The sequence below is a fragment of the Oncorhynchus nerka genome, linkage group LG4 (genome assembly GCF_034236695.1).
Source record: "Oncorhynchus nerka isolate Pitt River linkage group LG4, Oner_Uvic_2.0, whole genome shotgun sequence".
Lineage (NCBI taxonomy): Eukaryota > Metazoa > Chordata > Actinopteri > Salmoniformes > Salmonidae > Oncorhynchus > Oncorhynchus nerka.
Genome location: NC_088399.1, coordinates 61939485 through 62000433, shown reverse-complemented (window position 1 = coordinate 62000433; position 60949 = coordinate 61939485). Strand labels below are relative to the sequence as shown.

Genomic DNA, 60949 nt, shown 5'->3' with positions numbered 1-60949 from the left:
AGGACTCGTTTTACTGTCGATATAGATACTTTTGTACCTGTTTCCTCCAGCATCTTCATAAGGTCCTTTGCTATTGTTCTGGGATTGATTTTGCACATTTCGCACCAAAGAACGTTAATCTCTAGGAGACAGAACGCATCTCCTTCCTGAGAGTTATGACCGGTGTGTGGTCCCATGGTGTTTATACTAGCATACTATTGTTTGTACAGATGAAAGTGGTACCTTCAGGCGTTTGGAAATTTCTCCCAAGGATGAACCAGACTTGTGGAGGTCTACAATTTTTTTCTGAGGTCTAGGCTGATTGCTTTTGATTTTCCCATAATGTCAAGCACTGAGTTTGAAGGTAGGCCTTGAAATACATCCACAGGTACACCTCCAATTGACTCCAATTATGTCAATTAGCCTATCAGAAGCTTCTAAAGCTATGATTTTCTGGAATTTTCCAAGCTATCATCTTAGCGTATGTAAACTTCTGACCCACTGGAATTTTAAAACAGTGAATTATAAGTAAAATAATCTGTCTGTAAACTATTGTTGGAAAAATAACTTGTGTCATGCACAAGTAGATGTCCTAACTGAGTTGCCAAAACTATAATTTGTTAAAAAGAAATGTGTGGAGTGGTTGAAAAACAAGTTTTAATGACTCCAACCTAAGTGTATGTAAACTTCTGACTTCAACTGTATATATTGAGGGAAGAGTTAAAGCTGATAGCTGTACATATTGTATTTAATGTATGATTTACATATATTTACATAAACAGTACCTATATGTCCTGCTTTGTATGCATTGTATAGTGAGTTTCCAAGGGTACCTAAGGCTTAGAAAGAGAGCCAAGTTCCTGCCAGACCAAGGCATCCAGCTCCATGTGCCTTTTGGTCACTGGATGGGGCTCAGAGAGAAGTCCAAGCACATGCTGTGGTCTGTACCATATAATGTTGTCTCTCATCGGCCAAAAGCAACGATTGGAGCCAACGCGACTCTTGGTTTATCACAAGAGCAACACTCTCTGCGTGAACGACTTGCACGATGCCAGGGTAAACGTCCTGATCATATTCCACCACACACCACTTTCCGATCAATGCTTCACTTAGATCTTCAATGGGCTGGAAGGCGTTGTGAGATGTGTTGGATTTTCCATCGTGGTCTGCCTCTGTTTTTCCAACCAGAGTCACGGTCTTTGGGCTGAAACAGCTGCAGTGATGTGGAAAGGAACAGAAGCAACTGAGTATTCTCTGGAGAACTGTCGGTGACCATCTGGAAATACAGGAAATTGTCAAAGCTATGCACATTCAAAATATATAATGATAGCATAGTCTAGTGACACATAGTGGAGTGATAATATGTTTGTTTAACAAATGTGAGATTTGACACAAAATAACCCTGAACTATTACCTGGTGTATCATTCATTGTCTCACGGATCGTCTCCAGGTGATCCGGTAGGAGGGCCTCAATGCTCTCTATCTCCTCCTCTGAGATATGTAAGAGCTTGAGAGCTGACTGATCTTTTGACAGTTCCTCAAAAACAGTTCTTCCATTTGGGAGGGCCTTGCCTTGTGCCACAATTCCAACTGCTCTTCGTTTCACAGCTGTTCCTAACCCATCAGCTGGGCCTTTTCTATGTCCAGCTTCTAGGACATTCTATGTGACTCTCTGGAAGCCCATTTCAAAGGGAAGGGTGGGAGATAGTATAAATAATTTCTTGTACATGTACTCTTTCTTCAGTTTCTCACAGCACAAAGACTCAAAAAGGTTCTCAATGTTTCTGCAGCTCATTTTCTGTTCATTTTCTGATACTGTCATTCAAGAAGCGCTTCTGCTTTTTCTTCTTGTTCCTCGTTAGTGTGTCCTTTCCCCCTGTTGTTGCTCTACTGTTGAAATCACGTTCACAGAATCTAGTGATGTCCTCTTCTGTGGCTGTGCTAATTCTGCTACGCTGCTTTTTCCTGGAGTATTGAATACTTGTTTGATCTGTTTTCATTTGCTGAAAATCCAAATGATCTGTTTGTGGCTTTGACCAGGCCACACTTTCTCAGGATGTTGCCTCTGAGCATTTTTGAAGCCAGTTGTTTGTCCTTAGCACTGTGCATTTTTTTATACTTTTGCTTTAGCTCTGCAATGATGGCATTTTGAAACAATAAAATGCTTTTAAAGTTCTTTGGCTTTCCCTTCATTTGCTGTTTTGTTTTTGGGGAATCTTGTCTCTCCATTTTCTTTATCAGTCAAACTTTGTTTTGGTATTGTTTAGATTTCCGTAAAGCATTATCAAGTTTGACATTTGTCATGCAAAGATCTCTGTATGTTTTTGAGTGACCTCATCCAACCTTTCCCTTCCAGCAAGTATTCAACTTCTCATTCCTGTTGCAGACAACGCGGAAGGGGTACCATGCAGTCAATCAGCGGCAGGTAAGTTAGGAGCAGGTATGTTGGCATGTATCAGGGGCAGGTAAGTTAGGAGCAGGTATGTTGGCATGTATCAGGGGCAGGTAAGTTAGGAGCAGGTATGTTGGCATGTATCAGGGGCAGGTAAGTTAGGAGCAGGTATGTTGGCATGTATCAGGGGCAGGTAAGTTAGGAGCAGGTATGTTGGCATGTATCAGGGGCAGGTAAGTTAGGAGCAGGTATGTTGGCATGTATCAGGGGCAGGTAAGTTAGGAGCAGGTATGTTGGCATGTATCAGGGGCAGGTAAGTTAGGAGCAGGTATGTTGGCATGTATCAGGGGCAGGTAAGTTAGGAGCAGGTATGTTGACATGTATCAGGGGCAGGTAAGTTAGGAGCAGGTATGTTGGCATGTATCAGGGGCAGGTAAGTTAGGAGCAGGTATGTTGGCATGTATCAGGGGCAGGTAAGTTAGGAGCAGGTATGTTGACATGTATCAGGGGCAGGTAAGTTAGGAGCAGGTATGTTGGCATGTATCAGGGGCAGGTAAGTTAGGAGCAGGTATGTTGACATGTATCAGGGTCAGGTAAGTTAGGAGCAGGTATGTTGGCATGTATCAGGGGCAGGTAAGTTAGGAGCAGGTATTTTGGCATGTATCAGGGGCAGGTAAGTTAGGAGCAGGTATGTTGGCATGTATCAGGGGCAGGTAAGTTAGGAGCAGGTATGTTGGCATGTATCAGGGGCAGGTAAGTTAGGAGCAGGTATGTTGACATGTATCAGGGGCAGGTAAGTTAGGAGCAGGTATGTTGGCATGTATCAGGGGCAGGTAAATTAGGAGCAGGTATGTTGGCATGTATCAGGGGCAGGTAAGTTAGGAGCAGGTATGTTGACATGTATCAGGGGCAGGTAAGTTAGGAGCAGGTATGTTGGCATGTATCAGGGGCAGGTAAGTTAGGAGCAGGTATGTTGACATGTATCAGGGGCAGGTAAGTTAGGAGCAGGTATGTTGGCATGTATCAGGGGCAGGTAAGTTAGGAGCAGGTATGTTGGCATGTATCAGGGGCAGGTAAGTTAGGAGCAGGTATGTTAGCATGTATCAGGGGCAGGTAAGTTAGGAGCAGGTATGTTGACATGTATCAGGGGCAGGTAAGTTAGGAGCAGGTATGTTGGCATGTATCAGGGGCAGGTAAGTTAGGAGCAGGTATGTTGGCATGTATCAGGGGCAGGTAAGTTAGGAGCAGGTATGTTGGCATGTATCAGGGGCAGGTAAGTTAGGAGCAGGTATGTTGGCATGTATCAGGGGCAGGTAAGTTAGGAGCAGGTATGTTGGCATGTATCAGGGGCAGGTAAGTTAGGAGCAGGTATGTTGGCATGTATCAGGGGCAGGTAAATTAGGAGCAGGTATGTTGGCATGTATCAGGGGCAGGTAAGTTAGGAGCAGGTATGTTGGCATGTATCAGGGGCAGGTAAGTTAGGAGCAGGTATGTTGGCATGTATCAGGGGCAGGTAAGTTAGGAGCAGGTATGTTGGCATGTATCAGGGGCAGGTAAGTTAGGAGCAGGTATGTTGGCATGTATCAGGGGCAGGTAAGTTAGGAGCAGGTATGTTGGCATGTATCAGGGGCAGGTAAATTAGGAGCAGGTATGTTGGCATGTATCAGGGGCAGGTAAGTTAGGAGCAGGTATGTTGACATGTATCAGGGGCAGGTAAGTTAGGAGCAGGTATGTTGGCATGTATCAGGGGCAGGTAAGTTAGGAGCAGGTATGTTGGCATGTATCAGGGGCAGGTAAGTTAGGAGCAGGTATGTTGGCATGTATCAGGGGCAGGTAAGTTAGGAGCAGGTATGTTGGCATGTATCAGGGGCAGGTAAATTAGGAGCAGGTATGTTGGCATGTATCAGGGGCAGGTAAGTTAGGAGCAGGTATGTTGGCATGTATCAGGGGCAGGTAAGTTAGGAGCAGGTATGTTGACATGTATCAGGGGCAGGTAAGTTAGGAGCAGGTATGTTGGCATGTATCAGGGGCAGGTAAGTTAGGAGCAGGTATGTTGACATGTATCAGAGGCAGGTAAGTTAGGAGCAGGTATGTTGGCATGTATCAGGGGCAGGTAAATTAGGAGCAGGTATGTTGGCATGTATCAGGGGCAGGTAAGTTAGGAGCAGGTATGTTGGCATGTATCAGGGGCAGGTAAGTTAGGAGCAGGTATGTTGACATGTATCAGGGGCAGGTAAGTTAGGAGCAGGTATGTTGGCATGTATCAGGGGCAGGTAAGTTAGGAGCAGGTATGTTGCAGGTATGTTGACATGTATCAGAGGCAGGTAAGTTAGGAGCAGGTATGTTGGCATGTATCAGGGGCAGGTAAGTTAGGAGCAGGTATGTTGGCATGTATCAGGGGCAGATAAATTAGGAGCAGGTATGTTGGCATGTATCAGGGGCAGATAAATTAGGAGCAGGTATGTTGGCATGTATCAGGGGCAGGTAAGTTAGGAGCAGGTATTTTGGCATGTATCAGGGGCAGGTAAGTTAGGAGCAGGTATGTTGGCATGTATCAGGGGCAGGTAAGTTAGGAGCAGGTATGTTGTTATGTATCAGGGGCAGGTAAGTTAGGAGCAGGTATGTTGGCATGTATCAGGGGCAGGTAAGTTAGGAGCAGGTATGTTGGCATGTATCAGGGGCAGGTAAGTTAGGAGCAGGTATGTTGGCATGTATCAGGGGCAGGTAAGTTAGGAGCAGGTATGTTGACATGTATCAGGGTCAGGTAAGTTAGGAGCAGGTATGTTGGCATGTATCAGGGGCAGGTAAGTTAGGAGCAGGTATGTTGGCATGTATCAGGGGCAGGTAAGTTAGGAGCAGGTATGTTGGCATGTATCAGGGGCAGGTAAATTAGGAGCAGGTATGTTGGCATGTATCAGGGGCAGGTAAGTTAGGAGCAGGTATGTTGGCATGTATCAGGGGCAGGTAAGTTAGGAGCAGGTATGTTGGCATGTATCAGGGGCAGGTAAGTTAGGAGCAGGTATGTTGGCATGTATCAGGGGCAGGTAAGTTAGGAGCAGGTATGTTGGCATGTATCAGGGGCAGGTAAGTTAGGAGCAGGTATGTTGGCATGTATCAGGGGCAGGTAAGTTAGGAGCAGGTATGTTGGCATGTATCAGGGGCAGGTAAGTTAGGAGCAGGTATGTTGACATGTATCAGAGGCAGGTAAGTTAGGAGCAGGTATGTTGGCATGTATCAGGGGCAGGTAAGTTAGGAGCAGGTATGTTGGCATGTATCAGGGGCAGATAAATTAGGAGCAGGTATGTTGGCATGTATCAGGGGCAGATAAATTAGGAGCAGGTATGTTTGCATGTATCAGGGGCAGGTAAGTTAGGAGCAGGTATTTTGGCATGTATCAGGGGCAGGTAAGTTAGGAGCAGGTATGTTGGCATGTATCAGGGGCAGGTAAGTTAGGAGCAGGTATGTTGGCATGTATCAGGGGCAGGTAAGTTAGGAGCAGGTATGTTGACATGTATCAGGGGCAGGTAAGTTAGGAGCAGGTATGTTGGCATGTATCAGGGGCAGGTAAGTTAGGAGCAGGTATGTTGGCATGTATCAGGGGCAGGTAAGTTAGGAGCAGGTATGTTGGCATGTATCAGGGGCAGGTAAGTTAGGAGCAGGTATGTTGACATGTATCAGGGTCAGGTAAGTTAGGAGCAGGTATGTTGGCATGTATCAGGGGCAGGTAAGTTAGGAGCAGGTATGTTGGCATGTATCAGGGGCAGGTAAGTTAGGAGCAGGTATGTTGGCATGTATCAGGGGCAGGTAAGTTAGGAGCAGGTATGTTAGCATGTATCAGGGGCAGGTAAGTTAGGAGCAGGTATGTTGGCATGTATCAGGGGCAGGTAAGTTAGGAGCAGGTATGTTGGCATGTATCAGGGGCAGGTAAGTTAGGAGCAGGTATGTTGACATGTATCAGGGGCAGGTAAGTTAGGAGCAGGTATGTTGGCATGTATCAGGGGCAGGTAAGTTAGGAGCAGGTATGTTGACATGTATCAGAGGCAGGTAAGTTAGGAGCAGGTATGTTGGCATGTATCAGGGGCAGGTAAGTTAGGAGCAGGTATGTTGGCATGTATCAGGGGCAGATAAATTAGGAGCAGGTATGTTGGCATGTATCAGGGGCAGATAAATTAGGAGCAGGTATGTTTGCATGTATCAGGGGCAGGTAAGTTAGGAGCAGGTATTTTGGCATGTATCAGGGGCAGGTAAGTGAGCAGGTATGTTGGCATGTATCAGGGGCAGGTAAGTTAGGAGCAGGTATGTTGGCATGTATCAGGGGCAGGTAAGTTAGGAGCAGGTATGTTGACATGTATCAGGGGCAGGTAAGTTAGGAGCAGGTATGTTGGCATGTATCAGGGGCAGGTAAGTTAGGAGCAGGTATGTTGGCATGTATCAGGGGCAGGTAAGTTAGGAGCAGGTATGTTGGCATGTATCAGGGGCAGGTAAGTTAGGAGCAGGTATGTTGACATGTATCAGGGTCAGGTAAGTTAGGAGCAGGTATGTTGGCATGTATCAGGGGCAGGTAAGTTAGGAGCAGGTATGTTGGCATGTATCAGGGGCAGGTAAGTTAGGAGCAGGTATGTTGGCATGTATCAGGGGCAGGTAAGTTAGGAGCAGGTATGTTAGCATGTATCAGGGGCAGGTAAGTTAGGAGCAGGTATGTTGGCATGTATCAGGGGCAGGTAAGTTAGGAGCAGGTATGTTGGCATGTATCAGGGGCAGGTAAGTTAGGAGCAGGTATGTTGGCATGTATCAGGGGCAGGTAAATTAGGAGCAGGTATGTTGGCATGTATCAGGGGCAGGTAAGTTAGGAGCAGGTATGTTGGCATGTATCAGGGGCAGGTAAGTTAGGAGCAGGTATGTTGGCATGTATCAGGGGCAGGTAAGTTAGGAGCAGGTATGTTGGCATGTATCAGGGGCAGGTAAGTTAGGAGCAGGTATGTTGGCATGTATCAGGGGCAGGTAAGTTAGGAGCAGGTATGTTGGCATGTATCAGGGGCAGGTAAATTAGGAGCAGGTATGTTGGCATGTATCAGGGGCAGGTAAGTTAGGAGCAGGTATGTTGACATGTATCAGGGGCAGGTAAGTTAGGAGCAGGTATGTTGGCATGTATCAGGGGCAGGTAAGTTAGGAGCAGGTATGTTGGCATGTATCAGGGGCAGGTAAGTTAGGAGCAGGTATGTTGGCATGTATCAGGGGCAGGTAAGTTAGGAGCAGGTATGTTGGCATGTATCAGGGGCAGGTAAATTAGGAGCAGGTATGTTGGCATGTATCAGGGGCAGGTAAGTTAGGAGCAGGTATGTTGGCATGTATCAGGGGCAGGTAAGTTAGGAGCAGGTATGTTGACATGTATCAGGGGCAGGTAAGTTAGGAGCAGGTATGTTGGCATGTATCAGGGGCAGGTAAGTTAGGAGCAGGTATGTTGACATGTATCAGAGGCAGGTAAGTTAGGAGCAGGTATGTTGGCATGTATCAGGGGCAGGTAAGTTAGGAGCAGGTATGTTGGCATGTATCAGGGGCAGATAAATTAGGAGCAGGTATGTTGGCATGTATCAGGGGCAGGTAAGTTAGGAGCAGGTATTTTGGCATGTATCAGGGGCAGGTAAGTTAGGAGCAGGTATGTTGGCATGTATCAGGGGCAGGTAAGTTAGGAGCAGGTATGTTGTTATGTATCAGGGGCAGGTAAGTTAGGAGCAGGTATGTTGGCATGTATCAGGGGCAGGTAAGTTAGGAGCAGGTATGTTGGCATGTATCAGGGGCAGGTAAGTTAGGAGCAGGTATGTTGGCATGTATCAGGGGCAGGTAAGTTAGGAGCAGGTATGTTGACATGTATCAGGGTCAGGTAAGTTAGGAGCAGGTATGTTGGCATGTATCAGGGGCAGGTAAGTTAGGAGCAGGTATGTTGGCATGTATCAGGGGCAGGTAAGTTAGGAGCAGGTATGTTGGCATGTATCAGGGGCAGGTAAATTAGGAGCAGGTATGTTGGCATGTATCAGGGGCAGGTAAGTTAGGAGCAGGTATGTTGGCATGTATCAGGGGCAGGTAAGTTAGGAGCAGGTATGTTGACATGTATCAGGGGCAGGTAAGTTAGGAGCAGGTATGTTGGCATGTATCAGGGGCAGGTAAGTTAGGAGCAGGTATGTTGGCATGTATCAGGGGCAGGTAAGTTAGGAGCAGGTATGTTGGCATGTATCAGGGGCAGGTAAGTTAGGAGCAGGTATTTTGGCATGTATCAGGGGCAGGTAAATTAGGAGCAGGTATGTTGGCATGTATCAGGGGCAGGTAAGTTAGGAGCAGGTATGTTGGCATGTATCAGGGGCAGGTAAGTTAGGAGCAGGTATGTTGACATGTATCAGGGGCATGTAAGTTAGGAGCAGGTATGTTGGCATGTATCAGGGGCAGGTAAGTTAGGAGCAGGTATGTTGACATGTATCAGAGGCAGGTAAGTTAGGAGCAGGTATGTTGGCATGTATCAGGGGCAGGTAAGTTAGGAGCAGGTATGTTGGCATGTATCAGGGGCAGATAAATTAGGAGCAGGTATGTTGGCATGTATCAGGGGCAGATAAATTAGGAGCAGGTATGTTTGCATGTATCAGGGGCAGGTAAGTTAGGAGCAGGTATGTTGGCATGTATCAGGGGCAGGTAAGTTAGGAGCAGGTATGTTGACATGTATCAGGGGCAGGTAAGTTAGGAGCAGGTATGTTGACATGTATCAGGGGCAGGTAAGTTAGGAGCAGGTATGTTGGCATGTATCAGGGGCAGGTAAGTTAGGAGCAGGTATGTTGACATGTATCAGAGGCAGGTAAGTTAGGAGCAGGTATGTTGGCATGTATCAGGGGCAGGTAAGTTAGGAGCAGGTATGTTGGCATGTATCAGGGGCAGATAAATTAGGAGCAGGTATGTTGGCATGTATCAGGGGCAGATAAATTAGGAGCAGGTATGTTTGCATGTATCAGGGGCAGGTAAGTTAGGAGCAGGTATGTTGGCATGTATCAGGGGCAGGTAAGTTAGGAGCAGGTATGTTGACATGTATCAGGGGCAGGTAAGTTAGGAGCAGGTATGTTGGCATGTATCAGGGGCAGGTAAGTTAGGAGCAGGTATGTTGGCATGTATCAGGGGCAGGTAAGTTAGGAGCAGGTATGTTGGCATGTATCAGGGGCAGGTAAGTTAGGAGCAGGTATGTTGACATGTATCAGGGGCAGTCAGGTAAGTTAGAGCAGGTATGTTGGCATGTATCAGGGGCAGGTAAGTTAGGAGCAGGTATGTTGGCATGTATCAGGGGCAGGTAAGTTAGGAGCAGGTATGTTGGCATGTATCAGGGGCAGGTAAGTTAGGAGCAGGTATGTTGGCATGTATCAGGGGCAGGTAAGTTAGGAGCAGGTATGTTGGCATGTATCAGGGGCAGGTAAGTTAGGAGCAGGTATGTTGGCATGTATCAGGGGCAGGTAAGTTAGGAGCAGGTATGTTGGCATGTATCAGGGGCAGGTAAGTTAGGAGCAGGTATGTTGGCATGTATCAGGGGCAGGTAAGTTAGGAGCAGGTATGTTGGCATGTATCAGGGGCAGGTACATTAGGAGCAGGTATGTTGGCATGTATCAGGGGCAGGTAAGTTAGGAGCAGGTATGTTGGCATGTATCAGGGGCAGGTAAGTTAGGAGCAGGTATGTTGGCATGTATCAGGGGCAGTTTAAGTTAGGAGCAGGTATGTTGGCATGTATCAGGGGCAGGTAAGTTAGGAGCAGGTATGTTGGCATGTATCAGGGGCAGGTAAGTTAGGAGCAGGTATGTTGGCATGTATCAGGAGCAGGTAAGTTAGGAGCAGGTATGTTGGCATGTATCAGGGGCAGGTAAGTTAGGAGCAGGTATGTTGGCATGTATCAGGGGCAGGTAAGTTAGGAGCAGGTATGTTGGCATGTATCAGGGGCAGTTTAAGTTAGGAGCAGGTATGTTGGCATGTATCAGGGCCAGGTATGTTGGCATGTATCAGGGGCAGGTAAGTTAGGAGCAGGTAAGTTAGGAGCAGGTATGTTGGCATGTATCAGGGGCAGGTAAGTTAGGAGCAGGTATGTTGGCATGTATCAGGGGCAGGTAAGTTAGGAGCAGGTATGTTGGCATGTATCAGGGGCAGGTAAGTTAGGAGCAGGTATGTTGGCATGTATCAGGGGCAGGTAAGTTAGGAACAGGTATGTTGGCATGTTCTGGCTGCAAGTCATCTGGTGACTGAGGTGGTGTGTTTCCTGATATGTTGGTCTCCATTGCAACTGTTCTCTTTAAAGTCTGTCTTCTATTCCGTTGGTTGCATTTTCATTGCCATCTCTTGCTTCTTTGTTCTCACTTTGTAAGCTCAGAGATAGATTTCACTTCTCTACTCTATTTTTTCCCTTTGCCTAAAGTTTTTAAAAAATATTTTAAAAAGAAAGCTAATGGGATAATGAATTTTGTCATTTTCACCATGTTCTGTCATTTCAACCACAGTTAAGTTTGTGATGGAAATTACACCCCTACAGTTTTTGGAGAAAAGTCACAGGCTGCTTAGCATGCTTTGGCTAGTATTACAGCTAGCATGTAGTTTACACTAAATGCATAAAACAGTCAAATAAAATAAAAAATGATGCAACAAATTAAAGAAATTATAGCCTGTTTGAAAATTACTGACAATAAAAATATTTTCTACACAAGCAATATTTACCTACATTTTCCTTCAACCTGAACATCACATCTGGAACAACTGTCCGCTACAGCCATGTGCTTCAGTGTCACAATACGTTTCCATAGTATTTAAGTTAACATTCTCTTGAAAAAAAACGTTATTAATGAGGAATTTGTCCTCAGCGGTAGAAATGACACCACTAACAAAGGACAGGTTTATTTTGTGTAAAAAAAAACAATATAAAGGGCATACTCACAATAAATATCGATATGGATTTTATTTAATGGACTCTTTCTCTAGTAGATAACACTATATAATGTGTAATTATTCATGTTTCTCATAGAAAAACAGTAAAATCTCAAAAGTCTGGATCAGGGACAAGGGAAAAAAAGGGAAATTGAAGTATAAAATGCATCTGAAAAGTAGCTAAAACACATTGGTGGAAAAAGTACTCAAACGTCAAACTTGAGTAAAAGTCTAAAAGATTTTGGTTTTAAATATACTTAAGTATCAAAAGTAAAAGTATAAATAATTTCAAAATCCTGATATTATACAACGCAGACGGCACTTTTAATTTTAAAAAAAAAAATAGTCACACTCCAACACATACGGTGCCTTTGGAAAGTATTCAAACCACTTGACTTTATTTTTTTGTTACGTTACAGCAATATCCTAAAATGGATTAAATAAAATATTTTCCTCTTCAATCTACACACAATATCACATAATGACAAAGCGAAAACAGTTTTTTAGCTTTTTTTTACAAAATAACTTATTTACATAAGTATTCAGACCCTGAAATTGAACTCAGGTGCATCCTGTTTCCATTGATCATCCTTGAGATGTTTCTACAACTTGATTGGAGTCCACCAGTGGTAAATTCAATTGATTGGACATGATTTTGAAAGGTACACACCTGTCTATTTAAGGTCCAACAGGTGACAGTGCATGTCAGAGCAAAAACCAAGCCATGAAGTTGAAGGAATTGTACGTAGAGTTCCAAGACAGGATTGTGTCGAGGCACAGATCTCTGGAAGGGTAAAAAAATATGTCTGCAGCATTGAAGGTCCCTAAGAATAGTCGTCTCCATCATTCTTAAATGGAAGAAGTTTAAAACCACCAAAACTTTTCCTAGTGCTGGCCACCTGCACAAACTGAGAAGGGCCTTGGTCAGGGAGGTGACCAAGAACCTGATGCTCTGACATAGGTCCAGAGTTCCTCTGTGGAGATGGGAGAACCGTCCAGAAGGACAATCCAGCAATCAGGCCTTTATGGTAGTGGCCAGACAGAAGCCACTCCTCAATAAAAGGCACATGACAGCCCACTTGCAGTTGGCCAAAAGGCACCTAAAGACTCTAAAAACATGAGAAACAAGATTCTCTGGTCTGATGAAACCAAGATTGTCCTGAATGCCAAGCGTCACATCTGGAAGAAACCTAGCACCATCCCTATGGTGAAGCATGGTGGTGGCAGCATCCTGCTGTGGGGATGTTTTTCAGAGGCATGGAGACTAGTCAGGAGGGCCTTCGGGACAAGTCTCTGAATGTGCTTGAGTGGCCCAGCCAGAGCACAGACTTGAACTCGATCAAGCATCTCTGGAGATACCTGACAAAAGCTGTGCTGCAACGCTCCCCATCCAACCTGACAGAGCTTGAGAGGATCTACAGAGAAGAATGGGAGAAACTCCCCAAATACAGGTGTGCCAATTTTGTAGCTTCACATCCAAGGAGACTCAAGGTTGTAATCGCTGCCAAAGGTGCTTCATCAAAGTACTGAGCAAAGGGTGTAAATGTGATATTTTGATAGTTGTACATTTTTTATACATTTGCAAAAATGTATAAAAACCTGTTTTTCTTTGACATTATGGGTTATTGTGTATAGATTGATGAGGGGAAAAAACTATTTAATCCATTTTAGGATAAGGCTGTAGCATTATAATATGTGTAAAAAGTCAAGGGGTCTGAATACTTTTCGAATGCACTGTAATGCACTGATCTGAGTCCGCCAGATCAGCGGCAGTAGGGATGACCAGGGATGCTCTCTTGATAAGTGTGTTAATTTGACCATTTTCCTGTCTAAATGTAACAAGTACTTTTGGGTGTCAGAGAAAATGTATGGAGAAAAACACATTATTTTCTTTAGGAATGTAGTGAAGTAAAAGTAAAAGCTGTCAAAAATATAAATAGTAAAGTACAGATACCCCAAACAACTACTTAAGTAGTACATTCAAGTATTTTTACTTAAGTACTTTACACCACTGCATAACATATAGGTTTTTCCATCAGCAGACTACGATCGATAATGTCAAAAGCCACACTGAAGTCTAACAAAAAAGCTCCCACGATCTTTTTATCATCAATTTCTCTCAGCCATCCATCAGTCATTTGTGTAAGTGCCATGCTTGTTGAATGTCCTTCCCTATAAGCGTGCTGAAAGTCTCTGGTTAATTTGTTTACAGTAAAATAGCATTGAATCTGGTCAAGCACAATTTTTGCCAAAAGTTTACTAAGGGTTGGTAACAGGCTGATTGGTTGACTATTTGAGCCAGTAACGGGTGCTTTACTATTCTTGGGTGGTGAAATTACTTTTGCTTCCCTCCAGGCCTGAGGGCACACACTTTCTAGTAGGCTTTGATTGAAGATATGGCAAATAGGAATGGCAATATCGTCCACTGTTATCCTCAGTCATTTTCCATCCAAGTTGTCAGACCTCAGTGGCTTGTCATTATTGATAGACAACAATAATTTTTGTTCACCTCATCCACTCTCACTTTACAGAATTCAAAATCACAATGCTTGTCTTTCATAATTTGATCAGTTATGCTTGGATGTTTAGTGTCAACATTTGTTGCTGTCATGCCTAAATTTGCTAATCTTGCCAATGAAAAAATCATTAAAGTAATTGGCAATATCAGTGGGTTTTGTGATGAATGAGCCATCTGATTCAATGAATGATGGAGCTGAGTCGACCCTTTTGCACCAAATATCATTTAAGGTGTTCCAAAGCTTCTTACTATCATTCTTCATGTCATTTCTCTTTGTTCCATTGTATAGTTTCTTCTTCTTTTTATTCAGTTTAGTCACATGATTTCTCAATTTGCAGTACGTTTGCCAATCGGTTGTGCAGCCAGACTTATTTTCCACACCTTTTGTCTCCCCATCAATCCACGTGGATTTAACCGTTTTTGCAGACATTTTCTTCATGGGTGCAAGCTTATTAATAACTGGAATAAGCTATTTCATTAATGTGTCAAGTGCAGCACCTGGTTGCACCTCATTACACACCACAGGGCAAAAAATATTCTTTACATCAACAACATAGGAATCACTACAAAATATAATTATTGTATGACCACTATATTTGGCAGTCTTTGGAACTTTTCCTAGATATGGCTAGTATATTGTGATCACTACAGCCGATGGATTTGGATACTGCTTTAAAGAGAATTTCTGCAGCATTAGTAAAGATTTGACTAATACATGTTGATGACATCATTCCTGTGCTGTTTTTAACTACGCTGGTAGGTTGACTGATAACCTGAGCCAGGTTGCAGGCACTAGTTACAGTTTGAAGCTTTTTCTTGAGTGGGCAGCCTGATGAAAGCCAGTCAATATTTAAATCACCCAGAAAATATACCTCTCTGTTGATATCACATACATTATCAAGCATTTCACACATTATCCAGATACTGACTGTTAGCACTTGGTGGTCTATAGCAGCTTCCCACAAGAAAAAGAGCTTCCCACAAGAAAAGGCTTTAGGTGAGGCAGAGGAATCTGTAGCCATATTACTTCAAATGTATTTAACATGAGATCATCTCTAAGCTTTACAGGAATGTGGTTCTTGATATAAACGGCAACACCTCCACCATTGGCATTTCTGTATTTTCTGTAGATTTTATAACCATGTATTGCTACCACTGTATCATCAAAGGTATTACCTAAGTGAGTTCAAAAGCACAATACATTTTTCATCCAAATGGCAGCCCCGCCACTTGATTTGCTATAATGCTGAGGGATTGGGCTGGAGAAGTGTAACCACTGTCAAATTCATGGAGGTATGGATGCAAATTTTTACAGCCCATGAAATCAACATATTTCTTTGTGAATTTTACCCCTTTTTCTCCCCAATTTATGGGTACGGGCTCGGGAGAGACGAAGGTTGAAATGCATCCTCCGATACACAACCCAACCAAGCCGCACTGCTTCTTAACACAGTGCGCATCCAACCCGGAAGCCAGCCGCACCAATGCGCCGGAGGAAACACCGTGCACCTGGCCACCTTGGCTAGCGCACACTGCGCCCAGCCCGCCACAGGAGTCGCTGGTGCGCGATGAGACAAGGACACCCAGGGACTCTGATGGCACAGCTGGCGCTGCAGTACAGCGCCCTTAACCACTGCGCCACCTGGGAGGCCCAAATCAACATATTTTTAAGCAATTACATGCTTGTTAAAAAAAAGGCATTGATACAAAACACAGAGTACAACATTTGTATTTTTGGTTATGATGGGGTAAGTCAATTGTTGGCTGCTCAATTCATCTGATAAATTGTATTATTTAAGAAACAATAGATACATAAAATTAATAAAAAATGATGTTGAAAATGCATTCTCTCACGTGATTTCTGACCTAAATTCTGGACAAGTGAATGACAGTTTCCTATCCATAATTGATCAGTCAGTCCACCCATAAAACAATGAGCCAAAGTGATTTACATAGAATAATCACAATCATAATTTGTGTTGATCTGATGAACACCAATAACCCAGTGAAAGAAAACATTTGTAATTGTTGGGATTTTTTTTATTGTTATTATCAATTGAACAGTATGATTCTACAAATGCGAGAATTCACCAATAACCAAAATAAGGGTTGCACGCTTGTGAGATCTTCACTTAATAGTCTTGGAAACAGACATGGGGTTTATCTATTAGATGAATCCCTATACATTTGTCTGAGGTAATACAGTACACCCCTGCCTCATTGTCCCGCAATACAATTAGGGGCCAATAAAGCTATCTCATGTTTACTTCCACCTCCTTCTATCTGGAAAACCTCACGCCACTAAATGTCACCCCACGAGCCACACACCAAAACAACCATTTTATACCACAACCTCCCTCTTACCTCCACCCACACACACACCTGGAATCATTTCCTCAGACCACACACACACGCATGCAGGCACACACACACACATTAATCAACAGTACATTTACAGGCACACAGATTAATGGGGGCGTACTCAACAAAAACATAATCACAACATCAGTATACCTCAAAGTACAATAAAAACATACATTTAAAATAACTGAATCTTCCTGTGACATAAATATATTTTGCCTCTCTTCGTTTAAGTTTAACAAGATTCCAATTATGGAATCTGAAGTTCTTACTGTAAAAATCATTGGACCATTCTAGTCCTATAATTGGTGATCCATAATCATGTTAGACAACAAGGCAAGTCACAATACATTCTCCAAACTATTCTAGCAAAATCCTCATTCTTTACAATAAATAGTAAAGATTCCAGTCACACAAATGTAATCTTATAACGAAATGCACAAATTTTCACAAAAAAATGTAAACAATGGAATTGTATAGCTTTTGCTCTACACCTTGAAATGTGAGAAAAGTCGATTTAGTTACATTTGCTTTGGTGAATGTCAATTTACAAGGACAGCTTTGATTGATGTCCTTTCTGATACTAGGCTTTTGAATCCAAAAAGCCAATATGAATAATAATATCATAGCTTTGGGTTTGAAATAGTTTGTGGATTCTCGGAGAAACACAAAATTGTCTTACTTGCCATATCCCAAGTCAGATCAAATGTGAGATTCAGTATTCCTGAAAAGAAATTAAAATACCCACCCGGGCACACAAATACAGACGCATGTACATTACACATACACGCCATGACATCATAAGTCAGCACTATGACATCGCAAACACTGGCTTTGACATCTTCATGCGGCTTGTCTTTTCACTTTGATTGCATCTGCTTTTAAACATTTTTAAATCAAGAATACAAAAAGGTTAAAATCCACTAGAAAGATGAATATTCAAAATCCAGGAAACATTGAGCTTCACAGAGAATAAATAATAATAATAGGGGAACTAATAATCATGGTGATGATGATAATAATAATCAAAGAGTAAATCTATAGTAATCATAATCATGACCATAAACACAAACACATATCATAGAGCTTTAAAAACATTGTCTGGCTGAAAGTAATACATTTTTGTCTTTATCCAGTCACAGTTAAAGGGGCGAGCCAAAATACTATACAAAGATTTTGTAAATACTATGGTCTCATTATCCCTTCAGTCAAAGTTGAGAGTTCAACCCTTTCAAAATTGGCCAAAAATGACCACATCTTCCATTTTATAATCTGTCAAACCCACAAAAAAATAAACTTTTGTAAATGTACAAAATACGACATTAGGTCCACCCCCACCCCTGCAATGTAAAAAAGACAATAGTATGATGGCTTTTTGTCACACTCAATGTCAACCTCACGAGGGCACAAAGTAGCTTTGCAGCATTGACTCGGTTTTCTTCACACTTACAAAATGTGTCAGTCATTTATGCAGTGTTGCACAAACTTTCTCCAATATTGACACAGAAAAAGCCAACATAGTACAGACCACAGACACACATAAAGAGTTTTCAGAATAGCCCTTGGTGTTGTGTCCATTGTCTTCTGTTCTCCCTTTCCCTCCATTCCTCCAAATATTGTGAACGGCTTGAGTTTCAGAAACAGTCATGTGGAATTCAGCGAAGTCGGAGTAGTGATTGGTATATTAACTACTAACAAATCAATGTTTTACCTCACGATCCTGGTAAACAGCTCAGAAAGGATTATCAATGGAGCAGGAGCTTGACTGGTTTTGGAGATTGTTTTAAGGGACAGACCCATGGGCAGGTATGGCTAAACAAAGCCCTTGCATTAGCCACGAGATAAATCCTCTGCATGGCAGTGTCCCTCAAAATGAACACATCTTCACTGAGCTTTCATTCTCATGTGGTCAACAATTTTGTTTATTTTTTTTCCCCTTTCAGGTGGTCTTTAACTCCTTAAAAACGTGACTGACATTGTGTATCGAATAACAGTGTCAAAGCATTTCTGTGTGACTATAAACATAACTGGAATCAGCGCTCCACAGTTTGGAAACTGACCTCGTTTGAGACTTGGGTCTCTATGGGAATGACAGCCATCACGTCGACCAGCCAGCCAATCAGGGTGCAAAGGTCATGCAGCAAAGTTATATTTGTGTCAAATCATGCTAATAATAACTGAAGAAATCCAGCCATAATCAAGAGGTTCAACCCTTACATGACCTTATACAAGACATCTGCAGACTAAGTTATGGCTGTAGTGTGAGATTGTGGTAGCTAGCAACAGTACTCCAAATGTGTCTATTTTCAAGTCGTCCAATCCAAAAATTTGGACAGTGACACTGGGCAACTCAAATGTCCACTCATTGTCAGCCATTAAGTCATCAGGCTATAGATGTGTGATACCCCCCCAGAATACACACACTGTCTAACAGGGCTTTATTCCTTTACGAAAAACAACAATTTACAGTCTTGTATTTTTTTTTTTTTTTACAAAAGTTAAACCACCATCACATTGTTCTGCATTCCATCTCAGTGTCTGTTCAGATTCAAAGACAGTTTCGTTCTCTCTGTCAGAGCAACAAGAAACCCAATAACCATTTAATCCACTAGTAAAAGTCATCATGTGCTCGGATAATGTTTCAATAGCACGAAAAACTTTGTGAAATTGTTCCTTTTTGCTCTATACATGGCCCCTTTTCTTTCTCCCTCCTCAACAATATGGTTGAATATTCTCTTTCCCAAGACTCACAATAACATGAATCAAATCAATGGGCTTCATTCAAAATTCCCTCTAATAATTCAATTTTCTCAAAGGTTTCTTTCTATCATTGCCCTTTTCTGTGTTTCCTGGCAACAGGTAACAATGGCATCCACTCTTCTCTCACATCTTTCATTCTTGTTGGGACGTAGTATCCCCGTCATATCCTTCTCTCTCTCTCTCATCAGCTTGCCCTTGCCTCTCTTGTTTCTTCTTCTATTCATCTATCTTTCCATCATGCCCCAATTGACCTTCTTCTCTTCCTCTCCCTTTCCTTTCTGCGTGAACACGTTCAGCTTGAACATTCTCAACACGACCTTCATCTCTCCTTCACTGTTGGCTTTACTCTCTCACACGGTCACCTCGTTCTTACTAGCCGTCCTCAATGTCTGGCCCCCTCCTCCGCCACCGGGGATATATTGGAGCTGTTCGATGGTGTTCTGCCTCTTGGCGGCGAATGCCATCCTCCGCACGTTGTGGCCCCCGATGGTCCCCGCCCCGCTCCCTTGCCCTACCCCGGCCCCTGGTCCGTGCCCATGAGGGTCCTCCCAGCTTCCTACCGGGTGGCCCGCCACACTCATCTCCAGATCGTGGCCCGATGTGGGGTGGGAGTTCATCTTGATCATGTGATGGCGGTCCAGCGAGGGTGTGACGCAGATGTTCTGCTGTGATTGGGCCTTGTGGCTGAGGCATCCCATTGTCGGGACCCCCATCCCCCCATATTCCCCCATCCCACTCATACCCACCATACCGCCTACCCCTGGCATGCCCATGCCCACCATCCTCTCCTCCAGACGGTCGGGCGAGACTAGGAGTCTCTCGTGGGACTTGCGAAGCGTCTGTGAGGTGGAGCTCTTGCTGGTGGTCATGGCCTTGTAGTACTGGTGCTGCTGGTTCTTGGAGAGTCTGGAGAGGGTGTTGCCCTCGCCAAGCGCTAGGAGCTGGTCCTGGGACATGACCCTCCGCGGGGCCTTGTCGAAGGCAGCCTGGTACCCCGACGACTGGGCTGGCAGAGGGTAGGGGTTGGGGGTGGATGTGGGCACGTGGATATGTGTCCGGGAGGAGTGGAGGGGGAGGGTACCCCTGGCTCCGAGAGTGTAGTCACCGCCCCAGTGGAGGTGGTGCTGGGAGGAGTGGAACGACAGAGGGGCGTTGTTAGGTCGTCGCTTCGATGAGTAGTAGCCAGAGTAGTCCTCCAAATCTTTCTCTGTTTTTTTTGTGTGTGTGTGTGGGGGGGGGTTGAGTTTTAAAGAAAGATGATGAAAGAAACAAATGTAGAAATAACAGTTAGTGAAATTCATTCATTATCGGGTGAAACAAAGTGTTCCAACATTTCTCGTCCTAAGAAGTCTTTCATCTTTAAAGACTTTCCCTGGACTGAGCTCCCTGAAAGCAAACTGAAATGTGACCATTAGCCAACCGTTGGTACCTCTCTCTCTCTCTCTCTGTGTATTCTACAATCCCCCTATACATCCTCCCTATTACATAGTTTTCTGGGGCACCTACTCTGAACGAACAAGCCTTTATCAACTCCCATTCTATAGGCTATAACAGCCTACATTAAAGGCACAACAAAAGGGAATACGTCTGACACACACCGTCGGCCGGCTGCATCTCGCCTGTCATTGCTTCTTCCACACACATATCTCTGGAGCTCTCTCTCTAACCCCCCCCTCCAGCAGCGGCTGCCACCCAGACCTCGCTCCAGCCCCTCCCCCACTGCTCCCCTCCTCACCGAGCCTCTTCAGGGAGCTGTAGCGGCTGATCTCAGGTTTCATGGCCGCCTCGTAGGAGGGGGGAAGCTGGGCCAGGTTGTGGAAGGAGTGCGAGAAAGGGGGTTGCGGGTGCAGGCCGGAGCTGCTGTGTTTGCCGGTGAGGAGGGTCCCCGTGGAGGCCAGCTGGGCGTTGTTCATGCGGGGCACGCGCTCTGGAGGAGGAAGAGGAAGACATTTTCAAAAGACCCGACACACACGGGAGCATTAATCAGGGCCCTAACGCACAGGGATACATTTAGAATGACCTAGCATGTTTATTAACATAATATATACCGTATGAGTATGTTTATAAGGACCTAATATACACACATATATATTTATAAGGACCTAACACCTATATGGTGGGTAGCTACATTTATAACGGGCCAACATGTATTTAAAATTAACTTAAAGGTACATATACATTGACGAAACGTGCCAATTCCTTACAAATTACTAGTCTTAGAGAATTGCTGCCATTTGTAATTTGTACATTTTCAAGTCATTCTAAGGCGACTAGTATGAGGTAACATATAAAATAAGCCAAGATGATTGTCTGACACTTTGGCCATTGACCATGTACAATAATGGGCAATAACAGCCAAGAATATCTTTATAACCACTGAGGGAGCACACGGGAGACATTGACCACTGTGGAGTAACACGTGCAGGCTTCAGGTCACTGACTTCACTCAAGCCAAGGCCCATAGTGTAAGTAAGCACACTTACACCACAAACGGATACAGTATGTATACAGCGCATACTGAGACACTTACGAGGGAGACGCACACACAGGGTTAAGGAAACAGCGACTGTGCTGAGGGGAAAAACACCCGATGGGACATGTACAACACCAGACAGACGGGTCACGAGGCCAACTCACACACCCCGCCGCCTGTGTCAGCTAGTTAGGCTTACCCTTAGCAGCCGAGCGTTTGGGACTGGAACCAGACACCTGGATAAAATTGTGGTGCAAGTTGCCAACTGCAAGAGAGCACAGCGAACACTGACGGTACAGCCACTCGTGCGTGTACGCGTGAATCATGAGCATTGTTTGCGTGTGTGGTGGAGTGTGTGCGGTGGGGTTACGTGAGCGTGTTTAGAGTGCAAGCATTGTTGAGCGCGACTCCATACAGTCAGCGTTACCAGGCTACTGCGTCCACCTCCGCTGTCCGCGATCATCACTAAGGGTTCGTGTGCATCTGAAAACAGGCTATTACTGTGTTATTACAATGTAATAACAGCGTTAGTGTCATGACACTAACATTGCTATGACAGTGTTGTCCAAATGCGTTCTGTTGCGTCACTCACTGCGGTTGTCTTTGCTCTGGAGCACCGGGGTGTAGAGGCTCTTGGGGGGACGACCGAGGCCGTCTCCTACGGTGGCGTTGGTCAGGACGCTGCTGTCGTTCCTCTCCCCCTGTTGGCCTGGGCTGGCCTGGCTGCGTAGGATGTCCACCAGGGCTCTGGGAGAAGGAGGAGAGAAGGGGAGGGGAGCGGAAAAAAATCATGGACAAGGGCGAGAGAGTAGAACAAACTACTTTCCGTTCAAAAGTAGAGCATTCGACTTAGCTGGCCACCAACGTAAATGTGCTACTTGTTCATTGATCGTGGTTCAGTTTCATCACCCCTGTGGCTTGTGGCCTCAATGGATTTAAAAAAAGACTAAAACCCACTGACAGACCCACATACACCCACACGGCCATTTATTCAGACAGTGTTTACTGGTCGTTTGCTCAAAGACAATTCTCCGTTCCTTTCTCACCTGGGCATGTTGATGTCTCTGTTCCGGGGTCGTCGGGACATCTTGTGGAAGGCCACCTTGATGCCCACGGCCACCACCAGGGTGACGGAGATCACCCCTCCGATCACGTACGCCGTGCTGTTGCTCTGCTGCTGCAGCTGCTCCGAGTCTGGGTCACCCCGGTTCCCCGACAGCGGGGGGTTCGTCTGCGGTGTGTCGAGCCAACCGGGCGAGTTGTAGTTGTTGCACGACTCCTGGTCCAAGCGGCTACGCTGGTGATCACAACAGTAGCGGTAGTGGCAGGTGCCGCAGCAGTAGATGTAGGTGCCCTTGGAGCAGTTGAAAGTGCTGTCTAACTGGCCCATGACGTCGTAGTAGGCCCGACACACGTCCACATCCACCAGGCGCCGGGGGGGCGGAGCCACCTGGGCAGCACCCAGAGGGGGCTTGAGGGCGTCCGCTGCCGTCATGTTCTGAGGGAGCTTGATCTGGGGGAGGGGCTTGGGGAGCGTTTCGGGTTCTTTCGGCTCGCCTTCATGAGCGTCCTCCATCTCAGCCACTTTAGGCGCCACCTTCGCCCCCCCCGGGGGCGGCGGCATCGGTTTGTTCCCAAAGCCGGTGAGGAGGAACAGGGTGGTGCCGCCGTTGGATGAGCGGCGCTCTGTGGTGATGGTGACGGCGGAAAGGACGAGGCCGGACACAAGGGAAAATATGAGGGAGTTGCTGAACATCCTTCTGTAGGTTCTTGGCCTCATTTTTCAACGTTTCAGCGTTTCTGAGCCAAAGTTTTATTTTTTAAAGGCCCGCCGCCGGGTGTTCAAATATCGAGGTCCTCTTCCAAGAGGGAAAGTGTCTTCTTTGAATTTCACTGGCGTGTAAGTCTAAAAAATATAAAAAGCTTCTACTCAAGGTTTCAATTGGAATACGATGAACTAATCCTTTGTTAGTGCTTCCGTGTACAGAACACACACTAGGGTGGGTGTTTTTACGTTGTTCAAAAGTGATTTTTGTTTTTGCTTGTTCAAGCAATGCGTGTGGCGTGTAACTTGTATGTATTTATGTAAACATCTCTCTCAAGCTATCAATACAAATCTATTCTCGTTCGTAAGCAGCTCATGTAAACGTTGAGGTTTTATATATTCCTATATTTCTACGTTCTAGACCTTAGCATGTACTGGCCTATATTATGGCTATACTTGTGAAAGGACAATTTGAAGTTTGTCTCGACAACTTCAACTTAGCACACAAAAACAAAATAGATGAGGAGGATGCTGGAAAATGTATATATTGTAAACATCAGTCAATAAAGTGTTATTTAATGGAATGGTAAGAGTAATGATAATGTTTGTGGTCTCTACTGTGCAGACCTCACTAAAATGGCAAGCGTGGGTTGTCTTTCTTTATGAGAGGCAGTATTATCTTGTAAACAAAATCAATGTGTAAACGTTTCGTATCAGTCGGACTCTTTTGAACTGTCCCAGGAAGTTATGAATAAGGTAGCAAGCAAATCCTATTCGAAGGGCAGGTGTAGTCTGTAAACATTAAGGGTTGCATGTAAACTTCATTTTCTTTATTTGAGTACTTTTCACCTATGCTTAATTATATTATCACTTGGAATTGGCACTTCCGTTTTCTGCATTTGACCCGCAAACCTTAATGTAAAACTTTGTGTGAATTGTAAACAATGGTGTTGGCAGCTTTAGGGGCCTCTAATTCCCCATGTCCATACATGTGCTAGAACAGATTGGTTTATTATCAGTATTAACTTGATAGTGTCATTCTGCACTGAATGTTCTATTTGTTCACAAACTTTGAATATTGAGAGAAAGGAAATAGAGGTGGGGTGGTCAATTGAGGAAATATCATTCAGAGAGACTTGGGATTCTACATTTTGGACTTAAATGCAGTGGTTGGAAAAGCCACAAAAAAAAGAAAAAAAAAAGGTTTGCGCTTTGAGAAAAGGACCACTCACAAAAGCTTGTCAACGAGGTCCGGTGAAAATGGGTACTGAAGAAATGTACCAAGCAGCATATATAGTTGAGACAAACTGGGACCACACAATTCACGCCTAACTTCGTGAGAAAGGGAAAACTAAGATATAACACAGCGAGTGATGGACCAAATGAATAAAGGCAGCCAGAGATAGTAATTTCTGTTTGTTGGTGAATTAGGAAAAGGTGAGAGAGGGAAGGAGGGACTGGTGAATGGGAGGTGGAGGGACGAAAGGAGGCTAAGGATCTATGTGCGTTTGATCCCCTTTCGGGAGTGTCTCTGCTCTGAGTTTAACTCGGCCCAACAGAATAGAACGAAGGTGGGCTTGGGCCCGGTTCTGGCAGGACAGCGCGGCTCCGCCCACAGAACAGACATGAAAATGTCTGGATTCATTGGTTCAATGCAGAATATGTGGAGAAAATGTACACTATGATATGGTCCCTTTACAGCCTAACCTAACCTGGGCTGATGACTACAGATACATGGTCATTGTGACCAGAACGAGAAAAGTAGAACAATCTAATATGAATAGCTTTCTAAGCTATTTTCTTCTGAAAATGAATGTGGGAAATGGTATCCTAGTGTCATATAAGCACTTCACTGTATCCCTGAATGTATGAGCGCGCCTATATTTGAAAGTGACTATACGAGATGTTGTTGATGCAAAGAAGTCTTAAAACAGGGTAAGATGGTAGATCTAAATGTTGGGTCATAGTATGGCTGGTGTGATACGGCTTATGTGTTAAAGTGTTATCTCCTTTGACAGACACCATCAATACACTGAGGGGGGGCTGTGTTGCATGTTTTGAGAGGAAGAAAAGAGGAACACAAGGGTTTGAATATCATCCGGGTTAAAAGGAAACGGGGGATTTTCAGATTGTTAAATGTGGTGTGCCTACATGTGCTGTATGGGAGAATGCTAGAGAGATGCTGAGAGAGAGAAGAAGAAGACAAATGTGAGGTATATAATTGAGGGAGATAAGCAAAGTAGCGACAAAATAGCAGCGAGGTCAATGTATCACGTTATATGTGACTTGTCTTGCCCTTCAGTCAGTCAACGCCTAGTTCGATTGCTCGATCTGGGGCCGAGCTTTCAGAGCCTGAGCAAGTTTGTGAGTTATCACTGCTTACCACTCTCCAACTAATGTACTACAAACAAATACAGGTCACCATTAAAGATTAGTTGAATGAACCAATAATGCACTATTCATCCAAATCTGAAAGATTTTAGGAGCAGAAAATGATATATATTTTTTTAACTGACGAAGGACAGTAAATGTACATTTAACTACAGGCATTAGGCTAACTCTCCACAATGTGGTTCTAACTACTTTTTGATTGATAGAATGTTATAACTTTATGTACGCTTTGAGCTTCAATGCTATTTTTGACGTAATAAGGATATGAAATGTGTATTTTATGTGTTAGGGAGACAAATGAAAAAACGACTATTCTGATATTGAATCTGAACGCTGTGTGAACTCAAGGTAACACTAAGTGAAACATGAGGTATGAACGGTAAGCGTGACTTTGGTAGTTTCGTTGTCGTCGTTATTTTTCTTTTGTCTTGCACAGTTCGTATGGCACTGGTTTAGGTCTCGCTCGAAACAAAACAGGGGAAGAAAGAAAAACAGTCAGTGCAAATTAAGGTCCAAAATCCCCCCACCCACCCCACCCCCCACAAAAAAAAATACTGAGAAAAGAAAAAGGGATGTAGAAAGTCCGTTGTAATTAGCAAACAGCCTCTGGATCTAAAGAGGGGGGGGGGGCGTCCCCTTAGTTGTTCCACCTGGCCAAGACAGTGATGATGACGTAATCCAGGTTTGAGGTTTTCTTCAAACTTCTACGTCTTTACTTATTCTAAATTGACACTGCAAAAAGAAGAAGACAGCAAGTTGATCAATGGATGACCTTTTCCTCGTCCACAGTTTAGCCATCGTGTTTCTATTCTAGGAGAGTTTAGGTACAAGACGTAAACTGAGTGTGCAAAACATTAAGGACACCTGCTTTTTCCATGACATAGACTGACCAGGTGAATCCAGGTGAAAGCTATGATCCCTTATTGATGTCACTTGTTAAATCCACTTTAAAAATCAGTGTAGATGAAGGGGGGGGAGACAGGTTAAAGAAGGATTTTTAAGTCTTGAGATAATTGAGACATGGATTGTGTACGTGTGCCATTCAGAGGGTGAATGGGACAAAATATTTAAGTGCCTTTGAAAGGGGTATGGTAGGTGCCTGGCGCTGCTGGGTTTTTCATGTTCAACCCTTTCCAGTGTGTATCAAGAATGGTCCACCACCCAAAGGACATCCAGCCAATTTGACACAACTGTGGGAAGCATTGGAGTCAACATGGGCCAGCATCCCTGTGGAACACTTTTGATACCTTGTAGAGTCCATGCCCATACTGAGGGCAAAAGTGGGGGGGGTAAAACTCAATATTAGGAAGGTGTCCTTAATGTTTTGCACTGAACAAGCATGCATGATTACTCCTACATAAACAGTTGGCTAATGACTGGTATAAGCAGTAATTAACAAGTGCATACATTCACTCTGTTTGGCTGAATCGATTCATATTTCAGATTGGGTGATATCCACGGTGTAAAAATGACAATGCATGTTGCATTCATTTAAAAGCAACGATTTAATTGAATCTAATCATCATACGGTCAGCAAATCTGTAACATGAAACACAATTCGGAAAAGCTCATCCTTTCACACCAGACCTTGAATGCCACAGTCATAGACTCCCGAGGACTACAGTCTCCTATAGTCCTTCGTTAGGTAAGGACCTGCGAGATCACACTACGTTAACATCAACTTCGAGAGAATAGACATGTTTTGACTTCAACAACTAAAAAAACAGCTAGATGGTGATGAGACACACCATATGGATAGTACTGACACCGAGAGACGAGTGTCAGGGGAGAAGAGTAGGTCTCATAGTGAAGACTGGGCCTCGAGAGGAGAGAAAGGAGGGGAGAAGCCACAGATGTGAGCAGAGTGGGGGGTTGCCCGGAATGGGTGTATCCTTCCGAAATGGGAGGGGGGAAAAAAAGGAGGCAAAGCTGGGTTGGAGGCCCGAACAGTGGAGTCTCTTGTGCTGAAAAGTTAAGGGTGCCTTTAAAATCACTGACTGCCCTGGGGGGGGCATTTGCATTCCGTTTCCTGGATGCAGCAATTAAGAAGGTATTGACAACAGCTGATCTCCTCTAATGTGATGCTTTCTAGGCAGACCCATCGGTTTCGACAGACACACCACTCGGCCTGGCCACAAATATGGAGATGTTATGAGTCTGTTCGTTTCCATATGGAACAGAGAATTCCGAACATGTACGCTGTCTGAGCATCTGCATATGCCTGGCCCCTACCGCGAGCACACAGGTCTTAAAGAGACAGCGCACATGCTGGCACACAGCGTGTTAGCGCTACACCGACCCCCCACCTCCCTCCCTCCCGCTCTCTCTCTCTCTCTGCCAGTGAGTGGGCTGGAGCAGGCTCTCTCAGAATAGCACTGCAGCATTGAACGAGAGGAAGAGTGAGAGAGGGAACGAAAGGGAAGGAGCAACACCGTCCTCCACCTCCCATATCAACACATATCCGTCTATCCATTGTCTTATCGATGCCCTCCGTTGTGCAATGGGCTTTGTGTCACCTCTCCTCCTTTCCCAAGGATCTCTCCATCTCGCCCTCCTCCCATGCGGCTCAGTGTCAGATGTTTGTCCACCCCACCGCTCCTCGTTCGTCCACCCTACCCCACCTTTTCTCCCCATCTCTCTCTGGACTGAGGCATGCTGGTTCAAAAGGCAGTGCACTAGGACAGTGAGCAACAGCGCCCTTTGTAATTAGGTGTCAGCGTGTATAGGCCTCCGAAGAAGAGGCATCATGAATTATGGAAGCAACTTAATTACTGTAGACCCATTACCGACTCCCTTGATAAGTTAACGATTAATTACCTTTAATACTGGGAAACGCTGTAGTATTTCTGACCATTATTGAACTATTGTGGCTGTTTCCTAATGTGCCATATCATGTAGCATTCATTGAGCTTAGTCTATAGGCTCTTTGTGGGAGATTATATATCGATAAGCCTCCCGCAGCTGGGTTTTTGGGCAGCAAACAGGTGCCTCTACGTGACAATGTTATCAAAGCAAAACCATATCCATACACATTGAAGTTAGGCAGGCTTGCTGGCCATGAGCATGATGGCACGGTTGGTGTGTCGACATTTGCATTGATGTGGCGTTGCTCATGTCGGGAACAAGTCATACAGTCATTGTGTGCATAGGCCAATTCACACACTTCCATTTTCTATTGCTGCTAGATGACTTCGTTTGTGGGGGGGAACGGACAAGATAGACACAAAATGGGAGGGTAGTTATCGTGGTCGAGGCGCAAAGAGCGAGACCTGTTCACGTGCGCGTTTCGTTAGGCAACGTTGCAGCACTAAACAGAAACAAAATGAAGGAACGACTTACCTGCGTGTCGCTGATTGTATTCAAAGGGCAATAAGATGATGGTCCATTTTTAGATGTGGTCGTCAGGCCCGTCACCATGTTTCCTTGAAATTAAACAAGGAGGGAAAATATTGTAGCACATCAATTGTTGCCAATACAATAATTCCAATATAAATTGAGTAAAAAATGGCCCTACACTATGCCACATCACAATGAAAGCCCATAGATTGGAGTTCACACGCGGATGCGCTGGTCTCTTCCAAATATTAAATAACTACACCAAAATTGTGTGTGTGTCATATGGTCAAAAATAATTGTTAGAAAAATAGAAAAATCAGCACTCAATTAATAATTAACTTCCATCCTAAATTGAGAGAGTCGTGTTTATCTATCCACTCGAATGAGGCTGTGGAAATCCGTTTTCAAGCTTTTGAAGTTATGCAAACAGGAGAACATTAATCAGATTTTGTTCATTAAAAAGTGTTCAAAAGGTAGCTTTACCGGATGTATAGTAGTCCATTCACCAACATTGGATCTTAATTGTGATTCCCGGAAAATAACTGATCATGCCTACATTTTCCATTGTAATTCCAGGTGAGGATGAAATGAATTTGTCTCGAAGGACATGTTTCTCTCCGAATAGACATAGAAAATCGCACAATAATAAAACATTTTTTTTAACGAGGGGGAGGTCGTCTAACTAAATTATATCAGAACATATATTTTCAATCACATATTGCTATTTCCTTTTAGCGGCGACTATAATCCTCACTGCGCTCCCCCCTTTGCTATAGAGGTTCCACCGCGTTGATGAAATTCATAAAAAGTAATTGCTTTCACAAAGGTCCGCCACACTCGATGCTCACTCATTGATAGGACAATATGGTAGGCCTACTTGTTCACGTTTCCATTTGTTAAATGAGCAAAAGTATCTACCAATCGGTGACACGCTTTATTCCCAATGAGCAATCTCTTTCGCGGAAACATTGGTTTACAAACGGGGATGGAATGGAATGGTTTAAACGCATGCACCAGGAGCGAACACGCACACGCCTTCAAAAAAGCAAAATGTTTCTGTTCTATGTAAACAACAAAGCTCACTGCAAATAACAGTGGAATGCAAACATCTAAAACACTAGCAAAGTGATGGGGGAAAATTGACACTGCTTTACAGCGTTTCATGGGTAAATAGATAGAGAGGGAAGAGTCTAGGATAATGCAGTGTCATTAGTTGCCTTGACAACCATGTCCATGTATTTCAGCTAATTATGAATTTGATGGAAATTAGTAGATGCTTGTTTCCTTCGTCCCAGTCACTGCCCCATTCACTAAATGACGTAATCACAAGAAAAAAGGAAATATGCAAAAACATTATTTTTTTTTAACTTCAATTGGTTGCACAAACTGTTCCCAAATCCTCTCAGGCATGCCTTCCCTCAGTGACAGATACATTACAGTACCCTGTAGGCTACATAAAATAGAACCAAACAGAGCAGAATAGAAAATAATATGCATCAAACTCTACCATAAAGTCCACCATTGGTGGAAGCATTATTATGTGACAGGGGCAGCAATATTGATTAGTGTAGCAGAACAGAGGCACACTGAAGGACTGTATGGGGTCTGTGGCCCCACAGATGGTCTTCTATAACTTGGTACACGGTGGCCCTTAGAGCTACGGTTAGGCAACTGTCCAAATCATCACTTCTCACCAGTGATTACTCTGAACGTCAGTATATCAATGAATTAACCAAACACATGATCAATATTGTCTCCAGGAGGCTAACAAACATGGCAATAGTCATTTTAACCTCAAAGGTAAGTGCTGACCGGACGCTTCGCAAATGAAAACTCGGAAATTGCATCTGAATGAAATGTCCAGAGACTCACGTTTCACTCCATAATAGCCATTTGAGGACAGGCTAAAAGAGAACCCTTGTGAACCAGCCACAGGAAATACTCCCCCCTGAACAGGAAATGGAGAATTCTCAGGGGTATCTATAGTCAATGGGTAAGTCCACCCACATGAAGTAGACAGGGTGTCCGGTGTTGCGGGACTGCACCTCACAATGACAATGTGTAGACTTTGGGCAATTTCTTAATTTGTGTTGTCTGGTAGTCTTAGATCCAAAGAAAGAGAAATGTTCGGCAAGTCCATGAGGGCATTACAAGCCTGTTGGTGGCAACGCCAAAACATACTGATATAATGAGTATGTTGGTCAAAAGGGTATTGTAATGGAAGATAGTAATGGCTGACCTATTATTCAAGGGGCTTTGGCCCCATCACCTTTTATGGCATAACTACAAAGCATATGGATGTATACAGTATATTTTTCGTATCTTTATTTCACTAGGCAAGTCAGTTAAAGAACACATTCTTATTTACAATGACGGCTTAGGAACAGTGGGTTAACTGCCTTGCTCAGGGGCAGAACATTTTTTTTTTACCTTGTCAGCTTGGGGATTCAATCTAGCAACTATTTTGATTACAGGTCCAATGCTCTAAACCACTAGGCTACCTGCAGCCCCAATATGAACCGTTGAACAAATTAGCATTCAAGGATCAAATCTAGGTCATATGATGACAGCGATAACAACAAGCTCCCAGATGTGACGTGCGTGTGTGTGCGCACTTGGGAGAAAGTTAAGGCATGAGGAGCCTTTCCTCGCCATTTGCGTCACTTCCTCCATTCCATGTCTTGAGGGGCAAAAGAGAAGCATTGTCGCCATCGCTATGCAGGCCTCTCAGTAGTAGACCTGCCAGACCTCTACTCAGTCAACAGTGCAGGATGACTCAAAGTGTCCTCTGGCCAGGATGGAGTCGGTGTGCGTCACAAACACACACACACACATTGACACACAGCACCTTCAGATACACAGGGCCAAGCACCTCTGGCTCCCAAACATCTCTAGGCGGGAGTCCATGACCAGGTGAAATCGTTTCATCAAGTAGCATACGCAGAGCCAGTCTCCCGAGAGAGCCTCAGCGGCCATCTTGTTGTTGAACACATTAGCAACCATGTGTTGTGCTGCGTATACCATAAGGTATGTAGAGACAGGGAGAGGAAAACGTAGGCACTCAACGGTGCAACGTAAACACAATGAAAGGGAGGGGCCAGACAAAATGATATGGTCAAAGTGGTAACATTTGACTTAAAACCAGCAGGTATGATGCGTTATGGTGCAGTTATAATGCATTGAAAGACTTATCATAAGCGTGCATGGATCCCCCCCCCCACCTTATGATATAGCAGTACACATTATGTGGTCACACCTTAAAAAGGACACCTCTACGACCCAATGCAATATTCATGGTTAGTTCTACCATCTGATTGAAGTGACTGGTGCATTTTGCATAACTTTGTTTACTTGAGTAGGGTACTCTATTTGACAGAGTACTAGGTCGCTGCCTGGAATAGGTCTTCTACTGAGGTGACAATAGAAGCAGTTACCTGCTGTTCCAGACGTAGGAACACGACATGCTAACGCTAGGCTCATGCACTTAACTCACACTACCTTGTAAGAACAAGCTCTTTAAACGGGGCAAACTGCAGTTGCTCCATCCGTTTTTGTACTTATCTACCCATTGCATATGAATGTAACTTATGACTCATCGAGTTTAGTTCGGTCCTGTTCCACCAGAACCCAAAATACAAGCTTGTTTTACTCCAATGTTTGTGAACAATGTCATTGTAAACAAACATGGTCAGAACTATACGTTTGATCTCATGGCTCGTCAGTTCTGGCATCAATTGCTCTAGGAATTTGAGAGTGGCTCAATCTTTCCAGCCCCACCCCTCAGCTGTGGGGCAAAACGTGGCGTGGAAACCGCTTTGTTATTGTTTGCCCCTTAAAATATTTGCATGTGGTAAACGTAAATCCCATGTAGTATTCAGTGTACAGTACACTTAGACTATGTACGGTCCTAAAAAGGAACTGTGTTACTGTAGTAAAACTGTACTGTTATAAACAAGTAATAACACATTATACTTGTCTGCTACCCAAAGTTAAGGCGCTCAAAAGGTTTATGAACATGATTTTTTTTAAACAACACTTCTGAAAAGTAATTATTTTATTAATATTTTACAATCCTTTATTCATGGTTATGCTTCATATTTACTTAATTTTCTCAGCTCCACTTTGCAAGTGTCATGCTGTCCAGAAGACAACGACAAAACGGAAAGGATGAACGTGACAGTCTATACAACACCCTTTCAGAGGGGGAGAGATTCACATTTCACCTCTGGATGACTTCTCTTCCCTTCCGCTCACCCAATAGGTAAAGATAACATTAAAAACATCAGGCTTGTCAGTGAATGGTGCTCCGACAAGTTATTTTCTTTAAAAATATAAAATAAAAGGGTCTCAACTCCTTAGAATTTAAACGCTTTCCATCTCTGAGACGACACAGGCAAATGAAAATGACAAACTTAAGATTGCACTCCAAACATTGGAGGATACTATTTTTAAAAAGCCTTATAGAAATGAAACAAATGGCCATTAAATGGGAATAGAAAGCCTTATTGGGGCAGACAAAACAAAATTGCCCGGAGGTGTCAGTCTGATTTGTGTTTTTTTTTTTGTGCTGCTATGATGGAGCTTCTGACGCGGTACATTTCCTCACATAATGATCCATCAAACACTTCCTGAGAAAAGGAAATATCTACCTGGTGGTTGAAGTGAATTTGGAAGTGCAATCACAATTGATTTGTACATTATCATCAAAGTGACGGGAACAAAAATAATGACTTGTTATTACTAGGGCAGTCTTGCGTTTTATTGTAAAAGCCCGCCTCTGGGGTGAAAAACACCTGTAAACTTTCTCTACAGACGAGACACTTCAGTGCTGGTGTGGTTTCTGTTGCCGTTGACCACAGCAATATAAACGTAATGTTGTAACGTGGGACAAGAATTAATTGGTTACCATGTTGTACTACAGCAGTCTTTATGGCAGTGTGGTCAATGCTGAGTGTACCCAAGAGGCAGCTATTAGTTTAGTATTAGGGCGGGGCTGGTGACCCTGAAGAGCGTATTCATTCTGGATAAAACATGGAGTCACCCCATGGAAATGCTACCGTTTCCCCATCTAGTCTTTAGCTTGTGTACAACCCAGCGATGACCTGACTGCTGTGAAACGCTTTGGAACCACCCCGGACCCAACATCCCCCAAGGTCTCATTTGATTGGCCTTTCTCTGTGCCTTGTCACTTTTTTTTAAACATTTTTATTTATTTATTTATTAATTAAATTGGACTGCCATACTGCTGAGAATTAAGACGGATTTGACCAATCATCTTTGGTTGTCAATGAGTGGTAGGTGAGTTTTGAAGAAAAAAAAAACAATACAGACTGCGTTATCAACCAAACATATGAAATCATGATTTCTTATCTGCCAAAAAAAAAAAAAAAGAAAGGGATCCAGTTCAGAGATTAAAAGCTTCAATCTAAATCAAAAACGGCCTGATGGGAAAAGAGGGAGGGGTTTATCACTGTAGGGGTGTGGCGTCGCAAGGCAAAGAGGGAGGAGCTCCAAATGCATTATGTTGTTCTCAGACTGGCTCAGTCTCGCGTCTGCATCCGTCCCTCTTCCCAGTGTGTTGGAGTTCAATCCAGGAATGTCGACAGTAGTCCACCCTTCTTTTATTCGCCTTATGTCACTGGAGGTCTCGGTCTTCAAGGTACCTGTACTCAAACGTGAATCCTTCCTTCTTCCGTTGTCCCCACTTCTCGTAGTCGAAGTAAATGTACGTCCCCTTTAAAAGACATTGGAAAAAGCACAGCAATGTTGGTGAAAATCCTTAATCTTTAAAATTTGACAAAAATCTTAATCTTTAAATAACGGTTATATTTCGACAGGGCATGCAACAGAAAACACAAGTAAGTGTTCATTACTGGACAAGTCAAGGTAGTCTCTTCCTGTTTCAATCAGTTTTCTTCCGTTTGGTGCCCAATGAACACGACAAAGGTTGCAATCCAAGGAGTCTGCAGTGTGTGGAGGGGGGGCACGAGCTCACCTGCTCAAACTCATCTGTGATGGTCTTGGGCTCCTCGTGCCTCTGGAACCACATCATGTACTTGGTGTGGAACCGCCACGACTGCTTCTTCAAGGCCTTGGCTGCCAGATACTGGGCCTTGGTGCCCTGCGGAGAGAACACAGAAGGGAATATGCTACTTTTATGTACACAACCATGTCCAAAACATGACACGGCCTGAAGATTGGCGGTGTGTGTCGTTACATCTTTCTCATCAAAAGTAAAACCATCAAAAATAATCAGCGTCTCAGTCACACACTAAAGCTTGGTTTTGTCACATGTACACACACACACACACCTCTAGGTAGTAGAATATGAAGAACAGTGTCTCCGTGGACAGTCTCTGGTAGAACTCCACAGAGTCGGAGTGGGGGGGTGGCACCTGGTTGTGGAAAGGCAGGGTGGGACACGGGTTCCTCATCAGGTACTGCCTGGAGGACCAAAACAATCAATAGGGGATTAAATACATGCCTTTAGTCTCCAAAGCAACAGTGCAGAGAAGTGATACAGATATCCCCCAAAATGTAAGCCTGGGGTGAATCTCAAAAGTATTTTCCTTGAGTACTCATGTCCTCTCCAAAATGTGAGGGGGAAGCAAGAAGACTTGAGATTCAACCCTGGAGAATCTTTGTGGCTTCAGATTGCCTCCATGTTCGTACCTGATCCGCTCTGAGTCGGAGGGGTGGGGCATGTGCGTCCAGGCCGACTCCTGCATGGCCTGCTGGTACAGCTGGTCTTTGGACAGGGGTACGGGCCCCAGCGGGCACACACCCAGCGATGGGGGGATGCTGACCTCCGAGAGCGAGGGCTGCTGGGGGGCCGAGGGAGGCCCTGGAGGCGCTGTAGTGCTGGGGAAAATGTCTGAAGCCACAGAGAGAGAAAAGAGAATTTGGAAGAAAAAAAAAGGAGTCTGTTCTGAAGGCCCCCAAAAAAAGTTGTTTTACTGTTACATAGGTGCAGTGAAATGTGTTGTTTTACAGGGTCAGCCGTAGTAGGAGCCCCGGGAACCAAATTGCTCAAGGGAAGACAGATTTTTCACCTTGTCGGCTCGGGTATTTGAACCAGCGACCTTTCGGTTACTGTCCCAACACTCTAACCACTAGGCTACCTGCCGCCCAGTAACAATACCATAAATAATTGAAAAGTGTTAAGAAAGTCTCCCAGTCAGCAACACTTGAAACACTACATGATGTCCCGTTGGTTGCTCACCTGTGGTGAGGTGCAGAGGGGGCAACTCTCCCTCCATTGCTGAGCCCAGTGCCGCTTGTTCGGCCATGGACTTCACAGTGCTCAGAGGCTCCTGGGGCTGAAAGTGCGAAAGGAGTTAAACCAACTGGGTGAGAGATCAGGAAATCTGACATCGGGTGAGTCCCAAGAAGTCCTCCCCGTTATGGCTCAGGTTAGTATTTGGGGTTGATCCTAGATCAATGTCTACGGCCAGGGTCATTTTGTTACACGAAGCTCCTTGTGTTTCTCACCTTCATGCTTTCAGAGGCCTGTGTGTAGGAGAGCGGCCCGTTGAGCATACTGCTGCCTGAAGGTTTACTCTCAATGTAGGATGGCGAGGGAGTGCTGGTGGGTAGGGTCATGGACCCTAAAAGGCTGGGGCCACTGTCTTTACTGGGTGGGTAAGAGAGGCATTGGTTGATATGCTTTTAAGTGAGTTTGAATAAATTATGACCATACAGTGAGATTCACAATACAAGATACCATAGGACTTCAAAAAAAGTATAATTTACTCACAGCTGATTGGTGGTGGAGATCAAAGACGAGGGTTGGCTGCTTTGTAATTGGCTGGCAATGTTGAGGGCAGAATCTGGTGTGCTGTCTGCTACTACAGCACTGTAACCTGGGACAGAGGAGATTGTAAACCTCCCTCTCAAACTAAAACAGAACTCTGACAATACTGTACATAGGCGATATTCATTTGGTTTGGTCGACCTTATAATCTGTACAACCCAATTCTGGGTTGAACAACTACTATAAACAAACAATTCACAAAAAAATGCCATGGATGGATATAACCGAGCAACAACAATATAAGCGAATGGTAATTCAAGCTTACTAGTGCTACCATTCTGCTTCTGTCCACTGGGTGGCCTTGCGATCGCCGCATTTCCTCCTCCGATGCCCAAGCTGTTTGGCGCTCCTGATCCAGAGTTCCCTCCAATGCTTCCTATAGCTCCCAGGCTGCTTCCAGGGGCCAGGCCCCCTCCTATGGGACTGGGGGACACCAGTGGAGGGCCCTGGACTGTCGACTGTCCTGAGCCAAGGCCTAGGATCCCACCACTGACACCAACTGCACCGGGCACAGAGCCCAAAAGGCCCGTGGACCTGTCGCTGAATCCACTCAACGGTCCCACTGCGCTGGAGTTAGTGCTGCTAGTGCTCAGGCTGCTGATTTTCCCTGCAAGGGGGCTTCCTATGGTCCCGGAGCCCGCTGCTGCCATGGCGTAGGGGGCCGAAGTGGAGCCCGCCAGGAGTCCGGCCATGGTGTTTAAGGACGCCGGCATCCCTGACAGGCCAAGGCCCGACATCTGGCTGACAGCCGGTGACCCACTCATGCCGCCTTTACCAAGGCCCAAGCCCAACCCTAGCCCCAAGGTGGAGCCCGGAGAGGGCCTTGACGGAGCCTGCGGCTGGGTGTTGGGTGTGAGGGCTGTGCTAGAGATGGCGGGCGAGGAGGCAGAGGGGCTGGGGAGAAGGATGTTGTTCGACGGGCTGGAGGAGAGGATTGAGTTTCTGGCCTGCTGCGTTTGGTGATGCTGCTGAAGTTGCTGCTGGGTAGCGTCGCTGTAGCTGCCAGAGTTGGAGAGGAGACCACCCATGTTGCCCAGAAGGCTGTTGTTGTTGCCCACAGCGTTGGCCTGGCCACCTCCGGTGATGTTCACCATAGAGACCAGCGAGGAAGAGGCTGCTCCCGAGGAGGCGCCAGAGGCAGATGATGAAGAGGAGGACGAGGAGGATGAGGACGATGAAGACAACGACGAAGAGGGGTTGCCATTCTTGACAGGTGACTGAAATGGAATAAAATACATACTTCAAAACCACTTCTGGTGCAGCACAGCAATAAAAATAAAGTGACCCAGACAGCACGGTTTACTTTGCAATGCATCTTACCTGACTGATTTCACTGTCTGTCGAACGTCCCCTTTTCTTGTCATCTTCAGAGTTCTCCTGGAGAAAAAAACCCACCCAAAAGATCTCCCAATCAGCACAGAGCCATGACCACCGGTTCTAATTCAGCGCAAAACATGTTTTGTAACTAAATTAAATCAAGTGCTGTTTATATTGAGGCTCAATACAAACTTCATCATCTGCTCGCTTTCATCCTTGTTTCTCTAAACCCCCTCTGATCTGAGAGCGAGGGACCACGGAGCACCCACTCCAACCCAGGAACAAGTCAACATTCACAACACCTAATTACTATCCTCTAACAGTACAGCATGAGAGTGGGCGGTTCTAAAGAATGGGCGAGCAAGTAGGGGACACAACGGAGACCGAGGTGAGAAGTAGACAGAACTAGGGGTTTCCTCACCGTAGTGTACGTGGCGGGAATGGGCGAGGAGGAAGTGGTGGAGGTAGGCGTGCCGCTAGAGATCTGATGGAAGAGATCGTCGTCCAGGAGCGATTGGCCCGGCGGGGACGTGGCCACCAGCGACCCGGCTAGAGACACAAGAGATGGATGGGGGGAGACAGAGGGAGAGGTAGCTACATAAAAACAAAAACAAAAGTTGCATAAGGAAAAACGTTAAGTGGGCAGTTATACAGAGACAACAGGTACAGAAATGATGGAACGTACAGTATTGCAATAACCAAGCCATCGTAAATTATACACACATGGAGTCTAAGATATGCAGTACACACGCACACTCAGGAATAGTCACATACATGGAATAGTGATGTCTTGACACAGTATCGATACTCTTTCCATGGCTTTTGCCATGGAAATACTCTATGGTCCTTTAACGGCTTTAGGTAAAATAGTGTGTGCTATAGATTTGTATTTTTCTACAAAATGTGACTTTGGGGTGGCCGTTTCAGGACTGTTTCCTCAGGAAATTGTCCGCTTCCTGTTTTGTTTCCTTGCCGTGATTACCGTCCTTTTGTCGTTATCAGTAGCGTGATACACCACCGCGAAGCAGCACTTACGGAGCTCCTCCAGATCCAGGTCGTCGTAGAGGAACTCGTTCTCCTCGAAGTCGGGGTCCTGCGACGAGTCCATGTAGTACTCCACGTCGTCCTTGATCTTGCGGATGGAGTCCACCGGCAAAGTGTCGTTGTCCAGCATGCGCAGGATGGTCTCCAGCATCCGGATGTGGTACCGGTGCTTCTCGATGAAGCGCTTCAGCTCTTCGATGCGGTCCTGTTTCTATAGCAGAGATGCGCGTGTAAGTTGATGCCTCAAACTCAGTTGTACGCATTCAGCGCAGAATGTGCTATATGCATGTGTGGAGGCATGGAAGTGGAAAACAGATGGTACCTACTTTACATTAGGTGCATTGGGTAATGCAGCGTGCCGAGAAAATAAGAGACATATATAGGATGAGAGATGAATTTAGAGTTAGAATGGCATCATCTAACGAGAAATTACTTTGGTATGGAAGAAAACAGAGAGAGAGAGGGAGAGATGGAGGGGAAGATATGGAGGAGAAGGTGCACTATAGACACACAAAAGTATGTGGACACCCCTTCAAATGAGTGGAGGGGGGGCTATTTCAGCCACACCAAATGCTGACAGGTGTAGAACATTGAGCACAAAGCCATACAATCTCCATAGACAAACGTTGGCAGTAGAATGGCCTTACCGAAGAACTCTGACCGGCATGAGACGCCACCTTTCCAACAAGACAGTACGTCAAATTTCTGCCCTGCTAGAGCTGCCCCGGGCAACTATAAATGCTGTTATTGTGAAGTGGAAACGCCTAGGAGCAACAACGAGTCAGCCGCTAAGTGGTAGGCTACACAAGCTCACAGAACGGGACTGCCAATGCCAAGCGTCGGCTGGAGTGGTGTAAAACTCGCAGCAATTGGACTCTGGCACAGTAGAAACGTGTTCTCTAGAGTGATGTGTCACCATCTGGCAGTCCGACGACAAATCTAGGTTTGCCAGGAGAATACTACCTGCCCCAATGCATAGTGTCAACTGTAAAGTTTAGTGGTGGAGGAACAATAGTCTGGTCTGTTTTCGTGGTTCGGGCTAGGCCCTTAGTTCTAGTGAAGTTGAATCTTAACGCTACAGCGTACAATGACATTCTAGCCAATTCTGTGCTTCCAACTTTGTGAAAGGCTTTTTCCTGTTTCATGACAATGCCCCTATGATCAAAGCGAGGTCCATACAGAAATGGTTTGTCGAGATCGGTGTGGAAGAACTTGACTGGCCTGCACAGAGCCTTGACCTCAACCCCATTGAACACCTTTGGGATGAATTGGAAAGCTGACTGCGAGCCAGGCCTAATCGCCCAAAATCAGTTCCTGACCTCACTAATGCTGTTGTGGCTGAATGGAAGCAAGTCCCTGCAGCTAAATGTTCCAACATCTAGTGGAAAGCCTTCCCAGAAGAGTGGAGGCTGTTATAGCAGCAAAAGGGGGACCAATTCCATATTAAATATCCCATGATTTTGGAATGAGATGTTTGACGAGCAGGTGTCCACATACTTTTGGTCATGTAGTGTAGATAACATATGCTGCGACTACTGACCTCTTTGTCTCCCTTCTTCTTTCGAGTCTGGACTGAGAGGGACTCCACTTCGCTCTCAAACTGATCCACCTGCATGTTCAGAGTGTCTATCGTATTCTGATGGACGACAGGCGTGACGTCATTCAAATGATTTAAACATGATCACACCAGAACCAGTCGTTATGCAGTGTGGTCTATGCAAACATTTCAAAAAACACCAAAACCTAATTCATAGGTGAAACTATTAGGGCTGGGACGATACCACTACCGTGGCATGGAAACAAAACACAAAGCGGATTTAAGTTCTTTAGGGAAACAGACATTTCCCAAGCTAAAAGCACACTATTTTACATACAGCAAGTTTTAAAGAACTAAAGAGTTTGGTCTGCTTGGTGTTTTCATTTTTGCCATGGAGAAAATATTAGAATACTGGTACCGTCCTGGCCCTAGAAATTACGCAGTAAAGCAAATTCAGATTTGGACATTTAACAAGTCTTATGTACTTTGAAATCCAAGTGCACTGCAATGAATAGGCATATATTGCATGATGAAATCCAAGTCATTAATGTCATTTCATCAGACCATATTAATGGCAATAGAATTTAGCTCATGTTTTGTGAAACAAAGGTTTTCAATCAAAAGTAATGCTCACCGTTAGCCAATTGCCGACCTCCTCCTTCTCCCTTTGGGCCGGGTCCACCTTCTGTGCCAGGCCCAGCCCCTCCTTCGAGTAAGCCTTTGTCTTGGTCTCTCGTTCCACGATCTTGAACCGCTCCATTTGCTAAAGGGGGCGATAGCAGGAAATGGTTTATAAATCACTACAGGTGATAAGTTCTCTTTGAGAATCCATTAGCATACCACATGCTAGCTATGCCAAAGATAAAAAAATAAAATTAAAAAAACTATTGGCTTGTGAAAGCAGACGTTTCCAACTGCTCACATCAAAGCATTGGACTAGTTGGCGAGCAAAATAAGGTTGTATTAGGGCATACCGTAGCAAAACTTTTTGAAATGTTATTCAACGGACACCCAAAGGAAGCATTTTTTTTTTTTTTTTTTGGGGGGGGGGGGGGGGCAAGTTCAGATAATACCTTGCCGTTTCAGACCTACTGAACATGTGCCTGCTGGGCACTGTGGGTGGAGATTAACACAGAGTCCTCACCAATTAAAGCCATCCTCCAATAGAATGGTTCAGAGTGACTGCAGCAGGTGTACAGATCTCCCAATTAGACCAGTGATTACTAAGTTTTGACACCTGTGTGCTTTCCTTGACCAGTAATGCTGGATATTCTCCACTAGGTGTTCTCAGAAGAGACTACACCCACAACCTCTGACTTCCACAAGCAGAGTTCGGTGCAGAATTTGTATGACGCTTTGGCTAAGGAGAATGCTTGGAGGCGCGTAAACCCAGCCTAACACGGAAACATTGCTTCAATGCATTTCCCTAGAAGTCAGCAGCCCCAGTAAGTGTAGTAATATGCGTCATTCACACAAGAGCATGCCAGCAGCACCTTTGTATATAAGATTGATAGCCCCCCTGTGTTAATCTGTTAACAGTATAACAGGAAGCTAAATTAAAAACCTGGCATGAAGCCTGTGAACGCTTAGCAGAGCGGTGACTATTTGCTAAATGTTATTCATGTGGCTAACTGTTCTCCTGAGGGGGGCCTGGCTGTGGACGGAATCTCCGCCTGGTTATTTAATCCACCTCAGCTCTAGAGTGGACTGACGAAGCCTTCATATAGATCAGGGTAGGGCTCTGTGGAACTGGAACCTGACGGGGACATTCTAAATAGTACACCATTGTCATTTGGGACCGAGACAAAGGGGGCAAACTGCCTGCCTTGAACAGGTGTCACCCCATTACAGTAAGGGGGGGGGGAAAGCACATTATGCTTAGAGGCATTTCCATCAAAGGACCCATGAGCGCCAACATGTGAAATTCATAGCAGGGTTGGAGTCAATTCCATTTCATTTGCAGTCAATTCAGGAAGTACACTGATTCCAATTCTCTTCAATTAGGAACATTTCTACCTAGAATTCTAATTAGATTGACCCCAACCCTGCATAACAGCATGTCAAATGAAAGCCAAGAGCCTATATTTTTGTTTGGGAGAAATTGTTTACCATCTGTAAGTTTAAGAAATGTTACCAAATACTAATTTCTTAAAGATATTTTCACGAGTGAAGATAAAGTTCACAGAAGTAACCTTCAATGGTAGACCTCCCAATTTTGTATAGTAATTTTACTGATATCCCTTTTGTTTATGAATTAAGTGATTAAAACTCATAATTTTGTTACCAAATTGGTAATGGAATTAACCCCCCAAAAATGTTCAGCTCATAACTGTTTTCTGTCTCTGTTGGCTGGTGGTTAAAACAGTCTAAGCCTGGACAACCCCTCCCTCTCCAGGTTCATTTCACCTCTCCCAGATCTTACTGACACCTACCGACGAGCCCCCTCTTTCCATTGACTTTAACCAGCATCCTCACCCACTGAGCATCAGCCAATACCGGAACGTCTAAAAAGTAGTTGAAATTTGATCAGTCCACCCTGGCCTTGATGTTAAAGTCTACAGAACAGACTGGACCAAATCTGAACCCATCATCATAGACTTACATTTAACAAGTTTGGACAGTACAGTAAAATGCAGTAAAGAGAAGTAGCCTGCAGTGTATTGTACTGTACTGAATTCCGCTCTATTGTGCTGTCCAAACTTGTAAAACATGAAGAGAATGACATTCATATCCATAATTATGCATTTCTGTGTAGTACAAGGACCCATGATGTGATTCAGTTACCGGGTGTAAAGCCACTTCACTTACTGTAGTTCAATGGCATAGCTGACACCCCATTCTTTTTGCAGACATCTTTGAATCTTAATTCGGAGCAGGTATTTTAAGAGTTTTTGGAAAATGTGGTCGCATAACCTGAGATTTTTCAGTGGAAATTGTTCAAAGTAGTCCTTGTGCATAGAGGTGTATGGTTTGTTAAACTTGGATATCAATGGTTTTTGTTTGGCATACATTTTAAAGGGGGGGTGTAAATCTGTTACTGTGGAATTGCCCTCGGCTAAACAAAGTGTCACCGGTGTGAAATGCAGATGATTAAAGATCTGCAGTAGACTCAATATAAACCAGGGGACGGCAACAGGCGGGCAGCGGGCCTAGACCGTCCCGCAAGTGATTTTACTTGGCCCTCCAAAGAAAAATGTTTGGGGGGGGGGGGGGGGGGTCTGTTCCCAAGTATTCACACAAAGACATTTTTTTTTTATGTGACCGTGTCTCAATGTAATCAAGGTATGAAATTGTTATTTTCAAATCAAATCTTTTGGGGCTTAGTTGTGGTCAATTTGCAGTGTACAAATTCTAATAATTATGTTCCTGACCACCCGCTCTGACATAAATCGCCCCTCACGCCTGAATCTAGTTGCCTTCCTCTGATAAACCTTACTGCTAACAGAGATCTAGTATTCACAATGAACATGGCTTTGAATACATACACAAAGGTAATATTATCAAAAGTCACCATTGTTTGTCAGTTTGTATTGGCTGATCACCACAATACAAAGGTCACATCAAGAGTCCTGAAACAAGTGTCCTTTTCAACACCATCGCATGTATATTTTTTTGCCTTAGTAGCACCACATTTCAGGTCAACCAAAACCTCAGATGCTCACACACTTCGATACAAGACCCTAGATCCAGAGGTTAAGATGACACATCTCATTGTGTTAGCAGGTGCGGTCATTGAAGCATGTCTGAATAACCTCATCAATGCATTGTGGTTTGGTAGGCCGTGCTAAGCACAGGTGTTTATACCGAGGGTTTCCACAGTATGCGGCTAATGAACATGTGTTCCACACACTCACCGTCTCAATGAGTTTGCGATTCTCCACTAGCTGCCTTTTGTCTTTGATCTCGTTGGAGGCCACCCACGTCTTGATTTGGTCTCGAAGACGCTGGGGGGGGAGGACAGAGCGGGAGAGAAAGAGACATAAGTTATCTTAGTGAAAGCATGCTGTGGCTTGCCCTGTGAGATCAAGTATGGTTGACACGCACGCACATAAGTTTGGTCCACATGGACACGTTCAGAAACAAAAACACAAAGTGGACACCCAGATGCTTTCGCTTGGTTTTAAGGAGAGCTGACCCTCATCAGATGTAATCAATACATGCATGTCTGCACGCACCCACGTGTGCACACACAAACACCTGTGGGCAGGCTAAACCATATAACACTAGTAAACATTGTTTTGACATTTGAGGAACATCCCAAAACCCATGTGTCCTCAAGCCACATAACAGTTGAGAACTCTAGCGTTGTCTGTGTCCCACCTGTAGTTTTTTAATCTCTTTCTTGAGGTCGGCTTCATACTTCTCCTTCTGGTTAGCATTGGCTGCATTGTGAAGCTGTGGTTTGGAGGGGCACAGTCACACAGAGTACACTCAGACAAAACAGTATCTCTTCCCAAACATATTTCATATCAAGTCTTTGTAAACAATGTAGCCTATAGCTTCACAATATGTCTAAAACTAGCATGGCAAATTCAATCTCCATGGAGTGTCGAGCCTAGCATCCATAGCTTAGCCCTCTGTCTATACATTTTAGTGACTAGTCTACATTCCCTTCCAGTCCCATCATCCCTCAACTTTACACCAATTCAAGTGGCGGGGTTGCCACTGGGCCGAAACACCCGACTCAGGAGTGTGGCGTTAAAACGTGTTCTTCTTTGCTTTACACACTAACAAACTGTTACTTCTCTGTCCTCGCGGCTCGTGAATAATGTCTACAACCCTACCAAACGAGGTGTGATGCAGTATTTAAGACCCTAAATATACAATGGATGTTAAACGTTGAATAATTTGGTGGACCTTCGTACGGCCAGCACAAAACATTCCAACAAGCAAAGCGCCCGGGGAGGTAGAGCTCAACTTCCATATCTGTGCCCAAGTTAGCACACATTTTCAGATGAACACACAAACATTCTTTCAAAATTCAAAATGAGATATGGCTGTTACCTTTTGCCAAATGTCTTCAAACTGTTCCACGCCTTCCGTAACTTTTTTCAAACATCGATCTATTTCACCTGGGGAAGGGCATAGAATAACAGGGAGGTTTGGGAAAGAGAGCCACGGCTTCAAAAAAAAAAGAAATACTTCACGACGCATCACGTCAGGATGAATAATGTAAAGTCCAAAATGCGAAGCTCTCCCTCTCCCCATAAAGCAACACCGCTTTTACAACTATGGCTGGCGGGCTCATCAATGATAGATGCAGTAAAAGCTACATGTGTCACCCCAAACCTGGTTAAAAATGCAGTGCCACAGGCACTGGCCACGGTAGTCTTCATTTAAGAAGGTTGTCTTCGCAGAGTAAGTCTGACTTTGGCCTTGCGCTGCCTTGCTCCTAAACGTTGCTTCTGGCTTCTTATTTTTGGCATCACAACCCTTTTCAGTAATACAGTGCAGCACTTTACGTACTGCGATCACATCCGCGCAGGACAATTTGATCATAGTAAGCAGAGTGCACTATACTGCGTTGTAGAGTGACAGGTTTAGAATGAAGAGGTAAATCTCTACCTGAATGGATAGAGATTAAACGTGACATTTCATTTGTTGGCTAGACTTGCTTCATAGAGAGAACATGCATGCAGGGAGGGAATGTAGTGACGGACTGGGTGGTGGATGATTGGCAGGTGGTACCATTCTGATCGACCATTTGGTAACCTCACCTTGAAGTTTCCTTTTATCAGCCATGACTGTTGACTAGGATGCTTTCTTCATGCCTTACTTCTTTCACTGTAGAGAAAAAGAAGTCTTACGGTGTGATTACAGTCATCTCTGGAAACCCTTTTACACTACATTACTTTTTCATAGCATGTTAACTCGGCAGTGAAGTTAGCAGTGTGAAATCCTGGGTCGTATTCGTTAGGGCACAGGCACACCACAGTGAAACGTTTAGCAACAGAAAATTAAAAAGAGCGTTTGTTATTGGACAAGTTCAGGTAGACCTGCCTGTTTCGATCCGCTTTCTACCGTTTGCTGCCTAATGAATACGACCCAGCTTTCCACCTGGGGAGAATGTTTCTCACGTCTCAATGTGATGAAGATGTATAGTGAGAGCATGCACGGCGCAGGTACATGGTTTTCACATTAGGCTACCGCTTCAAAACGGCCAGCATGCAGAACAAAGTTTTGATAACTCAGATTAATTTCTAATGGTACAGTATTCGACTTTCAACTCAAGTTAAATACATTAAAAAGCATTTTGAATGAGACACACTCTGATGTACACCCTGGGGGCATCACCATTACATTGTATCAAAGTGTCTAGTTATTAAGGCTTAGTAGATAGACCATAGTTGACAGTCTGACTTGTTGACATCTTACACATTGTCATCTCCTGGTTGAATGGTGCATGTAATTGGGTTTAGACATGGGTCCTTTAACAAGGCATTTCTGACCATTCCAAGAAAGGGAAAATGACTTTGAGGGGGGCCTCACAGAAACATATACTGAACAAAAATATAAAACGCAACATGTGAAGTGTTGGTCCCATGTTTCATGAGCTGAAATAAAAGACCTCAACTGTTCCATACGCACAAAAATATTATTTCTCTCAAATGTTCCATCCCTGTTAGTGAGCATTTCTCATTACCAAGATAATCCATTCACCTGAGAGGTGTGGCATATCAAGAAGCTGATTAAACAGCATGATCATTACACAGGTGCACCTTGTGCTGGGGACAATAAAAGGCCACTCTAAAATGTGCAGTTTTGTCACACAACACAATGCCACAGATGTCACAAGATTTAGGGGAGCACGCAATTGGCCATGCTGACTGCAGGAATGTAAACCAGAGTTGTTGCCAGATAATTTAATGTTCATTTCTCTACCATGAGCCATCTCCGTCATTTTAGAGAATTTGGCGGTACGCTCCAAACGACCTCACAACCGCAGACAATGTGTAACCACACCAGCCCAGGACCTCCACATCCGGCTTCTTCACCTGTGGTACGGTCTGAGACCAGCCAACTGATGAAACTGTGGGTTTGCACAACTGAAGAATTTCTGTACAAACTTTCAGAACCTGTCAGGGAAGTTCATCTGCATGCTCGTCATCCTCACCAGGGTCTTGACCTGACTGCAGTTTGGCGTCGTAACGGACTTCAATGGGCAAATGCTCACCTTCGATGGCCACTGGCACGCTGGAGAAGTGTGCTCTTCACGGATGAATCCCAGTTTCAACTTTACTTGGCAGATGGCAGACAGCGTGTATGGTGTCGTGTGGGCGAGCAGTTTGCTGATGTCAACGGTTTGAACAGAGTGCCCCATGGTGGAGGTGGGGTTATGGTATGGGCAGGCATAAGCTACGGACTATGGGATGGCATAAGCTACAGACAACAAACACAATTGCATTTTATCAATGGCAATTTGAATGCACAGAGATACTGTGAGATCCTGCTGCCCATTGTTGTGCCATTCATCTGCCACCATCACCTCATGTTTCAGCATGATAATGCACAGCCCCATATAGCAAGGATCTGTACACAATTCCTGGAAGCTGAAAATGTCCCAGTACTTCCATGGCCTGCATAATCACCAGCCATGTAACCCATTGAGCATGTTTAGGATGTTCTGGATCAACGTATGACAGCGTGTTCCAGTTCCCCCAATATCCAACAACTTCACACAGCCATTGAAGAGAAGTGGGACAACATTCCACAGGCCACTATCAACAGCCTGATCAACTCTATCCGAAGGAGATGTGTCTCTGCATGAGACATGGTGGTCACACCAGATACTGACTAGTTTTTCTTTTAAGGTATGTGACCAAAAGATGCATATCTGTATTCCCAGTAATGTGAAATCCATAGAGTAGGGCCTAATGAATTGATTTCAATTGACTGATTTCCTTGAAGTTGTTGCGTTTATATTTTTGTTCAGTGTATGTTTGTTTTATTGTACAGTACAAGACTCGTTTTGAACGTGTCTGTCAATCGATACCATAACACAAGAGTAAATATCACAAGTAGCAGTAGATTGCAGCTAACTGATTTAGCTAGCCTAGCTACATGAATTGTAGCCACTGAGTGGCGTCTGGATACTTTGACATTCAGACAGTGCACGTGAGTTCAAAGATGTAATGGGCGAGGGAGGTTACTTTGCTGAGCATCACTTGCTACTTTTTTTGCGACAATGTTAAACGTCCACGCAGCTCGGCGCAACTACGGTTCGATAAGGCAATTTTACCATCACTTCAGCCAGTGAGTTGAGGGTGTATTTGAAGTACATTCGCCAAAATCTTACCCACACTAGACTTTCTTAATTAACAGATCTAGCAAGTGAGCTAGGCTAGTCTCCACATCTGGCTTGGGGGGCAACGATCGCTTATTTAAAAACGTGAGCATTAAAGAAACACATGTTTACAAGCAACATAGATTACTTTATAGGCTGTTTCTATTTGTCAGAGATAAGCAAACAAGTAGACCACTTCAACACCTGAGTAACAAGAACTTGTCGGCTACAAAATTGCCGGCTACAAAATTGCCGTGCATTATTGCAAAGCTTGAATTTCATTGGAAAACATATCAGCCGAACCCATGTCAATTTGTGTCTGTAGCGGATATGATAGCCAGCTAATGGAGAACCACCGGCTAAGCTATTAGTGTAAGACAAATTGGAGGGGAGAAGAAAATGGCATATAAACTAGTTCTGTTTTAGTGTACGATTCATTTACCTGGATTTTCCGATTAAGCTTTTCTTTTATTAGTTGACCCCACTCTTTTAAATCGTATTTTCCCAAGTCCTCACGCTATTTTTCTAAATTGTATTAATTATTTTCGCCAAACAATCACTCCGCACATCCAAGATGGCTACCAGGAACACCTCCTCCGCTGTTGCCCTGATGGACTGGAGGCCCGCCTCCCTTGCAAGCGATTGGACCTTCATCCTCATTTTTGCCTTCCACTGGCTAGACTGTCTGGCCGTCTAGTGGGACAGATTTACTACTTCCGCACAGGTCGCACTATGATTGGTTAACTTTGAAAGGTGAAAGGTAAACATGAGTTCTCAAACCTCGCCCCCCTTATGTTTTGATCCATGTCCCTAACCAGTAACACTGATAAACTGAATCGACAGAAAATCTATTGATAATATGAACTGTAATAGTCCAAGTGTAGACTGCCATGTAGATTATTAATTACAGTGCAATATGAATGCTGTCTTTCATTAATCAAATGGCCTACATGACTGAAATAAAAGATGTTGTCATCAGTCTAAAGCAATATTACAATCTATAGTTTTCAAAACTCACTGAATAGAACTGGCATTGTCTTTTTTTCCAACCCCACTGGAAGGCATGGGGAAATTAAAGACGGATTAATTCAAGCCTTTGCCCATTTGGGAACATTTGACAGCAATTCAGCAGTAACTTTAGCTTGGAGTTAACACAACTCTAGATTTTATTTATATATATTTTTTTAACCTTTATTTAACTAGGCAAGTCAGTTAAGCACAAATTCTTATTTACAATGACGGCCTACCCCGGCCAACGCTAGGCTAATTGTGCTCCACCCTATGTGACTCCCAATCATGGCCAGATGTGATACAGCCTGGATTTGAACCGGATGTGATACAGCCTGGATTTGAACCAGGGACTGTAGTTACGCCTCTTGCACTGAGATGCAGTGCCTTAGACCACTGCGCCACTCTGGAGCCTCATTGATACACATTGGTTTTATATGGAGTCTTTGGACACTGTTCTATCACACCTTTTGATCCCCTTTTCCATTCACCATAAAGAATATTCCTCCTTGGAGCAGAACCCAAATAGTTGGCTCCATAAAATACCAGGGACGAGCCACACGCACACTAAAATTCTGATTCAATATCCTGTAAACATTAAACAGATCAGACAGGCATCAGAGTACATTAAATCTGTTTTAATGTGATCACTCTGACCTTCTGTAAATAAAAAAAGACAACCTTACAATGTTGAGGGAAGTGACAGAGCGCAAAAATTCCCACATGCTAACCTGTTGAGAGTATAAGGACAGAGACAAATACATTTCCTTACATAATCTTTCAACCTGTTTTAGGAAAACAACAATCAGTCTTATATGTGGAAATGGTTCGGTAATGCAAATCATCGAAAGATCCTCAGGAGACTACCAGCATTTGGAGCGCAAAACCTGTCAAAATAAATATCCATTATGTAATTCGAAGCAACTTGGAGAAGGGGATGGGAATAGAATGAAAAATAATGTCAGACAGGTTCCTCCAAGTGTGGTGCTTGTAGTATAGACAATGAAAACGATTAAATAGGAAAGAGGAGTGGAAGTGGAAGAAGGGGGTATGTAATTGGTTCATATTGTATCATAGAGCCTACCCACACCTACAAATTATCTACATTATCTTCACTTTGATATTGTCTCGCCTGTCATAAACCTGAATTCATGTCACCCATCAGAAAGCTTCACACGTGCAGATCCACATGCCTCTTTGGGTCCTAAAGAGATCTCACTTTGAGGCAAAGCCATGAGAGCTCTACTGGGGTTAAATAGGAACTTACAATTGAAACATATAAAAGCATAATACAAAAATACAGCAGATATGATTTTACAGTGAAATAATAAATAATATTACCTAGTGAGTGTAAGTCAATGTCAATAATGTTTTACAAAACCAACCAAGGGTTGAGGCAGGGCAGTGATAACTCTGAAGTCTTTCAGCTGTATAGCAGATTGTCTAAGGAGAGAGAGAGAGAGAGAGAGAGAGGGAAGGTGTGGGCGGGGAGAGTTCAGGGTCGTGTTCATTAGGCACCAAACTGAAGAAAACCGAGAGATCTGAACTTTTCCAATAAGAAATACACATTTGTTTTCTGTTGCAAAACGTTTTGCTACGGTATGCCCTAATGAACACGACCCAGCTGTATCAATTTCAGAGGCTGTCACAGTACCTCTGATTGGGTGAGAGCCTTCTATTACAGAATCTGGACTGGTTCATCAGGTACTTCCTGTTAATATACTATATTGTTTCTTGTGGAATGGGGGTTGCCCACTGAGAATTGGTGCCAGAGCCACAAAGTCAAAACATTACATAATTTTCAGACATTTTGTTATCAAAAGAGGGTGGTGATGATAAGTTAAATGTAGACACACACACTTACAGTATTTGCGTGTCCCCTCAGACATGAGTCAGAACTCACAATAAGTTGATGTTCTGAAAATTGTATATATATATATATATATGTGGACACCCCTTCAAATTAGTGGATTTGGTTATTTAAGCCACACCAGTTGCTGACAAGTGTATACAATCAAGCACACAGCCATGCAATCTCCATAGACAAACATTGGCAGAAGAATGGCCTTACTGAAGAGCTCAGTGACTTTCAATGGGGCACCGTCATAGGATGCCACCTTTCCAACAAGTCAGTTAATCAAATTTCTGCCCTGCTAGATCTGCCCCGGTCAACTGTAAGTACTGTTATTGTGAAGTGGAAACGTCTAGGAGCAACAACTGCTCACCCGCAAAGTGGTAGGCCACACAAGCTGACAGAATGGTACCGCCGAGTGCTGAATCGGGTAGTGCGTAAAGATCGTCTGTCCTCAGTCGCAACACTCAATTCCGAGTTCCAAACTGCCTCTGGAAGCAACGTCAGAACAAGAACTATTTGTCGGGAGCTTCATGAAATGGGTTTCCATGGCTGAGCAGTCACACACAAGCCTAAGATCACCATGCACAATGCCAAGCGTCGGCTGGAATGGTGTAAAGCTTGCCACCATTGGACTCTGGAGCAGTGGAAAGGCATTCTCTGGAGTAATGAATCACGCTTCACCATCTAGCAGTCTGACGGATGAATCTGGGTTTGGCGGATGCGAGGAGAACGCTACCTGCCCCAATGCATAATGCAAGGAGGAATAATGATCTGGGGCTGTTTTTCATGGTTCGGTCTAGGCCCCTTAGTTCCAGTGAAGGTAAATCTTAACGCTACAGCATACAATGACATGCAAAACGATTCCAACTTTGTGGCAACAGTTTGGGAAGGCCTTTTTCTGTTTCAGCATGACAATGCCCCTATGCACAAAGCAAGGTCCATGCAGAAATGGTTTGTCGAGATCGGTGTGGAAGAACTTGACTGGCCTACACAGAGCCCTGACATCAACCTCATTGAACACCTTTGAGATTAATTGAAACGCCAAGTGCGAGCCAGGCCTAATCGCCCAACATCAGTGCCTTGACCTCACTAATGCTCTTGGACAAGTCCCCGCAGCAATGTTCCAACAAATAGTGGAAAGCCAGAAGAGTGGTGGTTGTTATTGCAGCAAAGGGGGGAACAACTCCATATTAATGCCCATGATTTTGGAATGAGATGTTCGATGAGCAGGTGTTCACATATTGTTGGTCAGTTGGTGTAACAATAAACAACTGGTACCTGAGGCTCAGGCATGGACAAAATAAATGGTTAAAATCATGATTGAACTTGATTCATTGAATGAAATCATATAATTATAAGCGACGAGGACAAAAGTAATACTTCAACCAATTCTGCTGATTTCACAGTGATAAGTGGCCTTAAATGAACTTTCTACGCCTCCTCTTTAAAAAAGTGCAAAAAGTTGAGTTGTTGTGATGCTCATAAATATTCATATCATTACATAAATAACATGAAACTCTGCTTCTCTCCCTCTCTCTGGTTCTCAGGTCTACCAGAAGTCTCGGCGGTGGTAGGCGTCTGGGTCACAGTACTTGGTCACCACCATCTTGTTGGCAAACTTCCTGCCTGTCAGCGCCTGCATGGCCTTCTGGGAGTCAAACAGGGTCATGAACTCCACAAAGATCTGAAGGAGGGAGAGAGAGGGAAAGAAAGGATAGGAAAGTGGGTGTATGGCCATTCTGTATGGAACCAGACAACCATGTTAAATGTAATTCTACAGCAAAAAACTATGATTCATGTTTACACACACAGGGATTTATTTATTATTGCATTGGAAACTATTACCAAAAAACCTAGGCAAGAGTGATAAGTTATGAATTCCTATGCTTGTTTGATGGGAGGCGAAAGACACATTTCCCCAAGGAGATTCAATAATTTCACCTGAACTGAACGAATTCACTTTGAAACAACAACCCAAACTCTCCTCAAAACACTGCAACAAACACCCTATGCCCTATCCTATCCCATCCTAATACCCAGGTACCCCTATTCCCCTCCCCGTCCTCACCTTCCCAGTGCCTGGGACCTCCAGGCCATCCACAGGTCGGGGGATCTCGATGCTCTTCACCTGGCCGTACTTGCTGCACTCACCCTCGTCATCCAGCAGCTCCTCCACAACCACCATGTTCATCAGGCAGAGCACCTCAGTGGGCAGGCCACCCAACAAGGCCATGGAGGTGGGCATCAGGCCTGGCACTTGGAGGGTCACCGGGGTCTGGTTCATACCTGTCTGGTGAGGGGAGGGGAGAGGTTCTGGTTATTGGGAAGGTTGAAAGAACATGAGATACTTTTAGAAAACGTTTTAGAATGTTTATGGTGTAAAAACGAAGTAAATTAAAGAAAAAAACGAAGGAAAAAAAATATGAAACTGTCATTATTCATTTGCCAACTTGTTTTTGTAATAATACTGTATACTTTGCAGTGGTGCATACGGTTAGTTAATTCCTTAATCAGCTCTGGATTGTCCTGATTAAGTTATGAAACCGAGCTTGATGTTTTAGGTCAGTGGAGGTGGATCGAAGAAGGCTTGTGTTCAGTAAGGCACAAAACAGGAGAGAACATCTGAAACAGAGGGGATAGTTAGGTCCTAACTTACCCCAAAATATCACTCCTTTTTTCCCTCATCTCTGTCTTATATTGAACAGCATCCATTTGTAAAGTGTGCCTCTCTCTGTAGTCTATCATCTCTGGTACTCACCAGAGCTACGTTCTTGGCCCCAACACTGGCTCTCTGGACCAGGAACTTCTTGTCCCCCAACTGCATCCCATTCAACCCTGCAATGGCCTGAGACAGCAAACAGAGTTAGAACAGTGATCAAATGTTTTTTTGTAAGAAGGTACACATGGACAGAAGAACAAGTGACAAGACAAACAGTCGTTCCCCCCCCCCCCCCACACAGGACTTCCCGAACTCAAAGTTAGATAGCAGTCTTTTTACAGAGTCATACGTTGATGAAAGAGCAAATATGTTTCTTTCACTCGCCCCATGCATGCCTACAGTCCTACAAGTATTTCCATGTCAATAATAGCCATGAATGATAGCAGCCACTGCTGTCTGTTTAAAGAATGAGGAGGCTGCCAACGGGAGGCAATTTTTTTGGCCTGCTGTTAATCCAGCCAGCCAAATACATTGCTGTTCGACAGATAGGTCTAGTGTCATCATTTATCAATAAAATAGTGAACATGGTACATTTCTAGTCATTATGTCAGAAAGACAGGATGAAACACAACTCCAGAAATGTAAAACCCCTGGGCACTCCCAAACCATATTAAAATTTGCCAGGAACCCCCGGAGGGCACAAAGAGCAATTTGGGGTTTGTCTAGCTTTCATCTGAAATAGTTTGCATGGTGTACAGTAAGTTCTATGGGCAAAATTGTAATGTATAATTTGATGGTTGGGGTTTCTTGATGAAATTTATATGTTGAACCAAACTCTAGTCCAATTAGTCACAGTACTACATACAGAAAGGTCTTTCTTCCATGATGCTAGGGAAGGTATTGGTTTGTGAGTCATTTTAAGTAGCAGAGAATGTCATTTAGAGACCAGTCCCTGTGTACAAATATGAATAAATAATTTGTGAATAAGGTGGACAGACCATTCTTGCCTCCCAAGGGAACATATGCACGCAAAGCAGAACGGTGTTGCAAGTAAACGAAAAAGGAAGTATCAGGTAAGTTAAATTGCTTCTGGAGGTCTTGAAATGCACACAGATAGTAGCCTTCAGTGATATTTGAGATAGTAGGAATCCCTCTTTCAGACCATAGATGAAAAGACAACCACCCAGGAGGAGAGCATGGTTGTCAAATAAAGGATGGTGAGGATTGTGAGGTTGGTTTTGGTATGTTTATTAAAGGAAGGTGAGGTTGGTTTTGGTATGTTTAATAAAGGAAGGTGAGGATCGTGAGGTTGGTTTTGGTATGTTTATTAAAGGAAGGTGAGGATCGTGAGGTTGGTTTTGGTATGTTTATTAAAGGAAGGTGAGGATCGTGAGGTTGGTTTTGGTATGTTTAATAAAGGAAGGTGAGGATCGTGAGGTTGGTTTTGGTATGTTTAATAAAGGAAGGTGAGGATCGTGAGGTTGGTTTTGGTATGTTTAATAAAGGAAGGTGAGGATCGTGAGGTTGGTTTTGGTATGTTTAATAAAGGAAGGTGAGGATTGTGAGGTTGGTTTTGGTATGTTTAATAAAGGAAGGTGAGGATCGTGAGGTTGGTTTTGGTATGTTTAATAAAGGAAGGTGAGGATTGTGAGGTTGGTTTTGGTATGTTTACCAACCAGGCGCCAGACTGAAATAAGTTGTGAGATGATAGGGCTAAATTTGAGTTTGCAATGTTTGAGCAGGATATCAGAATTGATTACGTCTTGGAGTCCGTGAGGGGCAACTCGTTTTTCCTCCAGGGGGCGCCAAGATACAGCTGTAGCAGGATTTAACCTTTAATTTAATTTTATTTAATTTTAATGATTTAATTGTTCGCTGCTCTGGCCCCCCAATGGTGGAACAAACTCCCTCACGACGCCAGGACAGCGGAGTCAATCACCACCTTCCGGAGACACCTGAAACCCCACCTCTTTCAGGAATACCTAGGATAGGATAAAGTAATCCTTCTCCCCCCCTTAAAAGATTTAGATGCACTATTGTAAAGTGGCTGTTCCACTGGATGTCTTAAGGTGAACGCACCAATTTGTAAGTCGCTCTGGATAAGAGCGTCTGCTAAATGACTTAAATGTAAATGTAAATGTAACCATGAGTACAGAGGGCGTAAAATCAAAGCCCAAAAATATCATTAGACATTTGGGAGATTTTGTCAACCTGCACATTTTTCACGCTGAAGTGTAGAAAACATAATACGAGGGGGTTCAGAGGGGTTAAATGTGGAAGACACATTTCAGTTGAATGCATTCAGGTGTACAACTGACTAGCCTTTACTCTTACAAATGAATTTAGCAAGTAAAGAATGTAGCCTATCCCAGTATCCTGCTGGTGGTGAAAGAGGGATCATGGAAGTATAAAAGTTCATTCTTGGCAATATTGACATTTTAATTATAGAAGGAGTTTGGGATTTGCTGCCATCTTTCCACTCAAAATGTGCTTCCTATTCTCACCTCCTTTCCTACAACAGCACTGATCTGCAAAGGCTGCATAGGAGAAAGAAATATGGCAGAAGACTATTGTGAGATTTGCTTTCACTTGGCCAGGTAGATCAGATCAGTGCAGACGAAAGAAGAAACACAGGGTAGCCACTTTGGACTATTGACATGCAGCCCGAGAGTCTATGACCTTATGTTAACCTCAAGTCTATAACAAGATTGCGTACAGCAATACAGGTACAATATCTGACACTGACTTGGTCATTCAAATTGACGTCCACATATTCACAAAAGGCGTAGCCCTTGGAGAGGCCCGTGGCGCTGTCTTTGACCAGGTTGAAGGCCTTCAGAGGGCCAAAGGAGATCAATAGCTATTTTACCTAGGGGACGAAGGCAGGGTGTGAAGACAGGAAAACTGATTGCTCTATCAGTAGCATTGTTGGAACTGAATCAAATTCTTCTCAACCTTAAATAAAACAGTAGCATAACATTTACTGATCATGCCAGAGACTTAAAAAGAAGGACTTCAATGAGCTAGAAAGGTCCGACCTGGTCATCATTGAGATAATTTGGCAAGCCACCGATGAAGAGTTGCTCAAACATGTGAGCTGAGTCTGGCACCACGGTCGAAACCACTCCTAATCCAAGCAATAGTGCGAAATAGGGTTAAGTACATTTGAATTGAAATCAGAGGATTTGACAGGGTCAACAAGCCATTGATGTCCTATGGAAAGACCCAACTGACACTGGGGCTCTCACTCATGCCGGGCAGGGGCTGGTAGTCGTGAGGCCGTCTGATCTTCAGGCTCTGACCCTGGAAGATGATGCCGTCAAAGGCAATGGCCTGGGTCGTCTCGTCCACCGAGTGGAACTGGAAGAGGAATAGGTAGAGAGAAGGTCAACATTATGACGTGCTATTGCAGAAGAATGCAGGAGTCAACAAAACTCCAGCACTCAGGAAGGAAACTGTTACAGGGCAATGCATGTTAGCTAATAACTGCCATCCGTGATCTATTTCATACTATTTTGTTTTTTGATATTAAATACATTTTAGTTGAGAACACACCTCGAGGAAGGCAAAGTTCTTGTCCTGGTTTATCTGCACAGCTAGAACAGGGTTGCCAGGGGCCTGGGTAAGACCACCGAGGAGCATCTGGGAATTGAAGAAATCCATCACGGCCTCCTATTGACACAGCATGGACGATCACACGAAAGAGTCACTTACTATACATTTTGCAGTGGGGAAGGCAGATGTAGAAGGCTCTCGACCAGGCTGATGCTATGACACAGTAGCGATGATGAAATGCAGAGTTTTACTACACATATCTCATAGGGTTGTGGCGTTAGTCTTTAACTGTATTTTAGGCCTTATGTACAACTCAGTAGTGTGGAACGGGTAGCAGTTCTCTATTACCTACCTCTGTGATACCAAAAGGTAGAGCCTCCTGGCCTGCCTTGTCATTTGGCTGCCCACCACAGGTACAGAAGTGTGGGTGGAGGCCAGCTCCTCTGGAGTTACCATGGTGGGCAGTAGGGCTGTGGCTGGGATCTGGCCAGCAGCTGAGAAAGGAACATGGACTCAAGTTAGATATGACTCCCAATGGAGAAGAAATACTGAACACCTGCTCTTTCCATGGCGTAGACTGATCAGGTGAATCCAGGGTGAAAGCTATGATCCCTTATGGATGTCACTTGTTAAATCCATTTCAATCAGTGTTAATGAAGGGGAGGAGAGGTTAAAGAATGATTTTTAAGCCTTGAGGCATGGATTGTGTATGTGTGCCATTTAGAGGGTGAATGGGCAAGACAAAATATTTAAGTGCCTTTGAACGAGGTATGGTAGTAGGTGCCAGGCGCACTGGTTTGTGTCAAGAACTGCAAAGCTGGTGGGTTTTCACGCTCAACAGGTTCCCATGTGTATCAAAAATGGTCCACCATCCAAAGGACATCCAGCCAACTTGACACAACTGTGGGCAAGGGCACAACTTGTGACAAAACTGCACATTTTAGAGTGTCTTTTTATTGGCCCCAGTACAAGGTGCAACTGTGTAATGATCATGCTGTTTAATCAGCTTCTTGATATGTCACACCTGTCAGGTGGATGGATTATCTTGGAAAAGTTGAAATGCTCACTAACAGGGATGGAAACAAATTTGTGCACAACATTTTAGAGCAATACGCTTTTGGTGCGTATGTGTCAAGTGTCAAGTGTCAGTTGTGCAGAGGTGAGGACGGAGTCAGGCGCAGGACACAGAACTGAGTAAAACAGAACTGAGTAAAACAACGTACTTTACTCGAAAAAATTAATCAGCCAAAATAAATCCACGCAGGGAATAACAAACCCTAACACAAAAGACTAACACAAGACCAGGAACAATCACGCACGAAACAGCGTAGCCTAGTGGTTAGAGCGTTGGACTAGTAACCGGAAGGTTGCGAGTTCAAACCCCCGAGCTGACAAGGTACAAATCTGTCGTTCTGCCCCTGAACAGGCAGTTAACCCACTGTTCCCAGGCCGTCATTGAAAATAAGAATGTGTTCTTAACTGACTTGCCTGGTTAAATAAAGGTTAAAAAAAAATAATAATAAAAAATAATAATAATGAGAACCAGTGGGTGGGTTAAATAGGGAAATAATAATAACGTAATGGGAACCAGGTCTGTACAATCAAGACATAACAAATGGAAATAGAAACGTGGATCGTTGGCAGCTAGAAAGCCGGTGACGCCGAACGCCGCCCGAACAAGGAGAGGCATCAACTTCGGCGGAAGTCGTGACAGTATGGAACATTTCTGGAATCTTTTATTTCATGGGACCAACACTTCACATGTTGCATTTATATTTTTTGTTCAATATAGGTCAATGATAATTCAATAATCAATATTGTGTTGCATCTTTGACCAATAGCCTAACAAATTCTTACAAATAAAGTACAAAATACTTTTTATTAAAATATCCTCTATATCAAATTTCAGCCGGACCACCCAGCCAGCCCGGTCCCCTGCACCCCCAACCCTCACCAGTCTAATCAATAACTCAACTCTCTCCCCAACACAACCTCCTTCCCATCTTTTATGTCTCAAGGGAAAGGTTTGGAAATCAAACATTTAATAAAAACACACATACACCTCCTACACATTCACACAGAAACAGTACATCCTCCATATCATAGGCCTAATAGTACTGTAGAGCTATTTTTACACAATATACACACAATATAGCTGGGTCACCTTGTCCTGCCCCTAGGTGTCCACAGCCCTGCAGCACCTCAACCCAACACACCCAACATGCATTACTGGTTTCAGGTGTGTTAGGCCAAGGCCAGAGTGACAACCAACAGTACGGCAGACCCCCAGGGCCAGGACTGAGCAGACCAGCAGCTAGGGATTGCCGAAATAGGTTTTCAATACACTCCTTTTGTTGTACAGTATTGCATAAGGAATCCAGACCTTATGAAAGTTGCACAGTATACCCTTAATCTTGAAATAAATCACATCTAGTGACGCAGAACTTCCAATGTGACATTATCGAAGGATAACCAACCTTCCAATTAATGGCAATGCATGTCTTAGCCTCTATAAATGCTAGGTTACAGTTTAGTCTGATAACAGTCTCCAGTATCAACATTTATAAGCAAACAAATACAGAAAGAATCGGTAGACATGCGGAGATACATTTACATTTACATTTAAGTCATTTAGCAGACGCTCTTATCCAGAGCGACTTACAAATTGGTGCGTTCACCTTAAGACATCCAGTGGAACAGCCACTTTACAATAGTGCATCTAAATATTTTAAGGGGGTGAGAAGGATTACTTTATCCTATCCTAGGTATTCCTGAAAGAGGTGGGGTTTCAGGTGTCTCCGGAAGGTGGTGATTGACTCCGCTGTCCTGGCGTCGTGAGGGAGTTTGTTCCACCATTGGGGGGCCAGAGCAGCGAACAGTTTTGACTGGGCTGCGCAGGAACTGTACTTCCTCAGTGGTAGGGAGGCGAGCAGGCCAGAGGTGGATGAACGCAGTGCCCTTGTTTGG

General features: G+C 44.2%; 3 protein-coding genes and 1 long non-coding RNA gene across 8 annotated transcripts; all 4 read right to left on the bottom strand.

The window, feature by feature from the left end:
- Positions 1 to 15832: 15832 nt before the first annotated feature.
- On the bottom strand, positions 15833 to 26080 carry LOC115128339 (protein shisa-7-like). Its single transcript, XM_065017726.1, has 5 exons — positions 22465 to 26080; positions 22011 to 22165; positions 21618 to 21683; positions 20681 to 20872; positions 15833 to 20152 (listed from the first exon to the last, which is right to left on the bottom strand). The coding sequence occupies exons 1-5, from the start codon at positions 23196 to 23198 to the stop codon at positions 19296 to 19298; spliced, it is 2004 nt and encodes a 667-aa protein (XP_064873798.1). The 5' UTR covers positions 23199 to 26080; the 3' UTR covers positions 15833 to 19295.
- A 119-nt stretch (positions 26081 to 26199) lies between these two features.
- On the bottom strand, positions 26200 to 29737 carry LOC135571305 (uncharacterized). Its single transcript, XR_010463715.1, has 3 exons — positions 29394 to 29737; positions 28914 to 28996; positions 26200 to 26306 (listed from the first exon to the last, which is right to left on the bottom strand). It is a non-coding gene; the product is annotated as an uncharacterized LOC135571305 (long non-coding RNA).
- A 3209-nt stretch (positions 29738 to 32946) lies between these two features.
- On the bottom strand, positions 32947 to 49504 carry LOC115128338 (CCR4-NOT transcription complex subunit 3-like). Of its 5 annotated transcripts, none has more exons than XM_065017722.1 (18): positions 49348 to 49504; positions 46339 to 46405; positions 45626 to 45693; positions 44942 to 45016; positions 44476 to 44565; positions 41256 to 41384; positions 40625 to 40720; positions 39076 to 39295; positions 38462 to 38634; positions 38044 to 38100; positions 36989 to 37940; positions 36667 to 36772; positions 36402 to 36543; positions 36133 to 36229; positions 35583 to 35784; positions 35222 to 35354; positions 34906 to 35031; positions 32947 to 34644 (listed from the first exon to the last, which is right to left on the bottom strand). In XM_065017722.1, exons 2-18 carry the CDS (start codon positions 46361 to 46363, stop codon positions 34546 to 34548), a joined length of 2790 nt encoding a protein of 929 aa, XP_064873794.1. In that variant the 5' UTR covers positions 46364 to 46405; positions 49348 to 49504; the 3' UTR covers positions 32947 to 34545. The 5 variants fall into 5 exon arrangements, with proteins under 5 accessions (XP_064873794.1, XP_064873795.1, XP_029513963.2 ...); XM_065017723.1 differs by having other exon boundaries at positions 38462 to 38589; XM_029658103.2 differs by having other exon boundaries at positions 39076 to 39289.
- Positions 49505 to 50564: 1060 nt separating this feature from the next.
- Positions 50565 to 54731, bottom strand: LOC115128769 (splicing factor U2AF 65 kDa subunit-like). Its single transcript, XM_065017721.1, has 3 exons — positions 54527 to 54731; positions 53837 to 54390; positions 50565 to 53452 (listed from the first exon to the last, which is right to left on the bottom strand). Exons 2-3 carry the CDS (start codon positions 54050 to 54052, stop codon positions 53318 to 53320), a joined length of 351 nt encoding a protein of 116 aa, XP_064873793.1. The 5' UTR covers positions 54053 to 54390; positions 54527 to 54731; the 3' UTR covers positions 50565 to 53317.
- Between the last annotated feature and the right edge of the window lie 6218 nt (positions 54732 to 60949).

What these genes read in the sequence shown, in the direction of transcription:
- LOC115128339 (XM_065017726.1), bottom strand. Translation starts at nt 23,198, where the DNA reads ATGAGGCCAAGAACCTACAGAAGGATGTTCAGCAACTCCCTCATATTT. An exon ending in AGAGACATCAACATGCCCAG is followed by an intron (nt 22,166 to 22,464) that starts GTGAGAAAGGAA and finishes TCCTTCTCCCAG; the next exon opens with AGCCCTGGTGGACATCCTAC. An exon ending in CCAGAGCAAAGACAACCGCA is followed by an intron (nt 21,684 to 22,010) that starts GTGAGTGACGCA and finishes GCTCTCTTGCAG; the next exon opens with TTGGCAACTTGCACCACAAT.
- LOC115128338 (XM_065017722.1), bottom strand. Translation starts at nt 46,363, where the DNA reads ATGGCTGATAAAAGGAAACTTCAAG. An exon ending in ATCGCAAACTCATTGAGACG is followed by an intron (nt 41,385 to 44,475) that starts GTGAGTGTGTGG and finishes CGCCCCCTTTAG; the next exon opens with CAAATGGAGCGGTTCAAGAT. An exon ending in TCATATTCTACTACCTAGAG is followed by an intron (nt 35,032 to 35,221) that starts GTGTGTGTGTGT and finishes TTCTCTCCGCAG; the next exon opens with GGCACCAAGGCCCAGTATCT.
- LOC115128769 (XM_065017721.1), bottom strand. Translation starts at nt 54,052, where the DNA reads ATGAACCAGACCCCGGTGACCCTCCAAGTGCCAGGCCTGATGCCCACC. An exon ending in AGGTCCCAGGCACTGGGAAG is followed by an intron (nt 53,453 to 53,836) that starts GTGAGGACGGGG and finishes TCCCTCCTTCAG; the next exon opens with ATCTTTGTGGAGTTCATGAC.